Consider the following 60,948-nt stretch of genomic DNA (forward strand, 5'->3'; position numbering starts at 1 on the left):
AATCCCTTACCAGGCCGCGTGGCGCTCAAAATCTCGTGGCCCAGCGTGTAAACCTCCACGAACTTATCCGCCGTTTGCTCCAAAATGGGCAACTCGTTCTCGTCAAGATCACGAGTACCCAGTCGAGCGGGACCACCAGTCTCCCGCGGCTGCAGAAGCGATTGCAAGTTTTTCCCTCTGAAAATAAAAAGAGAAACGGTTAGAAGAAAAACCCTAAATTGGCAAATAAGACGGAGCATACCATAAGGGATAGAGTTCAAACCGTATTCGAGGACAATGGGTATCTGCGGCGTCTCTGCCCCGGCATCCTTCCATACCCGGCTCATCCCGAGCATCACCATCCCAGACTCCGCAAAGCGGTAAACCGGAGTCTGGATCCGGGAGATCTTGGTAAACCATTCCGCCTCCTGGTAGTTGGAGGCGTGAAGGTTGGGGAGTGCTCTCCCGTTCTTGAATGTCATCGCAATAGGGACGACACGGGCAGAGATATAGAAGAACTCCCATTTCCAAGATCGAAGACTGCGCTCGGTAGCACAGATCTTCAAACCCTTGATCCGAGTGACCAAGGTGTACCAGCCTTGGATGCACCTCCAAGAGTAGAAGGTCATCAGGCGGTCGACGCGGGGCTCAACACCCAGAATGTGGCACACCCATTCAAAATGGCGGACCTTAGCGATCGCCATTGGGTGTACCTCCGCCAAGTGTACACCGTGTTTCTCCAAAACACGGTATACAAACTTCGTCAATGGGAATCTGAGATTCCCATATATGAAGAATGCGGCATATACCCCTATCTTGCCCTTGGGGGCATCATACACCGTCTGGTGAGGCTCTGGAAACGTAGGCTCGAAGGGCTCGAGCATGAACTTCTTGACGAAGTACTGATACAGGTCGACGGAAAGAGCACACTGGCACTCGCCAGCAGTACTCTTATCGTCCTTGTCAGACGTAGACGTCGGGTTCTCGGAATACACATCAGACTCCTCGGCAGTAGCCTCAGGATCATGAATGGAAGACATGTTTTGGATGTAAAGAAGAACGATTTCAGGAGAATGCTCGACAAAAAAAAGTTAGAGTATTCGCCGGAAATCGCTTAGAAGAAGGAAGAGGTGAATGTGTGAGTTAAGATGCATCCTCTCCCCCCTTTATATACTCATCGCAATGAATGCGATGAATTTAATGCGGGGGAGAGAGAAAAGCGCAGGCGCAATGAGACGACGACACGTGGAAAGTAAGCTGGCAACAGCTGTCGACAGGACGCGTGCCGTAAAATTCGCGCCCACGCGCCCGAAAACTCGCGCCCACGCGCCTGAAAAAGCGTCTGGAATGACCATATACTGTCACGTCGCTATAACTTCCTGCACATCCTGAACTGTCAGAAGAAACCGTCGGAAGACGCTAACGTCCCTTCAACAATTTGGACTGTTCTTATCCTTTCACCAACTCTTCGAATTTCAAAAGGATTCAAGAAGATTCAAAAAGATTCAAAAATAAGAAGGAATATACCCCCTCACCTTGGGAAGCAAAAAACCATAAGACAAGTGCGGGTACAGTGTCAAGGCGAAACCCTTCACATACTTAGCACTTGCAGGGAATTGAAGCCAAGAAGGATCCTATGGGCCATGCTTGCGGAAAGGGGAATAACACCTCCGCATGGTGGGAACGTGGAGAACTAGCTTGTGTGAAACTTCAAGGCGGAATTGGTGGTTTAACATAACTGATCACTGTGTCAAACTACCAAAACCTCGTAAAAAAGCCTACACAAGTGAAACTCAACGCTCCCGACTTGCGAAGAGGTTAAACACCTACCCGCATCATAACCAAAGATCAAGCAGAAAAGTCAGGAATTTCTGCAAGTGACATTAGGAAAACCGCGGGAAGAATCCCCACGGAAAACCTTAAAAAACAAAAACCTCTTTAAAAACCCCTTGCTTAAAGTCCAAAAGTTCACCTCACTTATTAAAAATTCATGAGAAGAACAATGGACTGGGGGGACTTGAAGAGGTAGGTCCCTGCAAAGCCTTGTTGGACCCGCAAGACACACCTTGAGGTACGTCTGCGCAAAGACTAACTGGTCCCGCAAGACCCACCATGCTCAGAGATGAAGACCTTATACGCAGTAAGCCAGCTGTTCCCGCAGGAAAGCCTCCCTTGGTACAGTACCCTGCCTGTTCCCGCAGCTATGGGTACAAGCCAAGAAGGAAGGCTACCCGCACTAACGGTAAGGCTACACGCATAAGGCACTAACTCATACTTCAGCAATGTCACCTGAAGAAGGAATGAGCAAGGCGGGAATATTCCCGCCCAAAAGAGCCAGTCCGTACGCTTCTGGAAGATCTTTTGTACTATACCTGCCAAGGTATGGACAAAATAGACAAGATCTGACCAAAGCAGCCCATGAACCAATCACAGGGTGACAGCTCACCGACAATAGTACGAGGAGGAGCACGCTCTAGTACAAAATGTCACTATCAGCCGCTGCCTACCCACCAGCTCCCATCGTGGCACGTACATAGCCCGTAGTTGGTGGAAAAGGAATAGTATACAGCCGGCCATGTCACTATCAGCCGCTGCCTACCCACCAACTCCCATCGTGGCACGTACATAGCCCGTAGTTGGTGGAAAAGGAATATTATACAGCCGGGCGTACCTGCTTGGAAACCTACATTCGGCTATAAATACTCCAACACCTTGGAACGGTATCATCATCTTATCTTCTCTAGCTATTTCTCTTAATATACACTTATATTCAGAGCAATCTAGTCTGATTCTCACGCCGGAGGGTGGTCACAAGGAGGAACCCCCCATTCTCAGTGACGAGCTCACGGTGTCTGTTTTGCAGGTCAAGAAGAATACCATCTTTGCCGGACCTAACCCTCGTGGGAAACATCTACTTAACCCTAAGATTATCCATAATCTGCCGGGGTCACTTAGTGTTTCTTCATGGACCCCTTGTTTCAAAATTATTATTAGAACATTAAGGATGCAAGCGAGCCGAGCTTCTTTTGATCTCTGTTAATAAAGCTTGAGCTCGGCTTGTAAGTAGTTTTTCATGCTTGAGTTTGGTCCAGGCTCGGCTCGTTTATTATTTCTTACTTAATTTTATATATTTTTAACTATTTTTATATCTTTATAATTATAAATTTATACTTCATATATAACATAATATATATTACTTAATTATTTTTTCATAACATTACGTGTGTGTGTGTATTAATAGAGTGCGATACTGTACGCTAATACCTTAACGTACGATTAGTACGCGAGACGCTGAAAGGCAAAAACCTAAAACGCTCAGAAAACGCTCACAAAAAACTAAAACGTTCAGCCAAAAATCTAAAACGCTCAAAAACGGTTTTCGTGTGATCGATTAACCATCCAAAACTGTTTTTTCGGTGTACCAATGATTAATTGGATATGTATTGATGATTCCGAGATGTTTGTATGTGATTTCATGGATCGATTTCGTGAAAAAATGGATTCGCGTACCTATTGTACGTTAAGGTATTAGCGTATCGCATCTTTTCTCTATATTAATAATTATTAAACATATATTAATATATAGTATAAAAATTATATTAATGATAGATTCGTTTAGGCTCGCAAGTCGGCTCGAGCTCAAGCTCGTTTATTAATCGAGCTTACATTTAGGCTTGGGCACGGGTTCCTTTAAGCTCGACTCAAACAAACGTTTTCACAAGCCAATCTCGAGCAGCTCGCGAGCAGCTCAGTTCGTTTGCACCCCATTACAACATAATGGTACCATAATATCAAATTAAACAACATAAAGGTAGATTCATGTTATAAATAGAAACTAAAGGACAGAAGATGTAATGTAACACTTAAAATAGGCATGTTGAAGTTCAACATGACAACTGGCAAAACCTGATTGGAGATAGCCGTTCTACCATTGAAAGAGTGGGGCCCACGCTTATCATAACCTAGTGAGGTGGCATTTAATTTTCTAGATATTATCAACACGACACTTGCTCTTGATTGCAACCTTTTTAGTATATCCTTTTCCTTTTATATAATCTTACATTAAATCTTTTTTTATTTTGCTTTTAATAGTTTGTAGTATTCGGCTGATAAGATACTCGACTCTACATGGACATCAATAATTATTTAAGCAAAATATCATTTTAAAGAACATTCTAGTTTGAATTGTATGAAAATTAATCATGTGTGAATTTTAACATATAACTTTTTATTAATAAAATGTTTATTAAATTTAGTAGGCAAATGTTATATATCTGAAGAGGTAGGTCCCAGCAGAGCCCAGTTGGACCCGCAAGACTCACCTTAAACAGGGACGTCTGCGCAGAGACCAACTGGATCCGCAGGACCAACCATGCTCAGAGACGTGACGTCCTTACGCGCAGTATGCAAGCTGGTCCCGCAGGAAATGCCTCCCATGGTGAAGGACTCCGCCTGTTCCCGCAGCCTCGGATACAAGCCATGAGGGAAGGCCACCCGCGCAGCATGGCTACACGCACTAGGTACTTAGCTCTCGATCATTCAGTGTCACCTGAAGGAATGAGCAAAGCCGGGAGCAATCCCGCACAGAGGCGGGAGGGGGAATACTCCCGCCCAAATAAGCCAGTCTGTATACTGAAGGACCTTTTACTGTACCTGACGAGGTATGGGCGAAAGATCTGATCAAGGATACGACAGCTCACTGATACAGTATGGCGAGCAGCATGCTCCTGTACTATATCACTATTAAGCCGCTGCCTACTCACCAACTACTGTCATACCACGTGCGTAGCCGGCAGTTGGTGGAAAGGGAATAGTATACAGCAGGCCTGGTCGCTATCAGCCGCTGCCTACCCACCAACTACCAGCAGGGCACGTGCGTAGGCTACTGTTGATGAACAGGAACACTGTTGCAGCCGGCCATACCTCCTTGGAAACCTACCTTCGGCTATAAATACCCCAAATGGTATGATCATCTAAACACAACATATCTCACATTATCATCATATTATACCTGATATCTGCTCTAGCAATCTCTTAATATATTTTTATATTTAAAGAGCAATCTAGTCTGATTCTCACGCCGGAGGGTGGTCACAAGGAGGAACCCCCCCCCCCCCTTCTCAGTGACGAGCTCACGGTGTCTGTTTTGCAGGTTATCAGAAGAACCATCTTCCAAGGGTCTAACCCCTCGTGGGAAACAGCTATCCAACCCCCAGGTTACCAGTAATCTGCCCGGGGTCCGGTTAGTGTTTCTTCATTGGCGCCATCCGTGCATAAAGCTAGAACTTTATTTTTCTCCAGTTTTTTCAAACTTCTACAAAGATGGTTAGAGAAATTCCGGTCACCATAACCCCTGCTACTAGGGGGAATACCGGCAACACAGTTTTTACAAACACTACCCCGGCTACCGAAGCCGGGGCAAGCGAAGTAAATTTTACGAACACTACCCCACTTACCAAAGCTGGGGCAAGTGCAGTAAATGAGCGCCTACTGGGATCCACTGATACCCAGGTTGAGAAACGAAGACTCCCCCGCCAGACTCTCGATGAAGTTAAGGCATGGGCGGAGGCACGACAAAAGGAATTCCAGGCTGAGTTGGATGAACGCTTGCGTTCCGTACAACAGGCCGACGAATTCGAATACTGGGAGGATGACTCGGAGGAATCCGACTCCGACGCGAACCCTCGCCATAGGGCAAAAGGGAAGCGTAAGGAAACGGAATCCCAACCGAAAAGGCATTTTGGACAAGCCTTCAAACCAAAAAGCACAGGTGGAAGTCCACGAGACTTCTCTAAAACGTTCAGACCAAACGTTGCAAATGCAGGAACGTCCAAATTTGCAAAGGACATTGCTGAAGCAATCGCCCCAAAGAGTGCCAAACAAATGCCCAACATAGGCACATATGACGGTATATCTGATCCAGACGATCATTTGAACAGGTTCATAGCAGGGGCAACCGTCAGCAATTGGACGGAACCCACGTGGTGTTACATGTTCCAAATGACGCTGGTTGGGGCTGCAAGAGCATGGTTCGATCGTCTACCGGTCAACCACATCTACGACTGGGCAGACTTCCAACAAAAGTTTAGCCAACACTTCAGCCAGCAACGGAAGTATACCGAGGAGCAATGGACAATCCTCAAATGCATACGAGAGGAAGACGAATCTCTGCCAAACTTCATCACTCGCTTCAACTCAAAGAAGCTAAGTTTGGGCAATATCAGTGAAGATCTTGTTCGCGCTGCCTTCATCCAGGGCGCACATGACCCAGAGCTCATCCGCACCCTAACGGGTAAAGATGGCATGCCATCCACATGGGATGGCATCATGACAGCAGCAAAACGCTATGCGGAAACAGAGAAACAACTGGGTAGAGATCTCCCACAGAGCACAAACCTCTACACCCAGAGGACGAGAGAAGACAACGTCCTCACCGCCCGATTAAATAAAAAACGAAAGCTAGGCATCTGGCAGTCAAGGGTAAACTTTGACACCTCATCCGGCTTGCAAAATCGGTTGGGCGGAAGGGATAATGTACAGTCGCACCGGAACTCCAGATGGACGCCACTCACCAAAAGCGTCACTGAGATATTCGCCACTGAAGGGCTCCCATGGCCAAAACCGCCAATAATCCGACATCGTAACGATGCAGATCGGAGCAAATACTGCGACTTTCACAAGACAAAGGGCCACAACACTGAAGAATGCATAGATGTAAAAGATATGGTCGAAGCATTTGTCAGAGATGGGACGCTCGCGCACCTCGTGGCGTAATAAAGGCTGAGCAGGCGGGTGCGTATAGAACCCCAGCTGGGGAAAACACGAATCAATTCCAGCTTCAAAATCGAGACTACATGCTGCGTAAAGAACGAGATCCCGAACCAGGTGCGTATCGGCTCGATGGCACTCCCATCCCAACAAGGAAGGGAGCTCATTTACACAGTTTGCATGTAAATCAATTCCAATTTGTAAAGAAAAGGCCAAGAGCCACTTCTAATGGAAATGATTCTCTTTTAAGAATATCGAAGCTGATGATTTTACATTTAATACTTTTCTGGACACTAATATGCCGGTTTTCACCTATCGACAACCGCGCGTCGAACGGTTCAAAACAAAATTCTTAAAAAGGTAAGAAAAACCTACACGCAGGTCAGGTATGGGTAAAGTTTTGCCATCCTACTAAGTGCAAGTGACGGTTCTACCCGCACAATCACGAAAGAGGAAGCAAAACTTCACACCTATTATCAACCACGTTCAAAGGTTAACTTATCCTCAAAAGGTAAGAAAAACCTACACGCAGGTCAGGTATGGGTAAAGTTTTGCCATCCTACTAAGTGCAAGTGACGGTTCTACCCGCACAATCACGAAAGAGGAAGCAAAACTTCACACCTATTATCAACCACGTTCAAAGGTTAACTTATCCTCAAAAGGTAAGAAAAACCTACACGCAGGTCAGGTATGGGTAAAGTTTTGCCATCCTACTAAGTGCAAGTGACGGTTTTACCCGCACAATCACGAAAGAGGAAGCAAAACTTCACACCTATTATCAACCACGTTCAAAGGTTAACTTATCCTCAAAAAGTAAGAAAAACCTACACGCAGGTTAGATAAAAGTTAAAGTTTAGCCATCCTACCAAGTGCAAGTGACGGTTCTACCCGCACAATCACGAAGGAGGAAGCGAAACTTTAACCCACTATCAACCACGTTCAAAGTATGCAAGTCATAAGTTTATAAAGCAAGGAACCCAAAGAAGGAAATAACAATCTTATACGCAAAAAGATTAATATTTCAAGAATATATTACAAGAATGGCCGGGTAACTACCCGCCTAAAAGAAAAAATAAAAAACTATACAAGTCTTAGCAATGGGAAGGGATCTTCAGGATCAAGCCTCAGGGCCGCTTCCACTTGGACCCGCTCCGTCAGAAGAACGGGGTGGTTCGAGGAACGCTTTGAGGACAGCTAACCCATCATCAGCAGCAGCTACTTCGTCCACCTTCTCCACCACTGGATGCGGGAAGGCGGCGTATTGGTTCAATGCTTGGTCATAAATGGCTTCAGTATCCACATTGAACAAAGGGAAGTTGGAAGGCGGGACGCCTTTCTCAACAAACCCTAGACCAAGCATGAAGCCGGCCTTTTCCCCATCATCATGAGAAGCGTTGAGGGCTGCGGTCATAGCATCATCGTAAGAGGTCTCTGAAAAGACCCGACGCACAACCTACAAAGAAAACACAAGTATTAGAACCTTTTCTTACAAAAGAAATGCGTGAAGATAAATCTAAACATACCTGAGGCAACGCTTCTCGAAGAAGCCATCGGAGGGCAGCTTGAGCTTCGGTATGGGCGCGTTCGGCTTCGCTCTTGTTAAGGTTGGCAAGTAAAACTTCCTTAGCGGCAGCCTCTTCGACGCCCTTAAGCTTCCGCTGGGTCTGGTCAAGCACCCCCCTTTGGTCCAGGATTTCCTGGAGTTTCTTGGCATCTTCCATTGCCAAGGCATCATGAGCGCGTTGGAGAGCCTCTAATTTGGCCTTGAGCTCCTCATTCTCCACACGCAAAGGCTCAGCAATGGCTTCAGCCTTGGCAGCCCTCTCGGTTGCGTTTCGCGCAGTCTCCCTGGCCAGCCGAAGCTGTTCATTCACAGCTTGGGCAGCCTTGGAGCGGGCCTCGAGTCGCGCCTGAACTTCAACCTCGAGGGCCTTGAAGGCCTTCTCCTTGTCGGCGACAGCTGCCGCCAGCTGTTGGTTCTCCTCCCGAAGAGCACGCGCCTCAGATATGTCCTTGGCGTGAGCTGCTTTCAACTTGTCGTTTTCACGACAAAGCAGCTCGACGCGCGGCTGCATCCGGGCCTGGAGAACCCGAAGCTCATTAGTTAGCCTACCCTCCTGGTAGCTAACCATGGCTTCCCCCAACGCGCCCGGAGGAGCAGCGTGGCGAGCCCAGTCCACGCACTCCACGGGTGTGCGAAGGGTTGTTCCTCGGCGTATGTTCCATCGAGGAACATACACTTCATTGGAATCCGACACTGCAAAAGAAACAAAAGCAGTAAGGAAAAGATGATGAAAAACATAAGGGAAAAAGAAAGGAACCCTACGCACCTGTAGGGTCAATGACAGGCCGATAGCCGCCAAACCCATCACCTGAACCTAAAGGAAATCCATCCAACAGGTCAGGCAGACGGGAAGGTGGCAAAGATCGGCGTGAAGCCCTGCGCGTACCTGATGGTCCGGCCATCGGTGCCGGTGGCGCGGGCATGGTGGCAGCCGCCGTGGTCGCCGTCGTTGTCTCCGCCGCGGTCGCCGCCTCCTTAAAAGCAGCAGTAACCGCCGGTTCCGTGAAGGATGCTGTAAAAATCGCACTCACGGCCGGCGGTGACGTCATCACTACCGGAACAGCTGGCTCAAAGGAATGAGCAACTGGACCAGCGGATGCAGACGCAGGCGCCTGGGTCGACGCCTCAGGAAGGCTGACCGAGCCTACCGTCATTGGCGGGGAGGTATTCCCCTGCGGTTCACCCCGGAATGCGTCAACACCCACGCCTGCACAAAGAGTGTTAAATTTATAGTGATAAATCTGCAGACATTATGATTATACTTACGGGTTTTCTTGACCCTGAACGTACGGACGGGCGGGGAGGAACCCGATGGAGCCGGCCTCTTGGTACCGGTCACCGTCGTCTTCATTGGTTCTCCGGAGGTAACGGTCGTAGCCTCCGGAGCAGTGCTCTTCTCACCACCGGGCTTCCCCGCCACCTCTTCACTATCTGACTCCGAGTCAGAGAGAACCACTGGATCAGCTGTGGAGGCCTTCTCCTTCCCCTTCACGCCGGCAGCAGCCTTCTTCTTCCGCACAAGGGGAGGACCATCTGCGGATTCCTCAGAAGAAGACAGGATGTAAGGATTTCCAGCAACGGGTACAGCATTGAGGGGTTCAGGATAGAATATCTCCTTACCTGGCCGCCGGTGGCTCAGTATCTCTTGGCCCGGCGGATAGACCTCCACAAACCTATCCGCCGTTTGCTCCAGGATGGGCAACTCATTGTCGTCCAGAGCACGAGTGCCCACCCGCACGGGACTGTCAGCCTCCCGCGGGAACAGGAGCGACTCCAAATTATTCCCCTCTGAAAGAAAAGAAACAGTTAGAAAATAAACTAATATCAGCAAGAAAGACAAGACATACCATAAGGAATAGAGTTCAAACCGTATTCGAGAAGGATAGGAAACCGGGACGCATCCTTCCATACCCGGCTCATCCCCAGCAGCACCATCCCGGACTCCGCAAACCGGTAAACCGGAGATTGGACCCGGGATATCTTCGCGAACCATTCCGCCTCCTGGTAGCTGGAAGCGTGAAGGCTCGGAAGCGCTTGACCCTTCTTGAACTTCATAGCAATGGGGATGGCGCGGGCAGAGATGTAGAAGAACTCCCGCTTCCACGATCGGAGACTGCGCTCGGTCACGCAGATCTTTAAACCCTTTATACGGGTTGTCAGGGTGTACCACCCTTGGACGCACCTCCAAGTATAGAAGGTCATCAGGCGGTCCACGTAGGGCTCAATACCCAGAATCCGGCACACCCACTCGAAGTGCCGGACCTTGGCAATCGCCATCGGATGCACCTCGGTCAGGTGCACACCGTGCCTCTCCAGGACACGATACATAAACTTTGTCAATGGAAACCTAAGGTTCCCATAAACAAAGAATGCAGCATATACCCCGATCTTGCCACTGGGGGCATCGTACACAGTCTGGTGGGATTCAGGAAACTCAGGCTCGAGAGACTCGAGCATGAACTTCCTGACTATGTACTGGTACTGATCGAGAGGTAGAGCACACTGGCACTCGCCAGCAGTACTCCTATCGTCGGCTACAGCTTCAGCATCATGAGAAGACATTTTTGCAGAAAGAAGAGTGATTTCGGGAAAATGCTTGCCTGAAAAAGGGGAGTATTTGCCGGAAATCACTAAGAAGAAGAAGAAGAGAGGTGAAAGTGTGGATTACAAAGGGGCCTCTCCCCCTTTATATACTAATCGCAATTAATGCGGTGAATTTAATGCGGAGGAGAGAGAAATCGAAGGTGCAATGAAACTATGACACGTGGCAAAAAGCAGGCTGGCAACAGCTGTTGACAGGACGCGTGCCAGTAATTTCCCGGCCACGCGCCCGAAAAATCGTGCCCACGCGCCACGAAAAGCGTCTGGAATGACCATGTTCTGTCACGTCACCATAACTTCCTGCACGTCCTGACACAGTCAGAAGAAACCGTCGCACGACGTTTCAGAGGTTTGGACTGTTCTTATCTTTCCACCAACTCTTCGAATTTCAAAATTTAAAATTCAAAAATATTAAAAAGTAAGCGGGAAAATACCCCTTACCCCTTGGCGAACAAGTAACCGTCAGACGGATGCGGGTACAGTGTAAAGGCAAAACCCTTCACATACCTAGCACCAGCAGGGAATTGAAGCCAAGTAAACCTTGGCGAACAAGTAACCGTTAGACGGATGCGGGTACAGTGTAAAGGCAAAACCCTTCACATACCTAGCACCCGCAGGGAATTGAAGCCAAGTAAACCTTGGCGAACAAGTAACCGTTAGACGGATGCGGGTACAGTGTAAAGGCAAAACCCTTCACATACTTAGCACCCGCAGGGAATTGAAGCCAAATATTCCTCGGCAACCAAGTAACTATAAGACAGGCGCGGGTACAGTGTAAAGGCAAAACCCTTCACGTACTTAGCACCTGCAGGGAATTGACGCTAGGAATACCTTGGAAGTAAAGTAACCGTAAGACGAGCGCTGGTACAGTGTTAAGGCAAAACCCTTCACATACCTAGCGCTCCGCTGGGAATTGAAACCAGGAAGGATCTTCTGGGCAATGCTTGCGGAAACGGAAATAACATCCCCGCATAGCGGGAACGTTGAGAACTACGTTGTTTGAAGCTCCAGGATGGAATTGGTGGTTTTAACATAATTGATCACTATGTTCAAAACTACCAAAACCTCACGGAGAATCCACACAACTGGGACTCAATGCTCCTGACTTGCGAGGAGGTTACAGACCTACCCGCATCATACCCAAAGACCAAGCAGGAAACTCGGGCATTTCTGCAAGTGACAAGGACTTCCCATGGAAAACCTTACAAAACCCTTTTCAAAACCCTTTGCTTAAGTCCAAAAGTTCACCTCACTTTATTAAACACGCATGAGAAGAACATTGGACTGGGGGGACTTGAAGAGGTAGGTCCCAGCAGAGCCCAGTTGGACCCGCAAGACTCACCTTAAACAGGGACGTCTGCGCAGAGACCAACTGGATCCGCAGGACCAACCATGCTCAGAGACGTGACGTCCTTACGCGCAGTATGCAAGCTGGTCCCGCAGGAAATGCCTCCCATGGTGAAGGACTCCGCCTGTTCCCGCAGCCTCGGATACAAGCCATGAGGGAAGGCCACCCGCGCAGCATGGCTACACGCACTAGGTACTTAGCTCTCGATCATTCAGTGTCACCTGAAGGAATGAGCAAAGCCGGGAGCAATCCCGCACAGAGGCGGGAGGGGGAATACTCCCGCCCAAATAAGCCAGTTTGTATACTGAAGGACCTTTTACTGTACCTGACGAGGTATGGGCGAAAGATCTGATCAAGGATACGACAGCTCACTGATACAGTATGGCGAGCAGCATGCTCCTGTACTATATCACTATTAAGCCGCTGCCTACTCACCAACTACTGTCATACCACGTGCGTAGCCGGCAGTTGGTGGAAAGGGAATAGTATACAGCAGGCCTGGTCGCTATCAGCCGCTGCCTACCCACCAACTACCAGCAGGGCACGTGCGTAGGCTACTGTTGATGAACAGGAACACTGTTGCAGCCGGCCATACCTCCTTGGAAACCTACCTTCGGCTATAAATACCCCAAATGGTATGATCATCTAAACACAACATATCTCACATTATCATCATATTATACCTGATATCTGCTCTAGCAATCTCTTAATATATTTTTATATTTAAAGAGCAATCTAGTCTGATTCTCACGCCGGAGGGTGGTCACAAGGAGGAACCCCCCCCCCCCCTTCTCAGTGACGAGCTCACGGTGTCTGTTTTGCAGGTTATCAGAAGAACCATCTTCCAAGGGTCTAACCCCTCGTGGGAAACAGCTATCCAACCCCCAGGTTACCAGTAATCTGCCCGGGGTCCGGTTAGTGTTTCTTCAATATCAAAACTAATTTGTATAAAATCAGACAAACAAAATGTTAAATAGTTCTAGTCTTGATACTACTAGAATCACAAACATATTACCCCTATTGGTAGAGACGTCACGTATTAAATATTTCATAGTATTTTGTTGTTGCTAAAGTTTAAGTAAGCAAAAAAAATTAGTTAAATTACACATGATAAAATGTGCGGGTAGGACATGTTGGTTTTTGACAAAATATGCATGTGAATAAAATAAAATAAAAAATTAATTACACGTACTTCTGGTTTGTACTTTAAACGTTGAAAGAAATGAAGGGGAATGAGTTTTAGAAGTGTATGATGATGACTCGTTCCTTTTTACACTTGACTAGTGACTTTGTTTTTACTTTTAAAACACGTTTGGCTAAGAACTCTCACGGTTTACATGCGTGACCCGTCCTTGCTAATTTTTAAAAAACTATATCAAATGTTACAATAAAAACTCTTACAATTTATTGGTTCAACCAATCAATATAGTCTTAAATCAATCCACCTTTAAGAAAAAGAAGGCAGACATCATTGACTTTCCGTCATTTTCAGAATAGTATCACCTTAATGTAAGAAACTAGATACTTAAAACACACTCACAAATTCACATGTATCATGCTTATAAACAAATACCAAAACCAAAATAAAACGTTATAATAAATAATTCCATTATTTAATATCAAATATGCCAGCTAGTATCAACGTGTCTAAGTTTGTGGTTAGGTACTAGTTATCATACATTTTTAATAGTTAATAGTTAGATAATTGGTTAGGTACTTCGTATTAGATAACCCAATGGTAAAAGGTCACTGTCAGCTAGTCTAATTTAGTCATACGGAGCCTTTAAACATCTTCAAATTATCTCCAGTTCTGGGAAAAACTCATCCATCTGAAGACCCACTGTTTGTAACACTTGGATGCAATGGGAAGCTTGTATTGTGGCCCTAGGTGGTTCCGGTCACTCCCATTTCTTACTGTATATTTATGTGTTTTCATTCGAAAAGTTTTATATGCAGAATAAATTTACTCGTTTGTGTTCGAAAGTTTTGAGCCCGGTCACACTAGTTTACGAAAAGTTTTATGCGTAGTGAGTCCAGCCACTCCAGCGTTTTCGTCCAAACTTGGCCATATCTCGGTCGCCCTCAGGGTTGAACCGGAGATCACAAATATCCCGGTTTTCCTTCAGAAAGCCACCAAATCCCTGCCCAAAATGTTGTATATGAAGATCGAAATGAGTCTCCATTAAAAACGCAAACTTTCTACCGCTACATCACATTGTGAAAAACACATGCTTATTATACATACTTTTTATCTCTTCACAAAAGAGGTCAACATAGTGGCGGACCTACACCAATGGTGTAGGTGTCGACCGGCCGTATGAAAAAATCTTTTAAATGTATATATATGTTAAAATACCAATTGACCCATATAAAATGTTGACACTAACCCTTTCAACCCATGTGTAATTTTTTCCTAGGTCCGTCACTGAATTAAGAAAACCTTTTCTAAAAAAACTAATATATTCCCAAACTCATATCCGTCCCATTAAAAGTGTCATAATTTGAAAAACACAACGTTTTAGGTAGATTGAATTATTATCTTTTTTGCTTACCAAATGACAATAATGTCATTAAAAATTGGGTCCATCGATATTATTTATTAATGCTAACTGTGTGTAATTAAGAATAAACTTTGAAATAACTAATAAATTTTGAAAGTGAACATTTGTAACGAGTTAAATAAAAAACAAAATATAGACATTGTTAACGGGAGACGGAGAAAAATAAATTTTTTTTTTTTAAATTATTAGTGTATTTATTTAATATAATATTAATATCACATGCCAGCAAGTACTATCGTGTGTAAATTCGTGGTTAGGTACTACATATCACACTCTCCTCTCCTTCATCCTCCCTATTTCCAAACTCACAATATCTTCTTCTTCTTCTTCAACATTCATCTCATAACTAACAAACTCCATACCAAAATTATGATGAAGAGTGTAACAAACTACCTGAAAATGTCAACTGATCCAACCGCAGCCACTTTAATCAACTCCGATTTAAAAGAAATCGGAGACGCTACCAGAAAGCTAGCAAACCATGTTATCAAGCTTGGAGTCAGCGGTGGGTTTGTTACCACCGTTCTCCAATGGTTCGCGTGCTTTGCGGCCATGTAAGTTGTAATCAATACGCCTCTCCACATCTTCTTCTTGTTGTTAAATGTTAATGAATGAATGAATGAATGAATCCGGGTGTGAAGCTATAATCCGTTTCTTTGATGTGTTCAAATACTATTTGTTAATATTAGATCTTTAAAATTAATCAGATCAGTTTTTTTTTATGATCAGCTCGACTAGGCTCGAGCTTAGCTCTTTCCCAGTTTTTTTTTTTTTTTGTTTTTAAAGATCGAGTTTGGCTTGTTTATCATTCATTAAATAATTTAGAGTAAGCTGCGGTTTTTGTTCACGTGTTTGTTCAAATTTACGGTTTTAGTCCAATAGTTTTAAATATGTGATTTTCGTCAACAGATCCTGCTGCATCAGAAGCAGCAGCTTCCTTAATAAACTCTGATTTAAAAGAAATCGGATTGAGCTCGGCTCATGAGTTGTTTTGACTTATTATGTATTTTGAGAAAAATTTTAAACGAGTCTAAGCTAGGCTTGATGTCGGTTGTGTAGTGTGAAATTAATATATAGAAATCCAAAAGAGGTAAAACGTAAAAATACACAAGGCTTGATAAGGCTCGAGCTCAGCTCGTTTTGAGCTTTTTTTTTCTAAAGATCGAGCTCGGCTCGTTTATTATCTATTAATTAATTTATATATGTTTTTACTTTTTACTTATTTTTATGTATTTTGCCGAAAACTTTAAACTAGCTCTTAAGCTAGGCTTGAGCTTTGCTCGTTTTGCGTTTTTTTTCCAAGGATCGAGCTCGACTTGTTTGTTATCTATTAATTTTATATACGTTTTACTTATTTTTAGATATTTTGAGAAAAACCTTAAACTAGCTCAAGCTAGGCTCGAGCTCGGCTCATTTTGAGCTTCTTTTTTTTTCTCTAAACATCGAACTTGGCTCGTTTATTATCTATTAACTTTTTATACGTTTTTACTTATTTTTAAATATTATGAGAAAAAACTTCAATTAGCTTAAGCTAGGCTCGAGCTCGGCTGCGCAATGTGAAATTTATATATAGAAGTCCAAAAGAGGTCAAGCGTAAATATACACAAGGCTCGTTACTGCTCGAAGAAGCTTGGCTTGTTTATAGCCTTTTATCGATCCGAGCTTGAGTAGCTCGAGAGCAGCTCGGGTTGTTTGCACTCCTAATCCTAGCTATGCAACATTATCAAATTAAATTTCTTCACATTGTAAATTTATTATTTGTTTTGATGATGTATTATGTTGCAGTTATTTGCTGATACTGGATCGAACAAACTGGAGGACGAATATGCTAACGTCTTTACTGGTGCCTTATATCTTCTTAACGATTCCTGACTGGCTGTTTGGAATTTTGCAGTAAGTATCAACTCGTGAATATGTCCAATTGTTCATACTTTATGTTTCATAAATTCATATTTTGATTCGTGTTTTCATCAGTGGAGATGTCTGCAAATGGATCACCCTAGTTGGAGTCATATTACGTCTCTTCTTTCCTAATCATTTTCCAGGTCAAATCACACCACCCTAATATCATGTTGTGATTGATAACTGATAAGTGGTAACTGATAACTGTAACCGGCCCGAGCTTGACTTGTTTCAAGCTATTTTTCTAAAGCTTGAGCTTTGCTCATGAGTCGTTTTTCAAGCTGAGGCTCAGCTCGCTTACAGGGCCGGCTATAAGGGAGGGCCGGGTGGTCGATGGACCCCGGCCCGGCATCCCGATAGGCTCGGATTAAAAAAAATTATATATATTTTTATGAAAATTAATATGTATATATAATGTTTAAACATAGTTAAACAACCACTAGCTTGGTTTAGTGGCAAAAGGGTATGACTTTCAACCCAAAGGATATGGGTTCTAACCTTGAGACATTTTAACCATAATTTTTATAAAAAAAATGTTTTTTACACAACCAAATCATAAGGCCCGAAAAATTAAGGCTCATTTAAATATTAAATTGTTTAAACCCAACAAGAACACCTTTTTATTTAGGCCCAAAAAAAATTTCGCCTTCGGCCCCAAATTTTTTTACCGTTCTCGGAGCCGGGTCTGCTCGCTTATTATATGTTAATTAATTTATATACGTTTCTATATATTTTGAGAAAAACCTTGAACGAGCCTAAGCTCGGCTCAAGCTCGTTTAGTGCCTTAAATAAGCCAAAGATCGGTTGTGCGCCTATGTAGTGTGAAGTTAATACACATACCTCGAAAAAGAAGTAAAACTTAAAATTACCTAAGGTTAGTTAAGGCTTGATGAGTCTAAACAAGCTTCCAATGCAAGGCTAGATCTCAATCTCTAAACGAGCTTTCTTCGAGACTCGGGTTCGACAACTAATCGAGCTTTCTTTGAGACTCGAGCTCGAAAAAAGCTCGGGCTCGATAACTAAACGAGCTTGCTTGGAGGAGCCCGAGATAAATTATTCTCGGCTCGTTAAGGCTCGAAGAACCTAAACGAGGTTTCCATACAAGTCTAGAGCTCGGGTTCTAAAACTAACAAAAACTAAACGAGTTTTCTTTGAGGCCGGAGCTCAAAAAAGCTCAACCTCGTTTCAAGTTTTTTATCGATCTGATCTCAAGTGGCCCGCGAGGAGCTTGGCTCGTTTGCACCTCTATTGATAACTAGTAACTAGAGGTGGCAAATGGGTTGGGTTGGGTAGAACGAGTCATGGGTTGAAATGAGTCATGGGTCAAAACGAGTTTGAGGCAGAACAGGTCAATTAAAAAAAGGTTTGTTTTGGTTTGGGTCGGACCGGGTTTTGAGTTTTTTTTTCTTTTTTTTTTGTGAACGAGAATAATAGTGGAAACATTTTATTTTATTTTATTTTTTTTTAATGTTTGTTGAGGAGTTTTCTATTAAGATCAAAAACCCTCAAAAAAATATTCAAAAATAATAATTAAAAAGTTATAACTCAAAATATAAATCATAAACAAAAAAAGTAAAAAAACACGAAAATGTTTCCTACATTGTCCTCGTTCCATAAAAAAATAAAAATAAAAATAAAAACCACCGAGAATCGAACCGAAACCGAAAAATCGACGAAAACGAAACAAAGAGCCAAAACCGATTTTTTTGGTGTGTTTTTTTTATGGAACGAGGACAATGTAGGAAACATTTTAGTGTTTTTACTTTTTTGTTTATGATTTATATTTGAGTTATAATTTTTTAATTATTATTTTTGAATATTTTTTTTGAGGGTTTTTGATCTTAACAGAAAACCCCTCAAAAATTTCCAAAAAAATAAATAAAATCATAACTTAAAATATAAATAAAAAACAAAAAATCTAAAAAACTAAAATGTTTCCTACGTTATCCTCGTTCCATAAAAAAATAAAAATAAAAATAAAACCCCACCGAGAATCGAACCGAAACCGAAAAAATCGGCGAAAATGAAACAAAAAGCCAAAACCCGACCACATCAATCGAAATCGAAAAAATCAATCAAAACGGAACTAAAAGAATTCATAATTGATAACTAAACAGATTACTTGGTGTTACCGGGAGCGTTGCTTCTACTAATCGTGGTATCTCCAAGCTTCGTTACCGGCTACGTAAGAGCAGGATGGATCGGCGTGATTATTTGCTTAGGCATCGGATGTTATCTGCTTCAAGAACACATTAGAGCTTCCGGAGGATTCAGGAACGCGTTCACGAAGAGCCACGGGGTTTCTAACTCCATTGGTATCCTTCTTCTGTTCGTGTTCCCAGTTTGGGCTTTGATCACCTTACTGTAAATATCTGCAGCGAACGCGTGTTTGTTGTGAGATTATTTGTGCTTTCTGTATCGGTTATGATTCGTGAAATCTTTCGATTGATGTGTGTATTGAAATTCGGTTAGTGTGTATGTAATTTCGGACTTGTTATTGTTTTGATTTGAATAAGTTAAGTGAAGAAGGGTTGTATATTGTGACTTATGAGTCTGTTTTAAGCTTTAAAGTTTGTTGTTATGAACAAGGATGATTTTATAATGGTTTGTTTGAAATATAGGTGCACAAACTGGATTTTGGTTAAACCGGATCGGTTTTAGCCAACAGAAGTCAAAACCGGTTCGGTTTGAAACATCGGTGCACGCACCGGATTTTGGTCAAACCGGATTGGTTTTAATACATGCTCGGTTTTAGTCAACAGAAGTCAAAACCGGTTCGGTTTGAAACATAAGTGTACAAACCGGATCGGTCTTAGTCGACAGAAGTCAAAACCGGTTAGGTTTGAAACCAGTTTCTAATATAAATAATCCGAACAGATAGAAACTTGTCCGGATCCAAACTTATTTCAACCGAAACATAATCACACTATTCATCCGAACTGGTAGAAACTTACCCATTTTGGACACTATTTTGATATATGAGTTTACGTTATTATTGAAATTCTGTTCAATTTCGTTGACCTGACACGATCATCCCGGTTAAAGAAAAAAAAACTAGACATAATCGACAGTAAGCTAATCGCACCGGTAAATATTCTTTTGAATTTGATACTATGCACAAGCACACCAACTATATTAGTTGACTAGTGCATATTGTTAATTGTTGTACCAGTATGACTAGAGATTAGATTTCTGTTCAGCCATTTGGTAACACCAAAATGAAGTTAACAACTACATGAGATTAGATTTTGGTTCGACGTTTTGCTAAACAATATACGAGGCTATGTTCAGGGTTTCTCTAAACTTTGAAATTAAACGAGTTATAGGCACATTTGTTAATTCAGTTGGAAGGGTTAATTCACTAATTGTTTAATTTATGTAGTAATCTTCATACCTGATGAATCTTAGTAAGCTAAAAGAAATAAAAATCTTAGTATTTTGTTGGAAATTTGGTTCTAAATAACCATAACTATTGACTATTGGCAAATAACCGTAACAAGTATCGCAAATGGTCAATTCTTGGAGATGTATTCTTGTTATAGTTAACTAAACAAATTGGCCTATTAGCTCAGTTGGTTAGAGCGTCGTGCTAATAACGCGAAGGTCGCAGGTTCGAGACCTGCATGGGCCATTGCATTTATCAGTTTTTTTCTAAGCCTTCACTTTATAAAAAAGAACAATATTGTCATTTCTAGCCCTTTTCAAACGTAATATTTAACGTAATCGTGTTTTTTCTAAGAAGAAAACTGTTTTCGAACACGTTTAAGTAGCACCTGTATGTTTCAAATGACCTTCGCGTGATTTTATTATATGTTTTATATGATTATGAAAACTTAAACCAAGATACGTCGAAGTTATGAAATAAACTAATGCTAAACTAAGTTACAATACATTACAACCACAGAGAGGCTCTCCATAGAGGAATGCCCGTCTCTTAGGGGTGTGTTTTTTAATTGTACCGGAATAAATAAATAACCCCACCCACCCGATTAAACTCCTGACACGAACCTGAGATCAATTAGTTAGGTCGGTATTTGGGTTAAAATATCCTAAATCGGGTAGACCCGATCAACCTGAATTACTCAAGCTAATGAGTATTTTAAGCCCATGCATTTATTTATTATTTGTTCATTTGAGTTGTATGAACTACCCATAATGTATGCTTCAGAATTTCAGATAATGAAAACTTGTTTTAGAATATATACATTTATGCGGGCGCCTCGTTCCCATAAATATTAATAACACTACCAGCACCTTCAACCTTTTTCTGACGCCTCGTTTAGAGTTCTCAGTGGCTTAGGTTGAAGGTGCTGGTAGTAGTGTTTTGTTGTACATGGTGCTTTAGTATCTAGCACCAATTGCAAAAGGACCAAAATGTCCTTCATTTATTATAAAACTCTAACGGTGTTAACGCAGGTGCATTTGAAATGAAAGCGTTTTGATTGAAATAACATATTTGAACAAGCCACGTAAACGAAAATGCACTTTTACTCCAAGTAATTCTTATCATTTGATGGTGAAGCATAAACATTTGTTATATTCTAAACGGACCTGAAGAAATGAATCAATGATCACACCACCAAAAATGTGTGTTCTAATTACCCGAATCGTTCTAAAGAACGAAGGATTCCCACATACCTAAAATCCCTCCAGACAACCTAACTGCTTCAACACAGTCGTGTTTGTCAATCCAAAATTCATTCTTTATGGAATTTGCTATCATAAACATACTATTTTCAAACACTTTATAAATTGGATTCTGTTTTGTTACGTGTAAACAAGCTTAATTTACTGTATATATTTTTTTTTCATACAGGTAACATTTGCTAGGTATACATCTTTAGGGTGTAAATTGCTTCACTAAACAGGTGTTACTACCTGCATTCTTGATCAACACGTGCGACAAGTAAAACGTTATACTTGATGTGTAGATTGTAATACAAGGAATCAAAGCCATTCATTTTATTCATTTTGATCTAAATAAACTTTGCTACACACGCGAATAATGTGGTAATATGTGTAAAGTGTGTTAAAATGGTACATTTACTTAAAGGAATAAACGGTCAACCAACATATTTTACCTTAAGGTGATCGCACTACCACATCGCATTATTATTCATTGCATGCATACACTTTAAAGGACATAACTTTTTCTACATAAGATATGTTAAACCTGTTAATAAAAAACCATGTGTGTCAATTATACACCAAAATAAAAGCATGTTTAATTGTTTATGCATTTTTTTATTTCGAAAATGATTTTTAAGTATATCATGACATGCATTGGCCATTTTTATGTTTTAACCCTCTTTTACTTTATTAAAAACTAATGAGTCAAATTCTTTAATCCTTTCTATTAAACTAAAATGGCTTATTATTTGTCAAACCAAAACTCATTCTTTATATTTGATGCTTCATAGAATCTTATTTTCCTAAAAATATTCTTCCGCTAGCTATATGTTAAAAATATATAGTGTCAATTCAAATATCAAACACATTTGTGTTATTTCTTATAATTGTGATTTCTATTGTTTGTATTTTGTAACATGTTATTGGGCTTGGAGCTAATGGTTGGGATTGCACATGAAATTTGATTTGGACTTGCTTATGGAAAGATGGGCTAAAGTCTGATGGGCTAGATGGAAGCTTATGAAGGTCAAGGCCTATGCTGTTTGTTATGAATAACATAAAAGTCGTGTTAAACGTATGGATTTTTGATTTCGACATATTCTCCTGAATTTAGATCTCGATTCTTCTTTGTTTATGATTAAGGTTTGATCGTTTCTTTTGGATTCTTGATCGATTGTATTCGTTCGTCACAATAGTGATTGACAATTCTGTTTATTAGTCTTTCCATAGAACGATTGTTGATTGTATCTTTAGTTTTGTATTGTGATCGAGTTTGATTAATGATAGTGGAAGCATGATTTCTGACACTATATGTCCTTTGCGTTCAATTTGCTTCACTAAATGCATGTCTACTACCGGCATTCTTGACCAATACACCCGAACTAGTTTGACTTTGTTAACTACCTGGCTACCCTTAACGAGAGGAATCAAGGTCATTCGTTTTGATTCAAACAAATTTCGTTACACAATCGAACAATGTGACATTACGTGTTAAGTGTGTTAAATTGGTGTATTTACCATAAAGGGTCAATCTCATAATTTTCCCTTTTGTTAAAGGGCCCCCTTTTTTTCATCCCAAAATTTCTTATATAATATTTCTTCCAGTGATATAGTAGTCATTATTTGATATGATAATTGATTGAATAAACTGATTACAATAAAATATCATGTAAGCAGACAACAAATTATATCGTAAGCAAATAATGTATGAGCATTGGCGGATTTTAGTGTGGACCAAGACGGGCGCGGCCCACCCAGCCTTTTCATATAGTAGTTTAACTTTTCCGTAATAATAATAATATTTTTTAATCAATTTCTAGTTATACTTTTTTTTATTTGCAAGATTTCACTATTCGGTAGGTAAAATCTTTGGTCCCCTCCGTTTTTGTATCATTTTGCAATAGCGGTGTCTCTCTCGGTGTGCGGGCATTTGCGGGTGTTTCATATTCCGAAATCAATACTGTAATTAAGCAGTCGTTATGTGTTGAGTCCAGCCCATCTATATTATTATTCAAAATCCTTCAGCTCACCTATATCATGTGTTCACGATTCGTCGTTATACATAAGTATGATATAATTGAGTTTAGATGTAGATATATGTATTTTGTTTGGTCAACCAAATCAAAGATGTTATCTTTCAGAATTCAAAAAAGATAAATGCATATAAACACTATATGAAAAGTTAAGAAACATGTGACGTGGAAATATTAAAAGTCGGTTGGCTGAGTCTGGTACTAACCCATGATTGTTAGTTAGTCATACATTCATACCAAGTATTAATCATCAAAATTATGACAATTTAAAGTAACATTTATCCTTATATTTATACTAGTTTTTAGCCCGCGCATTACGCGGGTTTATTTAGACATCTTGTTTTTAATCATTTTGCAATTTTATTAGTCTAATAATTTGTTATATTTTAAATCAAGTTTTGTTTTGATTTAATATGTATATATTAGTTTTTTACGTTAATTATATTTTGAACAACAATAAAAACAACGAACATCTAATAGAAAAACCATACATGTGCTCACAAAGGTTATGCCAATTAATCCATCTTTATTTGGTTGGATTATTTTATAAACTTCATTATTATGTTCATGGCAAGTCAAGCATACATTTAGGAATCCCTATTTAAGGGTAAAGATGCTTGAAGTTTTTAAACGGTTGGATGCCTTGTAGAAGGTACTTTATATTCTATCATCTTTGATACTTTCATTTTGTATTTATAGTTTTTACATTTTTGTGTTTGCAGTGCCATGTTGTCGGTCATAAGTACACTTTTTCAGGGGCACCAACTGCCCGTCCAGTATCCCGTGAGAAATCTTTTTGAAACTTTATGTCGATATCAAGTTCACAGCTCTCACACCCAAGTGATCTTTCTACAATAATAATAATTTTAATTTGGTGGGCGTTATTACCGAGCGAGTAACTCACACGTTTGACTGTTGTGCGGTTCTATGTCAAAACTAATACCTAATGTTATTTGATTTATTTCAATAATCAATAACTAATGTACTAATGAATATTATAAAGAAGCATTCACAAATAAAAGAATTTTTCAGCCACTCGGTAACTTCCTCAGAAGATGCATGAATGGCTGTTAATTTTATGTCAAGTTGAACCAACCGTCAATATAATATTAATGATAAAAATATAATTGAAGTTCAAATGAGAACAATAAAACACATATTAAGGATAAATTTTGTCTTTCTTTGTTGAATTTGCATCCAAAAACGACTCACGGAGTCGAAGCACAACACTAAGGTTAATAAACATACCCAAACTTGCAGAAGATATCGGATCGCCTCATCTAAAAAACCAGCACAGTATGAAATTAAACAGGCCATAAAAATAGGAGCTTACGAAAGGAAATTTTAAAGGTTTCAAAATTGTTATCTGCATGTTTGAAAACAAAGAGGCTAGGGGCAATCTAGTCGAGCCCATTAAAAAAATGGAACAACTCATTTGTTAAAGTTCAAGTTCAGCCCGGTTTCGGTTTTGGTTAAGGCGGGAAACCGAACGGTGTAACGAACTAACCGAACCAAACAAATAACCGATCAGTTTTTAAAACTCTTAAACAAAAAATGTCGGGCTATATGTTTAAAACCATATTTGTTTTTAAAACTCTTTACTAAAAATTGTGGGTATGAAGGTTTGTACGTTTAAAAAACAAATGGCTTCGGGGCAGTCTGTTTAAGTACATTAAAAAAACAAAGAATAGTTCATGAAAGGGCAGTTTTGTACATTTAAAAATTGTTATCTACATTTTTAAAAATAAATGGGCCGGGGGCAATCTGCTCAGGTTCATTAAAGAAAAAGAACAGCTTATTTTATAAAGTTTAAGTTCAGCTCTGTTTTGTTTAAGGCTACAAACCGAATGATGCACACCCCTAGTCCATAACATGCATATCAAATCTGAGCCCGAGCGTGACCTTTTTCGTGAAGACTGAGGTGCATTAACGTTTATAAATGGAGATGATATTATGTACTACACGGGTAAATAACAAAAAATATCAACCTCCTACTCATTCTATTATCAGTCATCAACATATTTTAAACGTACTCGTTCAATGGCTTCACATTCCATCTCTAGTTTATTGCTTTGTCGAATCTATAGGAAGCCATAAATTATAACCTTGGATGCACCTTGGTATTATACTACCTGCACACCATCAAAACATGTATATCAAATATATAAAAAGGTAGCTCTCAGCTTTTTATAAAAATACTTTTAACATTAGAATAACAAACTTTTTATTTGCTATACAGTGCCTTCGTTCTTACGTCTAACAATATGCCCAACTTTTGTACATTATCACACTCATGGAAGCAGCCTAGAATATATAAGCATTTAGTTAATAACTATAGAAAATTGCAGCATGCAGTGGGATCAAAATTTGAAGTGTCTTGAAAGTTAAAACTAACCTTACTATGTCTAGCCCTTTTAATACTTAAAGTATAAGCTCCCTGAATAGTTGCTATTTTTCTGAAAAAATATGATAGTAATCATTATTGAATAATATTTGGGAACTTAAAATGTGACTAACAATTGCAATTTTTAACGACTAACTGGCCCACTGCTCGTCTCCATTCCCCGAGTACCGAAGACCACCCTCAATAGGAAACCCGCCATAGGTGAGAAAAGGATGATAGAATCAAACCTCAGTCTACTAAATTCGAAACCCCCTAATGAAATCGTCCGAACCTTCGATCCTTTATGCTCGAAGCTGCAAGGGGGTCTTCGACCCCTACTGATCACGATCTCAAATTCTCACAATTTCTTTATCTGTTAGTAGCAGTGGATGCTGAGATCAAGTAGGCGAATGAGACCAAAGGCAAAAAGGATACCTCAAAACTTGAATCTGCAACAGCTTAAAGTCCAAGTAATACCCTACAAAGAAATCAATATGAAATTTAACAAAACATCATTATATAACAATTACCTATTAATACCAGAAAGCTAAAGCAAAACCTATTCCCCTATATCTTTCTGAAGGTGGCTAAGTAAAAATAGCTGAAATGTGCCTAATTGAATAATCACAATTACATCTTAGTGATTTTCAACACAATCATGTTGATTTATAACTGTGTGATGCCAAATTTGAACTTTAATTGTGTATAGTATATTAAAGCTTAAAAAACACAACATTTGATTTATAAAATAATAGAGTCACTTAATTTTAGCATAAATGAACCTTACATCATATTTGCAAGCAATTTGGATGCGTACAGATTATCCATACTCAAATTAACAAAGATTCGATATGCATAACAAATGCAAAATATAGAATGAAAATTGAAGTATTCATCATCTTCAGATCAATAATATTCGGAGCAGTAAGAACAATTAAGTGAATTGAATTAGATGGAACAGCAACAAACATATGACCAACTAAAGCCGAGGATGATGACCTTGAGTAGGGTTCGTCATCGATATTGGATTGCAGCGTAAACTAATTGAAACAGAGGTGAGTTGCAATTATGGTAATGATTGTTACCCAGGTTCATGTTCTTTTTAACTTTGTTCTTGGTGCTAGGCGTCTGTCAAAGAAGATTTGTCGTCACCCATCGGTGGTTCCTTAGGGTTAGAGACTGAACTGTAGGCAGACATAGGTTTTTAGATCCATGTATGGTATCTGGGTTTGATACTGGGTGTGATATCCTGGTATTCTCACACAGGCATTTCATCGAGCAGTTGGTATGCATACATTATATACAATGTAAAAAGATCAAATTAAATTTAGTTCAATCCCAAACTCAAAAGTTAAACAATACTACAAAGCCTTTCATTCAAGCATCACTATTCAGATACGTAGTGTTGTATATATAACATTAAGCAAATAAAAGAACATGACTTTTGTTGTGTATTTAGGTTCAACAATCAAAATCCCGAAAACAACAAACTCATGTAGGAAATATGTATATAACGATTTAACCTATAGAAGACCTCTTCAAATTGAATAAAGATAATAGATTGGATAATTTTAGGGTTCATAATATTGATGAAAATAGAAATCGAAAATACCTACTAAATCAAGAGACGATTATGGCTGCAATGAACTGATAGAATGGAAAAGACAGAGGAGAGGATCACTTATACGAATCCATTAGAGTCTCCAATGAGAGGAGTGAAGAAGAGGATCGGATTAGGGCTTAAGGTTAGAGTTTGAGAAAGGATTCAGCTTATGTCATATAACCCGTTTTGAGATATTCGGGTCATCAAACCCGTAGGATAATACCCACGAAAATCAAGGAATTAACGAGAAGCCTCCATTCACAAATGAAGCAATCTGGTGGCTCTAGAAGAATGGAGAAGCGACGTGAGAGCGACACGTATGATTTTAAGGTAGACAATTATATAGATAGATTTCTAAAATAATAGTACTAATTTCCTTTTTTTTCTAATGACATTAATATCACTTAATAACAACGTATTATATCAATACATATATTTTTTTATATATTCGGAAGTATAATGGATTATCTGCGAAACTACCTAATTTTTCCTTTTATTATTCAGTTTTATGTAATTTGCCAAACCAGAAGTTTCGCATAGAGTCTCTACACTCTCTACAAAACTTCCAGTTCGTGCCTATAAACGGGGTTGTTTTCTTTATTTCATTTAGACGTTTTTCGAAAGATATATTGTGTAACATCCCCAAAATTTTTGATCCAAATATTACAAGTCAATAGAAGAAAAGGGATTAAAAATGAAAAATTTTGACCCTTCGCGATACGCGACGGGCATAGCCAAGGAGGCCATCGCGATGTTCCTTGATGACACATCAACACGTGTCACCCAGAGGTGACACGTGTCACCCGGAGGTGACACGTGGCAGACATCGCCACACGTGGCAGACCACGTGTCAACACGTGGCATAACGTGTCTTAGAAAATGACACGTGTACGCCACGTGGCAGAGGGTGTGTAAGAAAGTGATACGTGTCCGCCACGTGGCGATACGTGGCACTCTCTAAGAAACACGTGTCATCGCGATACGCGATGACCAATAGAAAGGTGCCATCACGTATCGCGATGGGACCAGAATTCAGCTATAAATACGAGGGTGATGGCACATTCATTTTCACACCACTCCACTCTCTCTCTATAAATACGTTCTCTCTCTAGAATTATTCACTCTCTACCTCGGTTTCCGTGTCGCGACCCAACAAATCATAACCTCGTTATCCGCACCATATACCGACGACACCTCGAAGTTCGTACCGACAATCCCGACGACCGGCGCACCTCGTTTTGCTTGCCGACCTCGTAACGCGTGACGGCCTCGTAAACTGTGCCGACCCGACATTCTGCCTCGAAGTACGTGCACGACCCGGCGACCCCCGAACATTGCCTCGATTTGCGTGCCGAGGAGTTGTTTATCAAAATTCTCATTATACGTGCAAGCGTCGAAGTGCTGCCCGAGAATCTAGAAAATAATAAGCCGAACAAGGTAAGAGTTCTGCCCAAATAAAATATTATTATTTCAAAGGCTTAGACCCTAGCCAGGGGTATAGCCTAGACCTTGATCAAATTATAATAATTAAATAAAAATATCTTTATAATTAAGAAATACAAAAACAAAGGCTACAACCAAATATAATTTCTTCTATGGATAAGAAATGCAAGTATTCACATACATGAGAATATAGTGAGAAAAGATAAGCTTTACCCACAAGAGGTATAGTAAAAAACTAGTGTTTCTTTATGATTAAGAAACATGAGATTTTATAAAGGTTATAGATAAATGACGTTTCTTCTTGAAGAAGAAACATATTGTAAACATTTCTTCTTGAAGAAGAAACAAAGTACATGATTGGCAAATAAAGAGAAAGGAATTCATGTCCAAAGTATTTTATGAGCAAATGATCAATCAAGGTTTAAGCTATCAAAACCAGACTAAAGGTCTGTAGCCGGATTAAAAGACGATCCGGGTATTTATATAAACATGTTTTATTATAGGTCAATCATTCATTAATTCACAAAGGTTTTCAAATGAGATCACCACATCATTCACAACAGACAGTCACAGGTGAATACGTTAACTTTTTTAATCAGTCAAAACATATTTATACTCAATGAGACGAACGGGTGTTTGTCTTAACGAGTCAATCAATGTCTACATGAGATCATGTGATCTCTAAAACGTTATAATACAAAGTAGAGAATAAAATCAACTCAGACCGAATACGCATGTGTCTGGATCCATACATAACTGTTAAAGCCCAATCAATCAATCAAAGGCAAGGAAGCCGCAGGCTGCAACAGTCATGACTAGTTCTCTATTCAGGGCCGTTTGGCTCGGAGAATACCGTTATGTGTGTAGGCAGTGGTACATATACCGGAAGTATAAATACTTCCGCTGAGATTGTCAAGAAAACTATGTTTGTATTGTAATCGTCATTCAAAATATTTTATTGAGTTATACGTGTTCACCAGCATATCGCTGACGTATTTTTCCCCCACATTTCAGGAAAACAGATTAGCAGAGGTTGCAAGAAATATAGTCATTCATGGATATAAACGCTCGCAAGGTAGAGATGGCTCAGTTTTAAATTATCAAAATATTATGAACAAGATTTAAACATGATTTATAAATCGAACACTCGGGTATTTATTATCCGAGAAGATTTCAAATAAATTAATTAATATTTTATTATAACCAAAGTCTTCCGCTAAAACAAACCGCAACTCTGATGTATTTACAAAACAGGTACCAACTATTGGTCATACGCTTAGGCCCTAAGCCGGGGTGTGACATATTGTTACTCTGTCGGTTTAGCCTGGTTCATCATTATACTCTTTTTTTCTCATTGCACTTTAGTTGATTGTGGTTTTTGTTGAATTAGGCTATCCGTTGTGGCCCGCCAGCCCAACCATGAGCGGCCTGGAGCGAGCCACATCGGCCAAAAACACCACAACGCCTTCACTTCACCACTTGCCACGAGCGGGTGCCGCGACTCCGGGCGAGCGTGCTCATTTGGGTTTTGCTTTGACTAAAGGAGGACAACTAATGGCTTGGCTCGCGTATGTAAAAATTCAGCAGGCGCAAACAACAACGAGGTGAATTCACAATATAATTGGATGAATTCAGATACTGGATTCAATAACAACACATAATTTTATAAATATTATCCGTGCCCTATTAATGACACCATTTGTTGTCTCGTAGGCTATTAAACCAAATGCCTTTCAATATTTAGCACTTCGTTTTCCAATCTTTATTAACTTTGGATTTATTAGTTGTAAGCTGTTAAGTCAAATGTCTTTAATATTATTGCATTTTTGTTTTACAATCTTTATTAACTTTGGATTTATTAGTTCCCACCACTAACACCCACAAATGTGGAGGTTATATTATAATGAACGTTGTTTTTTCTCTATGTATATTAATGAATGGGAATTATTTATATAAACGAATGTATCAGTGTCGCTAGTAACTTATCCATAAATGTAAATGAAATGAAATATATAAACACGTAAATGAATATACATGATATGTGTTAGACTGTCAGTGTTTGCTCGTTTAATAAAAAAATATTTTTATTTGATCGTCGAATTGTACATGAACGTTTAAAAAAGTTTATTTTCGTTTAGCGACCTAAAAGTAAACAAGTAGGCTAGTTTTGAGAAATAATTAAATAAATAATGTTTTTATAAATATAGATAAAAATTATAAAATAAGCAAGTAGGCTAATTTTGAAAAATAATTAATTAAATAATGTTTTGTTGTAAACCTTGCAAAAAAAGAAATGTTTTGTTGTAAACAGAATTCCCAAAAAAGGAAAGTGGGTCTCTATTTGTGCACCAAAAAGTCAAGAGAAAGTACAAAACTGACCCGTGAATTAAAGAGTATGGAATAACACTGCATTTTAATTTTAAAATATACTCCCTCCGTCCCATTATAAGTGTCTTAGTTTGATTTTTCAAGTCTTTCTTATTTAACTTTGACCGACATTTTTTTTGTGTTATATAATACTTGATATAAAATATACGAATGGATTGAGTTTTAAATGTATTTTGCATTGATATAATTTTCATCAAGTATTATATGACACGAACAAAAATATTTACGGTCAAAGTTGCAAAAGAAAGACTTGAAAAGACAAACTAGGACACTTATAATGGGACGGAGGGAGTAGTTGAACAATGACAAGCAGGGGCGCAGACAACTTCAGGGGAACGGGTTCGGTCAAACTCATACAAAATTTTGTTTTAGTGTTGTATATTAGTGTATTTTGACAACGAACATGTAGAAAATTCAACATCAAACCCGTAGAGTACCCAAATATAAGTGATAAACAATTGGTCAACTGTTTCTCAAAATTTTTCCAAACCCGTATGAAAATTTTCCTGACTACGCCACTGATGACAAGTAGGTTACGAATAGGATTCGAGTTTTAAATTGTTTAAAAAACCCATGCTAAAAACTTAATATTTTAACTTGTCGAACTTACAAGCAAATTCTCCATTAGAATTTAGGAATTTGGATGTTTAATTGGCAATATAATCATTTGGTTTGTCCCCTTGTTCTGAGAAAGCGATGACGAAGGTGACGTCAACAATAGTAGTTGTGGAGGAACAAATTCATTAAGATAGATGTGTCTAAGGATTATCCATTAATCGGTGAAACATCATAACAGACATTAACAATAACAAATTCAAGTATCAAATTATGGCATCATCTTGTTCTAAGGTTTCCATTACATCATGTAAGTTTCATTTCTGTAGATGTCTAACTTGTTGATCACTATCATGGTTTATATTCTACCAATGTTCTTATTAATATGATCAACAATAATGCTCATTTAACATAAATGCAACACATATATGTAAATGTAAGGTGTTACAATTAGATAAACAACAAATATCAATCTATAATTTTGTAGATATAGAAAACCAAACATGTAAAACATGCCTGAAATATTCTTAAATTAATTAGAAAACTAGTATATAGGATGATCATACAAGACAAAAATATAAAGACAATTTCAATAAAAACGACCCCAAATGTGTACTTCCCTTTGTTCTTTGGTCATGGTATGTATTTGTCTTCTTTTTCTCTCCATTAACAAGTACTTTTCCACCATGAATATATTATATCATTCTTCTTTATATATCACATCCTAAAAATTGTGATATCTTATTTTTTATTGATAAACTCAAAAGGCAAAGTCATGACTTACCAACCATGATAAGCAATGTTGGAATATTTTTATGCAAGCTTCAAATCTTTGACAAATATTTAAAACTATTTGAGCTAAATAACAAAAATAGTTATAGAATTTTGATAAACATATTAGTTAATAATGTTTCATAACCTGACCAGTTAAATTTGTTTTTTTAACTTTATGTATATCATTTATGATTGGACATTACTAAAAAAACCAAATAACTCATAATATACTTCTATTAATCATATATACTAGTAAGTTTGTAATTTGCAGGATTTAAACTTTCGACCTTTTTTACACATGAGAGGAACTTTATATAAGTGTAAATACTATACTAAGTTGAAAGTTTAATACAACTATTTTATTATGTTTGTTATAAAATAAAAGAAAACATAGTGTGATAATAATAAGTCTAAGAAAATATATACAATATATTAAAGAAGCAACTTTCTATACCAAAGCCAATTCCCAACTAACGAGAAGCTAGCAAGGGACGGCAACAAAACAAAACATAAACCATTACAAAGGTAAACATTTCCACCTAGACCAATCTAAATCCACATTTTTCAACCTATTTTTTATCCATAAATAACTTAACGTCCTGATGTCACTGAAAATATTATTTATCCTAATGGGTTCGTTTTCAAAAATCATCTTGTTTCGAGCTTTTCAAACACACATATTAAAGAAGCAACTACTGTATTCATATATATATATATATATATATATTTAGTTGTATAATAATCAATTAAGTTGTTGACCAATAGTTAAAGCTTTGAACCTTATCTAAGTGGTCATGGTTCAAATAACACAATTCACATTAATATAATAATAATTCTGGCTATACATTGGTCCTACCCATTTAACCCACCAATCCATAGTCGAACATGTAAATATATCCACTTAAATGGGTTGTTCCCTGGTCAATTGGCCAACCTGATTGATGAATTCATGGATATAAGTATATAACTCATTAATTTTTATATATAAATTACCTTATGTAAACATTTAGAACATTTGATGTGTTTATAGTTGTAAATATGAGTAATAAGATGGAAAAGAACCATGTTTAAAATAATTGTTTTATATTTGTGTGAGTCCGTGAATACACGAGTCGTGTTAGTTAGTTTAATCGGGTGATTTTGATTTCAATCCTCACACATAAGCTTGTAATAGGCTGCCCATACGTAACGAACTTGCAAATCGATTGATGAATGTGAACAACTTAAGTTGCGTACTTGTGTAGGTTGCGATGAAAAGTTGGAGACAACTGATCACCTTTGACAGGTCACTCGTTTACAAAATAGAGTTGAGACCAAGTTAGTAAGCGGTGCTAATCTGATCAGCATGGTCACAATTCGGAAATAGAGATGTTGGAGTAGAACATAAACCGGCTTGACTCAAAAAGATTCACACCTTGTATTTGGCTTATATTTGTAAAACGAGCAACGATAAAGATCTATAATAACAAAGTCTTATTATACAAGAATGATTAAGGATACCAAAATCAAAGCATTCTTGTGGATAATTAAATAAAGGACTAGCTCAGATTTGTAGTGTAATATCAATTTCAACTCTCGCGGTAAGCTTGTCCATTCAGTCGTTTGAACTATTGAGTTCCTAACACCTTGCTAGTTTATCACCTTTTATCAATAATACTGTCTTATTACTGTTAAAAAAAAACAATTTAGCAGATTATTTACATAGATTTAATGGTAATTAAACTATCATACTAAGCCACTGATCATTAAGGGGGGAGGCGACACCCCATGGCTAGCTTCGACCCCATGCGGAAACACTGTCGCCACTTATGAATGTCTTCAAACCCATATGGTAAACATTTGTCACTTAATCAACCTATGTTTATTTTATGTTTAATTTCATTTAGATTAGAAAAAAAAAACAAAAGAATTCTCAGGTACTTGTAAGTATGTGCGACTTGTAATTTTCTGATTTGTGAGTAGTTGAGAGTAAAAATAAGTTAGCAGTACATAATTAGTTGGGCATAGATATCACCTATGACCAGGGGCTTTAGGGGAACGGGTTCGGTCGAACCCGTACAAAATTTTGTTATAGTGTTATATATTAGTGTATTTTGGCATCGAACCCGTAGAAATTTCAACATCGAACCCATAGAAAACCCAAATCTAAGTGAAACAATCAGTTGTCCGCCCTCAAAATTTTCCGAACCCGTAGAAAAAAATTTCTATCTACAGCACTGCCTATGACAACTAGTTGGGCATAGATATCACCCATGACCGCCCCATCTTCTCTTATACATGATTCAAAACCTTACATTTTCTTAAATATCAAGATCCACTATGATATATTATAATCATCATCGTACTAAGTAAATCCACTATGATATATATCTTTATCAAATAGCAAATTAATATGCATAATAATAATTCATTAATTCCTCGTTCTACTTTATAATTAATAGTTGAACCCAATTCATGGGACCAGTGGAGACTAAATAATTTGAAGTCTGGCCCTAGATGTGTCCCTTTGACCAATCACGATATTCGGTAGCTAACTAGATTTACCAAATCACACTTTTAAAACCAAGACTGCACAACACACATGTGAAGCTTCATACAAACGTACGCTAACTTCTAGCTCTATATTTATATGTCCCAACAGTAGACACTTTGACTAGCTACGACTTTATATATATATTTACAATAATTTACTACTCTAATAAAAGAATACTACTATGTGTCACTTGTCACTCTCTCAATCATCCTCACTTTTTTAAACTTATTTTGTTATTTGGATCCCATGTGGGTCATTACCCAACCCAAAATAGCTTTCTTCTTATGCATGTATAAGAGCATTCCAACCCATTCCATATATTTTTCCCTATAATTTAGCTAAAAAACACCATTCCGTAAATTTATCTATCATTTTTTAAAGTTCTTCCACATTCGATTCCCTATTCACATCCAAAAATTAATTCTTTATTATTTTTTTCTCTTTTGTCTTGTTATATAGTAAATGGTGAGTGAGCGATATGTGATATATTATATGGTATGTATAAAAAGTGAGTCCATATATTTAGGGATTTACTTTAGTTGCCATGTAACTCATCCATATAATAGGGAATGGATTGAAGTGGTGATTTTGATGATTTTCTTAAAATTTACCCTATATTATATGGTTTTGACAACTTTAAAGAATGGGTTGAGAATGTTCTAAAGCAAGTGTGTTAATGTTTATTTATTTATTTATTTCTTTTTTTTTTCCTTTTTATATTTTAACGTAATAAATAAAACAATTTAGCTATGGAAAAAAGAACATGCCAAATGAGATAGAAGTTGTCGAAAGATTGCTTTATTATTTTTTTTAGTATTTTCAGGAATATAAAATATAAGACAATTAAAATACTTTCTTTATTTAAAATTTCATTATATACATTGATTACATTCTCATAAATTTCATTATCCATATACTAACCATTTAAATATATTCGTTTGGTTTATTTTGGAAAGCTATAATCATGAAGTTATTTTCTTAGCTATCATATATATAACTAGCTTTTATTCTCTGTAATACGGGATTGTTTTATATTATTCTTTTATAATATTAATATATTTTTTTTGGATTTTAATATTATTTATTGTAAGGAAGTTATTAATATACTTAGGATTTGATGATGAAAGAGTTCACAAATAAATAAGATGTTATAACCCGGTTAAAAGCTATATGGGTTTGGTGAGACCCATGACCCGTTTTTTACTATTAAATTGTTTCTAAATTATAAATAATATCTTAAAAAACGGATATTAATTTTTAGTATATCTCTATTTTAGAGGATTTTCATATCAAATATTTGATGAGATTATTTTTAATATAATGAGATGTTATAACCTGTTTAAAAGGCTATCTGGGTTTGGTGATACCCATACCCGTGAATTCGGTTTAAATGCATGGGAAACATTCATTTACAAATAAAGCAATCTGGTGGCTTGAGAGAATTTAAGGAGGTTTCGCTTATATATATTTAAGATTAAAATTTAATACATAATCTTGTTTTATTATTTATGGTTGGCTTGTACTTGAAAGTACCCATGTTTTCACACGGACATCTATACGTCGGTTTGTCAAGATTTATAGCAGGCATTGACTAAAAATTTTGATTATTGATAAACTAGGTATATTGACCAACACAACCGCAAACGTAGTGTACAAGGAAAAGTTTTCTTATTAGTAAATATTTACGTAATGTTTCTTTAGTAATTCCTATAATTTTAATATAAATTGTAATTTTATTAACAATATATGATAATTGTGTTGTCGTATTTTGATTAACGTTCAAATTTAAAATTTTTATCAATTTCCCGTTTAATACACGGGGCTCAAACTAGTAGCTATATATACACAATATGTATTATATTATTTAACGACATCTACTATACTTTTATTAGTTACTTCAAACAACACCAAATTTAAACTCTGTAGCCTTTGGTAAAAGAAATATACCGTTACCACCGGAGTTTCTCTACTGGACACACAATATATATTATTTCTAGTAATAGTAATATTTATATACATATAAGGGAGACTATGGTACAAATTGATATTAAGTTGCAAAGCGAAGAAAGAAAAAATGGGTTGGCATTTTGGTAATTATGTTGAATAGCGTAATTATAATATACCATAACAATCAACTAGAGTAGTTTTACTACGCTATAATATTTACAATTAGCTTAATAAAAGTACGCTAGTTGTAATATTGTAGTGTATATTTGTTACTCTATTTGGTTTTTTTGATATAGTGTAATTACATTGTTCATACATAATTACCAAATTCCACTTCACTTTTTTCTTCCTTCGCTTCATAAACTTTGCGTCTTAAACTCGATTTGTATATGCCTCCTATACATACACCCTCGTTTAACCTGTCGAGTCTAATCAAATTCAAGGTATGAAATAAATAACTAAACTCCTTTAATAAATAAATAAATAATATATTTCAAATAGAACTTTGCCAAAATGCCCCCATCTTTTTAACTTTCGTAATTTTCGAATAGTATTATACTTAAACATAAGAGGCAAATAGTCATTTCAAAACAGAGTATTTGAATGTCGTTAGTCAATTAGACCAACTGGTTAAAAACTGAAACTCCAGTGACTCAATTGACTAAAAGTTTAACAACTAAACTAAACTAGTTAAAAACTTAAAATGAATAAACCACGTCATTAGTCAATTAGACTCAACTGGATAAAAATCGAAACTCTATTAATTCAACTAGTTTAACAACCAAACTAAAATGGTAAAAATAAATAAACAAAAAGAAGATATTAACTCTTTTCTAATTATTCTACTTATACAAAACTGATTTTGACCAAAAAATCACATATATACATATTCAAAAATATACAAAAAGAAACAAATATATATAATATAACAAATTAATTAATTAAGGTCATCTACCTTTAATGTTGATAGACAAGAAGGTTGGTTTTATGAAGGCGGTAATAAATGCTTACCCAGTCCCCCACTATCCCATTAATGTTCCCACTGCACTAGGCGCGTCTTTCATTTAATTCCACCTCTCAGTAACATTCTCGTCTCTCACAGTCACCAACATTTTAATCTTCACCGTTCGTTGTGTGTATATGTACCACGTGGACATCATCTTCACCGTCTGTTGTACCGTTCTGGTGACAGTAGTGCTTCTGGATCACCACTTCTTAACCGACTAGATGAGAACATGCCTGACTGTCTCATGAATATTGGACTTGCAAATGACTTTTTCCGGCGAGATGATGTACTTTCTGTTTAGATTAAAATCAGTGTTTTAAAATCCGTTTTAGCATATCAGGTCGGTATTTTGAACCCGGTATTTTCTGATGGTTTGTCAGAACATCAAACCGTTGACTTTTAAGTCAACTTTTTTTGATATTTTGCGGAACGTATTTACAAAAAAGATAGTTTTAACCTAGCGATTAAACATTGAAGCAAGTAAAGCGTTTGGATTATTTTTTGAAAATCGAGCGGTTTTGTATTGTTTATTGTGTTATAGATTAACGTTTAGATTACGGAATCATAGATTTTTTTAGGTTAAAGTTTTATGAAATTACAAGGTAAAATATTCAACCTAGTTGAACCTTCATGAAAAACTGGTTAACCGGTTATACAATTTTTTATCCCAACCCGATAAAAGTAAAACACCGGTTTTTAAAACATTTGATTGAATACAAATTAAATTAACATGTTATGTGCAAATCAAGTATTGTAATTATAAATCAAGGAGTTTTGTTGTATGTATAATTGCAATACTTTATTTAGTTAACACGTTTTTTTAATTAGTACGTTAGCTTTCACTATTAAGTACTTGCTACTAATAAAATACTGTATTATATATGTAACATAATGAAATTATGCCATGATATAATTACGAAATTATATTATATAATTATACTATATGATTCGGATTTGCACGATTAGTATGTTTTTTTAGTTTGTACGTTAACTTTTCATAACAAGTATTTGTTGCTAATAAATAAATTATTAACGTGTCCATACCGGTGCTATCAATGAACCCGCCTCGCCGTCGAAAGAACGGCGACTTCATCCCTCGGTAGTACCGAAACGAGAACACTCTGGATTTCGATAACGAACTAAACGGCGACGGCCGCTTGCTCCAGAAGCTCCCGCCCGTTCGCCGACACCGCCATGGCGAACTCGTCGCCGGCTCCATAACTAACCGCTCCGACCCTAAATTACGCTCGAATCCAAACGAGTACGATCGCTTCAACAGGAAGTCTCTCCTGTTTAAACGCTCGTCCGAAAGATTTAGCTGATGATCTAGATTCCTCATAGGAGACACCGGTACCGGTACCGGTAAGGAGAGCGGTACCAGTACCGGTACCGATGTTATCTCGTTAACCGGATCCTGAACCGGAACCGGACGGTGCACGTCCGGTTCCGGTTCAGGATCCGGAACAGGTCCGATGATGTCCGCGTCGAAATTCGGGCGAATTCTGGCGGACATCATCGGACTGAACGGCGATTCGGACCGAAATACACTCGCTCTACACAACGGGCAATTCGCGTGGCACCGAAGCCACACGTCGATACAATCGACGTGAAACGCGTGGTAACAAACCGGAAGTGTACGTACGTAGTCATCATCTTCGAATTCGAGTAGACACACCGCGCATTCATGGACACTGCTTTTCCGCGTGTGGATTGATAACGGAATGGTTTTGATAACAGACTCGTCTAATCCGTACGGAGAGAATTGGTTATTATAACCGTAAGGTGTATTGTTATTATTATTATTATATGTGTCGTCAACGGACTCGATATCACCACCGTTGGATGACGGGACGTATGAGTGGAGCAGGCGTCGACGGCGGTGCCACTGGCGGTAACGGCGGCGGAGGAGGAGGAAGCGGCGGGAGAGTGTACGGGAGTATGCGATTAGGATGAAGGCAGTGGCGATTATTATTACCATGGCGATTAATGGTGGAGTGAAACGTACTGGTGGTTTTGACGGTGAGGTGGTTAGCTTTTGATGAAGAGTATTATTATTATCCGGTGACGGTGACGGAGAAGGTGATGACGTGGCCATGGTGGATATGAATGTGTGTGAAGGTTTTGGTGGGAGGAAATGAAGGTTTGTGTGTGTAATGGTTGACTGAGTGTGTGTGTGTGAAGGTGGGTTTTACTGGTGATTGACACGTCAGCGGGTGTGAATTTAATGACCCACGATAGAAGTTTTTGTTTGGGTGCGATGGTGATGCATATGGATATGGCTAGAGCCTAGAGCCTAGAGGTGCATAAATCAGGAATTCTCACTAATCAAAATCAAAGTATAGCCAACAAAAGTTAAAACCGAGTCTAGGAAGTAATCGATTTCATGTATAGTCGGATATTAGACCGGGTTTTCACCGATTCAATTGATTTTTTTCGGTTTCGGGTAGCGCAGGGTCGAGTTTTGATCGGGTATCGGCGGAACCGGTTCCACCGGGTTCGTGGAACCAGGTATGGCCATTGTTGTATAAATCGTCATGCAGTTGGGTAAAGACTATCGACTAATTTGTTTAAAATTAATATGTAAAATTTTATGTATAGAATTTTATAGTATTTTATATGTAAAATATACATATATATTCTGAATTTTATGTATAGAATTTTAAATTTATATCGACTTTGGATAAATAGAGACTAATCGGCAACAAGTCCCTAGGATAGAGACTAGCGATTAATCGGGATTTTTACAAGATTGTATATGCCTGTGAGATATTAACGATGAACCAGTCTTTTAGTGAATTGTTTGTAAGATATTTAGTAAAAAGTTTGTTTATGTTTTGTTTATTTACTAAATGAAAGAACATGAACACATGTTACGTTCGTAAATGTTCGATTGTGTTGTTTTAATGAAACTTTGGATTAATCGTTTAATTAATCTTTTATATTTGTTCGCCCGTGTTCGTTTATATGTGTTTATTTATGTTTGTTTGTGTTCGTTTACTTTCGTTCATATATGTTTCTCTGTTTATATTTATGTTTAATTGTTTTTTGTTTATGTCCGTTTATGTTTGTGAACTGTTCGTCTAGATTTTTAACAAATGAACATAATAGAACATGAGTATATTCATTTGTCAAACGAATGAACATGAATACATCATTGTCCATTTAAGTTAACGATGAACCAACTGTTTAGCGAATTGTTTGTGAAATATTTGATAGAAAGTTCGTCTATTTAATAAATAAATGAAAGCACGTTTCGTTCGTGAATGTTTGTTTATGTTTATTTTAAATGAAACTTTGGATAGACCATGTATTTAATGTTTTATATTTGTTCATTTGTATTTATCAAAAGTGTTTATTTATATATGTTTATGTTTGTTTGTGTTCGTTTAGTTTTATTCATATATGTCTCTATTTATGTTTAATATTATTATTTATGTTCATTTATATTTATAAAATGTTCATTTAAATTTTTAACAAGCGCACATAAAATAAAACGTGCGTACTCGTTTTTTAAATGATAAAAAATGTATACATTATTGTTCGATTAAGTGTTCGTGTTCGTTTAAAGTTAAAGCAACAAACACGACTATACTTTTGTTTATGTTCATTTGGTTCATTTATACGTGTCAATGTGTATAAAGTTTTTGATGGAAGGAAATGAAGGTTGTAAGGAGAGGAGTGTTTACTGGTAAATGACACGTCAGCATTTGTGAAATTAATGCCCCACGATAGAGGTTTTGTTTGGGTGCAATGCTGATGCATGCTAGTCTATTGTGGTCACGTGCCTAACATTCATCGCAATCTGACTTCTTTATGATATCGTTGGGTTGACTTTAAGGGTATAGAATAGTACGGTTCGGTTAGATGGTGGTAAACTAACTAAGGCCGAGGGGTGCGGAGCGCTAGGAGGGGCGCGAGAAGGCGTTCGATAGCGCCCCGGGGCGCGAGAGCCACACCACCGGGGCGCGAGTGGGGCGCGAGAGGGGCGCGAGAGCGGAAAACGAGGCAGGCGCAAGGGAGGTAGCGCTCGTTATGGGCTGTGGGAAAAGGAAAGAGCCGTTGGGAGGCTTAAATAATTAATAAAAAAATATTTTTTTTTTTAATAAAATCATCTATATATATCACAATACATATCAAACACCAACCATTCTCACATATCAAACTCCAACCATTCTCACATACTACAACCAAAACCAATATCACATACCACACACAAAACCCAAAATCAAGAGCCGTGAGATACACGGGGAGCTTCGACATGAGTTGGTTGAACATTTGTGGGCGAGGAGACCAGATGATCTTGTATTAGATTAGTGTTATTATTAAATATTATTGTTTGTTTAATTTTTAGTATGTTTTTTTTATTATGAATTTTCAAAAAAATGTGTGTTTTTTTAAATAATTTATTGTTTTTTTAATAATACGTTTTTTTAATACATTTATAAAAAAATAAAAAAATAAACCGCTCGCGCCCCCTCTCGCGCCCCTCCACACCATGCCCCGGGGCGCTATCACCACTACCAACACCCATCTTATCAAGCTTCTCTCTCTGCCACACGTCACAATATTATTGGATGGCGCCCCCACTCGCGCCCCCTCTCGCGCCCCCCACACCCCTCAGCCTAACCATTGGATTTTTTAATAATCTTTTGTTTTTTCTTTTTGATTTTATGAACTCAAAATTATTGATATCATACTAGTAATGATACAAGGACACACATAGTGACCGATAAAACAAGGAAAATGAGGTGATATTTAAAGTGAACACCGTCTCTTTGGGTTATAAAAAGGGCGATATGATAGGGGTGATATATTCTTGTCCGGCGAATTGTTGTGAAGAATAGTATTAATTTAATATGTTGTGTTATATGTATATATATATTATATTACTATTTGTAGCTCTACACCATTACACCCTAAAAACAAAAACTATCATTTGCTGACTGGACGCCACATGAAGCAAAACGCTCCATTTTGTACCCCCTCCACTACACATAGCCTAAGCAAGGGATGTGATAATGACTCGTGAGATCCTATACGACTCGTATAGAGATATGGGTCGAATAGATATCGCAAGCACAAAAATGGTATGGAAATGTTAGACCTAAGGTTTGACTTGTCTATACTCCTCGTATAGGTATGCATGAGCAATATAGACCCTAAAAGATCGTATAATACGAAATGTATGTAGTTTTTCACTAAAGAATTATATGTCTTGTATAGGCCCTATACGTCTCGCATAGTTTTTTGTGGATGAACTCGTGTAGGGCCTATACGGCTTGTATAGTTATTCATGGATGAACTATATGTCTCGTATACGCATATAAAAATCATATAGGTCTATATGATGCAAATAAATTTAGACGGCTCGTATATTTAGACTATAAAATATGTCTTGATGTCTGCTTTTTAGTTTCTAGAAATCGTATATAAAAATAAGTTCTTTATGTGCTTATTTATGACCTTTCCTATACCTAAAATAGATACTCGCTATAAACGTACGTATAAGAAAGGTAAAAGGATACATCATCTTCGTATATATTAAGACATTTTTTAATAATAATGTGCTTTTATTGGTTTTCTTACAATTCTTTCCCGCTATCAAACCAAATTAATTTTTTTAATGGGGTAATGGGCACCCATGGGTATTAGTGTATTACCCATGTATAGATCAATCACGTACGTTACCTCATTTTCACCCTTAATTACCCAAAAACCACAAAATAACTGGCAACACATACCCACAAGTACCATATAACATTTTTAATTCATTTTAATTCTTCAATGGTCAACAACGAAACAATTTTATGTGACAAACCTTTGCCATGAATTGAAGATGTGCCATGTGCCTTGGAAGTCATACGCCTAACCCATATGGGTGCCCGTCGTCTCTATATAATTTCTTTTGATCTCATGATAACTTTATCATTGTTTTTTCATATATATGTTTACACATTCAAATATTCTTTGATATTATTTATTCATATAAATATTGTTAGTATTTTTAAAGACGTCGTAGCTAAGTGCACAAATTGTAGTATGATGGGGTGGGGGTAACAAAGTACGATCAGTTTTCCACTTTTCACAATTGATGGTCCCAAAATCATGTGGTGTTTTTAAAGTATTATATGTATAAAGATGTTTAGTGTGTACTTATACGTGCTAAAAGACCCAAATCAATTGATGGTCCACAAGAGGTTTTGTATATGGCCCTAAAAATCACAAGGCCCATTTGATGTACGATTGTTGTTGTTTATGCATAAGAATATTATCAACATATGTATATTTGCACTTATCGTTCTACTTGCGGTGCGCGCATGTAATGTATATATGTGTGAACTCTCAGGTGGACAAGAGTGAATTGCATTAATTTTGACGTTATTTTACTAATCTTGTGAAAATAACGTTAAAAGTGACGGAAGGTTAATCAGGCATCATGTGGTGACGTTGATAGCCGAAAGACAAGGGTACATGCACCAATTGACGGTGTCCCGATGGTTGAGTGTTATGTGTCTTATGTCCAATGCTTGATGCAAAACTACTATCGAGCCGGGGGTCTTATCGGAACAGCCTCTACATTCCTAAGGGGTAGAGGTAAGGTTGTCTACATTTTACCTTCCTTAGGTCTTACCATAACTTTGCTATTTGTGGGATATATCGAGTACAATGATGATGATGTATATTTGCACGTACACAATAACATGTATATAAACAATTTTTAGCCTTTTTTAAGTTGTTTCCAACAAATTTATGAACTTATTTTCAACTAGGACATCTATACTACAGATTATAATACATATTTTCAAGTATCACATCTTTAAATCATAGACGTTTTAAAATGGTAACACATTTAGTCCTAGCCATGAATGGGGTAAATTTTTTCTGTTAAAAGTTCATTTTGTAGACAAAAAAAATAAGAACCATGCATGATCAATACATAAAAAAAATATGATTAAGCTATATATAAAAGCAAACGTAAAGCTACAGTATAAGTTTTTTATATAGGTTTCTAGCCCATGTGAATGTATATGTTAACAATTTTAGTCCCTATTGTTTGCTTTTCATTAGTTATATGCTAAGTGTTTTGTATGTGTGATAGTCAGGAAAAAACATGCATTTATAGAATTTTGATACCAAGCATTAATCGTATAAATGCATATGTTCTTTTTTAAAACTTTGTGAATATTAATGAGAGTTAATTTTTTTGTAAACCACTTTGTTTATTCTCAAAGTTTAACATTTGTTTTTTACTTCCCACATATATTTTTGTTATTATTCATATATTTAAGTTATTAAATATTTTTTATGACAACAGGATATGATACTTTTTACGACATGTTTATTTTTATAATGTCGCGCGTTAAAATAAAGTTGTATTAGCAATAGAGTATCTTTTTTGTATCATAAGAATACAAAGTTTTAGTGTCACATTGATACTGTAATGAGCCGAACCAATACCGACCAATTTTTTTTATTTAGATACTTTTTTTGTTTCGAATTAATAATCGTTACGATGTTTTTCTATATCCGTGTTTTAACGTTTGGGTCCGTTTCCAAGCTTCCGCGGGCAACTCGCCTTAGATATTTTTTCGTGTCAAACTAATCATTGTTACGACATGTTTATACATCTGTGTTTTGATATTCGGGTCTATGACCAAGCCCCCGCGCAACACGTATGGGGGGACTTCTAGTTAAATAAAACATGACAAGTTTATCTTACTTTTAAGGTGTACCGGACCGGGAACCAATTTCCTACCCGTACCCAACCCGTATGTATGATATGGTATTATGTTTCTCCCAGACCTGTACCTAAAACCATACCCGACCCGGATACGCCGAAGCCGGTTCTATATTTACCTGGTCAAAACCTGATACGACCCTACTCGAAACCTGAAAATCCGGTTAAATACCCGTCTATACCCGAAGCTGGTTTTAACTTTTGCTAACTATACTCGTAACCGGTTCTTACAAAATAACCGGAATGTGTGCCTGAACCACCCGGCCCAAATCAAGCCCATTAACTACACATTTTACACACAACTACCGCCACTTAACATCTCAATCTTCTTCAAGTTCCAATTAGCCGCCATTATCATTCAACCTTGAGCTCACGGTAAACAATTAAACACACACCCTAGGGTTTCAAAATGGAAACTAAACACAGCCTCAAACTCGCATTCACAATCACTTGTCTCGCTATAGTTTCAATTCTACTAGCCAACAGTTATCGTAAACAACGAAGGCGTAAACAGAAGATAAACTCGTCGTGTTACTTGAAATCTGAACCAAAACCGCAGCATAAGTTCAAGCGTGTGCTGGCGAATAACTCGTATGCTCCGTTCAAGCACTTGAAGATTGACGGTAGAGTTTTCATCATTTAAAATGAGATTTAGGAATGCAATTAATTAATTATAGGGTTTGGATCAAATAAAAATTAAATTAACTTGCTAACTGCGTGAATTAAGTAACGCAGTTATATATATAACTTAGTGTAATTAATTACAGCGTAGTGTAATTACACTACCGGTATATATAATTACATAAATACAAATTAAATTAACGCGCCTGTCTGTGCGAAACAAGTAACATTGTTATATATACAGCATAGTGTAATTAATTATAGCGTAGTGTAACTACACTACGATGTAATTACATAATTACACTACCGGTATATATATAATTACGTTACTTGATTCGCACAGTTAGCACGTTCATTTAATTTTTATGTTACCTAACTGGACCTAGTTGATGTTATTTAACTTATATTTGAATTTGGTGTTTGTATAATTGTATTGTATATGTGTGATGGTTATTATTAATGTATTAATTTCGTTAAAACAGTCTTTCGATTAACTAAATGAATGAACACGAATATAGGCTAATTAGTGTTTTAAAAACCGTGATTAGGCGCCGATTAATTGAATCAGAGGGCTACTACTAGTGTGATTAGGCACCAATTAATCGTATTGGAGGGCTACTGATTTGATTTCACCTAATCGATCACTAAAATTGGTACCTATTAAAATTTGAGGTATTTGAGAAATTTTACTTTATTTGAAAAACTATATATAAAACTTTGAAAAGTTAGATATTAGATTCCAATTAGATTAATCCCTATTTCAAGTGTGTGTTAACGAACAATTCGTATGCTTAATTCAAGCAGCACCTGAAGATAGATGGTAAAGTTTTCATCGAGTTAGTTATGATTTAGGAATGATAATGTAAGTATAAACCCTAAGTGGAGTTGGTAGATATAATGTAACTTAGTTTGAATCAGGTAGTTTTATTATCGTATAATTGTATTGTGTATTTGTATGATGATTAGTTAATTACTAATGGTTAAATTTCGTTACAAGTTACAACAGTCACCAATTGGTTGTACATGTTTGTTCGTTTAACTTCAATCGAACACGAACACGAACACATAATTGAACAATTTTTTTTGTTCATGTTCATTCATTAAAAAAATGGTTATGTTCGTGTTCTTTCATGACGTCATGTTTGTTCGTTTAAAACCTAAACGGACAGTTCACGAACGTAAACAAACACAAACAAAGATAATTAACCAAATATAAACGAGCACAAACGAACATAAGTTAGCAACTTAGCATTAATGAACACAAACGAACAAGTCCTATGTAATTATTTATATAAATATACTACTTATGTATTTACTAAAATTTAAATGAACATAAACAGATGTTCATGAACATAAATGAACAAACAAAACGTGTGTTCATGTTCGTTCATTTAATTAAATGAACACAAAATTTTGTTCATGTTCGTTCGTTTATTAAATAAACGAACTTCCAGCCGAACTGGTTATGAACATTTGGTTCTCTTACAGGCTTAATTGGCAGGGCTGTAAACAAGTGAATGTCAGACAAACTGTTCGTGAACTGATCGGCGGGAAGCTCATCTATGTTTGCTCGTTTAATAAATGAACAGACATGAACAAGGAATTTCGTTGGATTAACTGAATGAATGAGCATTAACATAGGCTATGTTTGTTTAATTGTGTTCGTGAACGCTCGATAATGTTTGTTTAATGTTCATTTAAAGTTCTTAATATATTTTAATGACTTTTCCAATCTTATCATATAGATCTAAGCAAAATTATTAATATAAAACAAAAATATATTATGATTAGTATATATGTAAATTAGCATACAAATATTGATAGAAGGCCGATTCGAGATGACTAATCTCCCAATTGATAAGAGACCCTTTGAGCGGGTTAGACTTCAAGAAATAGAAACAAGAAGTGATCAACAAAACTAAACTTTAATTCATTTTTTTTCTTCTTTTCCAATTGTAAATGTATGGTATTAAAGAAACAAGGAACAAACTACCACTTACATGAAAATAGGAAATATTGTAAACATGGACAATTGCATGCACTAAACTAAAGCAACGTGGGCATGAGGCTCAAACATGGGTATGGGATCAGTAGTGGTACATATCAAATATGATTGTTGGGAAAATCACAAACACAAATTTGGTAGCTGGACTGCTGGAGCGAACCGTTGACACCGACTATCATCCGAACCAAATAAAATAAAACATTATATTTGTTAATTTGTGTTTGTGAACCATTCCCGAACAAGTTCATTTTGTTAATGAACGAACACGGACAATATTTTTTGTTCCGTTAGGAGTTCGTGAACCGTTTGTTTGTCCGATAAAAGATTAATGAATGAACCTGAATAAGACTTTGTTCGGTTTTTTTTTTTTTACAGAACTGCTAATTGGTACTTGTCATGTCAATTTGTTTATGAAATTATGGCCATGCGTTGATGATGCATCGATTGAGTATTGATTTTTCATTACCTGCAGATAATTCATCGGATATGCATCCGTATGAATCAGAGATCAAGGCTCTGTTGGAGAAATCACCACTAGAATTTGAGTTCTCTAATGGAATTATGGATATGAGCATGAGTGATAGCTATGTTTGGATTGATGATGAATCAAAGTTAAAAGCACTTGTTGAGGTTCTGAGTAAGGAAAAAGTGTTTGCTGTGGATACTGAACAGCATAGCTTTCGGTCATTTTTAGGGTTCACAGCTCTTATTCAGGTGGAACATATAATTCTTTTTTGATAAGTATTGGCATTGAGTTAAGGAGATGCTGTTTTAATACTCAGTATTTGTTTTCTCGATTATAGATTTCGACTAGAGATGAAGATTATTTGGTGGACACGATTGCTGTTCATGATATTATGGGACTTCTCGGCCCTGTATTTGCCAATCCGAATATATGCAAGGTACTTTGTAGGTTTGTGCTTGTATCTTTACTTTGCTGATTGTTGATCATACATTAGCAGTTTTTATATTCTTAATTTTAACATTTAAATGGAAGTACACAAAATGATGAATATGGAAGTCAAGTAATTTGGATATTGAATATGTGTGTGTGTGACAATAGATTGTGCAAAAGGTGCTAGCTTTTCCCGTTTTTGAGATTTATGTATAATATAATGAAATTAAATGCATATGAAACTCTTTACCCCTTTTTTTATTTTCTCAAATATTAATTTTGTACTCTTTATAAGTTAAATAGATTTTAATTTTCTTTGTAATTCATCTTCTTAATAATTAATATATCTTGTATGATTTGTCACACCGTTTAACAAAAAGTTTAGAATCCTTGGCAGTTTTTATTTTAGAACTAACCAAATTGAATTTAAATAGTTAGATATTTTCTCTTTTCATTATTCTTTCTTTCTTATGTACTTTAACTTCATGTTTTGTGTTATAATATGCGGTGGTTGGCTTGTCTAGGTGTTCCATGGTGCTGATAATGATGTTATATGGCTACAAAGGGATTTTCATATTTATGTTGTAAACTTATTTGACACTGCTAAGGTGAGCCAAGCTTTCATATTAATAAAGAATGACTGCTGTTTCTGTTTGCTAATCTTCCATGGTGTTTAATTGAATTATCTGCAGGCTTGTGACGTGTTATCAAAACCACAGAGATCATTAGCCTACTTACTTGAAACATATTGTGGTGTTACCACTAACAAGCTATACCAGGTACAATTGTTATTGCTCAGTCTTTCGTTGAGACATCTTTTTTTCCTGCAAACAGTTTATAATTATTATATCTACCACTAGTGTGACAACCATAAGTTCTTTATGAACCATGTATGCCTAATATGCCTTTTTTGTTGCAAATATAATTGTAGCGTGAAGATTGGCGACAACGTCCACTACCAATAGATATGGTTGAATATGCTCGGATGGATGCACATTATTTGCTTTATATTGCAGATTGTCTTGTTTCCGAGCTCAAAAACCAGAACAACGGTGAGATCTGTCTCTCAACGTACTATATAGAATCAATTCAATTCTTAACAAATGTTTTTAATTTCTATCAACCATAATTTGCATCAAACTTACATTTATGGTTCGCCATCTGCCTCGTCTTTCAGTTTTCTAGTAAATATAATGATGCATACATTTATAAAAAATAATTTTATTAAAAATAATTTTGTTATTCAACTAGTCTTTAGTTGCAGATTGAGAAAAACCACATAGTACAACCTTTTAAAAATGTATCTTGTATTTTACAATCGTTTTTCTAATGTAGTTTTACAGATAATAGTGCATCAGAAAATTCAGTCGGTCTTGATGACAAATTGCATTTTGTTTCCGAGGTTAACCGACGTTCGAATGCTTTGTGCCTGCAACTCTTCACCAAAGATCTAGAAGCTTCCCCAGGGCAGTCTGCTGCTTCTTCTATTATTTCCCGCCATTTAAATGATCATGGAAGTTCTACAAACAACAGCCAGGTAATAATGTGTATTAGTAATGAGTTTTATACTTATATTTATAGGGGATACAATCCTACAAAAAGGAAATTATATAACCATAAACTAGGAAACTGAAGCAAATCATATCAGCATGAATCAGCCAAATTAAATGCTAGTTAATACTCCTAGTTTTGTTTTTATCTATATTATACAAAATCTGAGAATTTTTTGTGTGATGTTCTCTTTCCATGCGGTTTCAGGATCTTGTTAGACGTCTATGCTCTTGGAGGGATTTGATGGTAAATAACTTACCCTTTAGATAGAGGTGGATTATTAGGTCGTTGGTGGCGGGTTGGGCCATATTTCTAAACGGGTTCGTTAAATGAGTAACCTTTTGTTACATGATAAAATGGGCTAGGCCGGGTTGACTTAAAAGTCAAAACACTTGTTTTAGTATTAGGATAATGTATATGTAGGTCATCTAACTATGTAAGATTTCTTAAGGACACCTAACTACCACAAGGCCAACCAAGTATCAAATATCAATTTGATTTCATTTATTCCAATTCTATTGCCAAAATTGTCACATGTAGAATTTTAGAAATGACAAATACCCATGAGGCCATGATTGTACTCGAAAGAATCAACTCTAGATGGATTGGAAAAACATATGTAAGTAGATTCAAGGTATCATTTTCATGTTACAATTATTTAGTCACTAAAGCTTTAAAAATAGAGTCATTTCATCATTTTACATTTTTCCAGCTAGTTTTCTATTTTCGGATCTGTCATAAAATAAACTAAATTGATACTTGGTGTGGCCTGCACGTATGTTATCCCATTTTCTTCAATTTGTAATTGGTGTGTCAAATATGACTTTCTAAATTAAATTGTGTCATATTAATTTAAATTTTTGAATAGCAAGAGTTAGGAGGTCTAATTCGGATTTACTAAATCATATATATTTCAATAGTAATATAAATTTGCAAATAAAAAGGTTTAGAAAATCTAAATATAATTTACTGATTTTATGCATTTTATTTCAGGCCCGTATGCATGACGAGAGCCTTAAATATGTGCTATCTGATAACGCTATCGTCTCTCTTGCTGAAAAAGTTCCATCAACTTCCACAGACATTTGCACTACAATATCACAAGCCGATATAGACATAGACATTCCAAATTCCAATCCAACCCCTCCGTTTCCATCTTCTGTTGTCTTGAGTCATTTGGATGACTTCCCTTACCTCCTCCAAAATGAGATAACTAATCTTGATTTATTTCAACTAATTCTCAAAAAGCACCTCGGTCCAAACTGTTCATGTCCCTTTTCACTTTATAACTATAGTCTGCTTTCTAAAACTAACATCAATTCATCAAAGAGATTGGTTTCAAAGGCAAGTGGACACAGGTTTTCAAAAAAAGTTGCTCGCAAGATTTCTCGAGAGCTTTTTGTTCAGAAGTTTTCTTGCAAAGCTCCTGTGTATCATAACTGCAGGATATATGCTAATGATGGAAGATTGTTGTGCTACTGTGATCGAAGGAAGCTTGAATGGTTAGTAATAGATCATTTCAGATATTTTGTATTTTATTTCGTTTCTAACTAATTGCCCACTTTGAGAAATAGATAGTTATAGTTTACACATGTTCCAGTTTTAACTTTATTTGCTAGGCTTTCGGAAAATTATTTTAGGGCGAGGGGAGTGTATGCACTTCATACATTTTATTAATAGAAGATATTACTAAAAATGATATATTTTTTGCTATTCTACGTGACATGTTAATTATTTTAAAACTTATTATTGTGCAAAAATGTGTTTTAAGTTAAATTCTGTTTAAACCAAGTCACTAGTTTTTTTGTTAAGGAATGAGCGAGTTGCCTATAAAGCTTCCTCTCTTTGATCTGATTTTAGTTTTGAGTAATACATGTTATCTACACTTTCAAAAAGGTTCAAACCTTCGAAAACTTTTCATTGGGAGTAATCTTTAAAGTCAACGGTACTTTAACTACCAATTTTGACCGTGTAACCAACTGAGATTTTGAAGCTTTTTTAAAAGTTGATTACTTATTTTCATGAACAGCATATTTTTGTCACCCTCGTGATTTGAACCCTCACCCTTTTAGAAAGGCTAAGCCTTATCTAATTCCTTGATACCACTAGGCCAATAGTGAATTTGGAAGTTAGTTACATCTTTTTATGGTTTTTGCTAGGGGTGTAAACAAGCCAAGCCACTCGAGATCGGCCCGCTAAGAGCTCGAGTTGAGCTTAAATGAGCTCGAGCCTAAAACAAGCTTGTTTAACTAACGAGACCGTGCTTCACTTATTAAGCCCGAGCTAGCTCAAGAGGCTCAACAATCGTATTATTTATTGATTTTTAATTTTGTATTAGTTATATATTTTCTAAATAATCATTGTTATATAAATTTATGGTAAAAATAACTCAAAACGTATATTATGCTGCATATAAAAGTTATAATCCCTTAAAATATAAACAAAATTAGCTGTAAGTGTATAAAAATTAATGATAGTAAATAAATGACCCGAGCTCGAGCTTGAAAAACTACTTACGGGCTAAGCTCGAGATTTAGCTTTATAATTAGAGCTCGAAACAAGCCGAGCTTGAGCTCTTGTATGTTATATAAAAGTTAAATAAGCTTGGCTCGGCTTGCTCACACTCCTAGTTTTATCTTTGTGAATCATACATAACCAATAATATTACAGGTATCTGCAGCGGGACCTAGCAAAACTCGTTGACAAAGACCCACCCGCCATAATGCTTCTTTTTGAACCCAAAGGCCGCCCAGAAGACGAAGGAAATGATTTTTACATTCAAAGTAAAAAAAACATATGTGTAGGGTGTGGTGAAGGAAATCACTATTTACGGTACCGTATAATCCCGTCATGCTACAGAATCCACTTTCCGGAACATTTAAAAAGCCATCGGTCTCATGATATTGTTTTGGTGTGTGTCGATTGCCATGAAAAAGCACATTCTTCGGCTGAAAAGTACAAAAAGAAAGTAGCTTTAGAATTCGGGATACCATTATTTGTACATAAAGTGGTCGATTCTAATGAGGAAGATGTTTCTGGATCTTCGTCATCTGTCGTGAAACTTGGTGATAGTGGTGTGTCTCCTTTAGAGTTGAGAACGGCTGCAATGGCTCTTTTAAGGCATGGTCCACGGATGCCACCTCAGCGCCGTGAGGAGTTGACACAGGTATGAAGTCTATTGTTATAACGAAAATTAATTGCTTATGTAGTTTTTGTAGCTGGGGTGTTTACAACCTGCCGAAGCCCACTGACTGTCCAAACCAAAGAAAGTCGGTTCGGTTTAAAATATGTACAGTTCGGTTTTAGCAGTTTTAATGGTTTGGTTTACGGTTTGGAGTTTGGACCTTGAAGCCGACTGTTTAATATGTATTTATATTATTTTATTGAACACTCCTTACAAATTTTCTAACATTTCATACAAAACCATGCAGATGCTTTAAAAAAATTATTATTATATTTGTCTAAAACCGCTGAACCGGCAAAACTGAACCGTTAAATTGCGAAAACCCACCGGTTTGGGTCTCAACTTTTCAAAGCCTTATTTAACGGCTCAACACATTCTTTTGTCAAAACCTACAAAACCTGTTTTGCTGTTTGCATTAGTTATGAAAACATTAAAAGTAATTATTTCTAATAACCTGCGTTTTTAGATTAAACGATTTTGGTGGTTATATTTATTACAAGTACAATTATTCTCGAAACGAGCCTTATTTTTATTTATTTTACAGGTTGTCAAGAAATATTATGGAGGAAGAGATATATCAGATGAAGATTTAGAAAAGGCTTTACTAGTAGGAATGAGTCCTCACGAAAAAAGACGGTTACGCAAGAAAAAAGGCATATGCTTTAACAATACTTCTCCAAACAACATTGTTTCAGACAATGATATTAAGGAAAACAATGGACTTCACGAGTCCGAGAATGGTTCCAATCCGGATATTACAGACCATTCTGAACAAAACGGGCTGGGTCATGCGAGTTCTGATGGGGCGGTCTGTAGTTCAAAGTTATCGCTATTAGGGCATGGCCCACATGGGAAACAAGTAGTTGATTATTTGCTGAAGAATCATGGGGAAGTTGGGATTCAGGAGTTTTGTCAAAGATGGAGACAAGTGTTTGTTGAGAGTATTAATCCTCGGTTTTTACCGGGTGGTTGGGATGTGACTCACAGGTATGTTGCATTCTGTCTCTTTAATTTTGACTACTGACTTTATTTAGTTCGTATTACTGAGTGGTGGTGTAGCTGTAGTGGAGTACACGGTTCGGTTTGGGTTGGTTTTGGGCTAAAACCGAACCGGTTTTTGAATTTTTTAAATTCTTTGCTTTGGTTTTTTTGGTTTTGCTATTTGAGCTTGAAAATTTTGGACGGGAAAAAAATGGGGCCTAAAATAATGCATCAGGGCCCAAGTCATTTTGTTAATTAAGTACTAATTATTTGTTATACATTTGGGCTTAAATATTTGAGTCACATTTTTTTATTTTTTTTATAATTTACTTAAATAGAAAGTAAGTAATGAAAATTTATAAAATTTTGTTCGGTTTAGATTTTTTAATACACGCAGAACCAAAACATGGTAGTGGTGAACTCGTTTCGGTTCGGTTAATTGGTTAAAGCCATACCTATAACCAATATTTCGGTTTTTTCTTTGTTTTGATAACCGATTGGTTTTGGGTATAAACGATTTGGTTAATTTGGTTTATAGAAAAGATCGTTCGGTGAGTTTTGGACGTGTGTGTGTGGATTCACGATGAATGAATCCAAGTGTATTATTGGCCAAATGAAATATTGGCAAAAATGAAAAGGAGAACACGTGTTGTATATAAAAATTTGGAATCAAATTTTTCCAACATATAACATAATATTTATAAAAGATAGAAAAGTATACAAGAGCGTTTTCAATGACAGTTCAGTTCAGTAGTTTACAGAAAAAATCATAATTGAACAATTGTTTCTTAACTGGTTCAGTAATTTTGCTAAGCAGAGATCCTAGGTACTGGTGGGATTTGTGAGGTTTTTTACAGACTCTTGTTGGATTTTAGCAACCAACCTTTAACTGATTTTGAATGTAAATATAGGGGCGTTCACGAAAACTGAAACCCAAATAAACCGATCTGAGGTTTTATTCGGATACACGGATCCGAATATCCGAATAACTAACTCGGATTCGGATTGGATTCAGTTATAGGATATTAGAAAATTCAGATTGTTCAGATATCCGTTTAATCCGAATAAATAACACGTCTTTAGTGGCATTTTCCAGTTTTGTATGTTTATTTAGACCATTGCTTGAAGTTTGAATTTTAAATTCATGTTCAAGACTAATTTATATTATCGGTTTTGTATGTTTATTGTGATTCTAAAATCTAAACCTGTAAAAAATGTCAGGGGACTAAAAACTAATTTTTTTTTGTTATTAGGTTATTTTCGGATTATTCGGGTAATTTCGGATTTTATCCGAATCCAATCCGAATTGAATTCGGATAGATCCGGATCCGATAGGAATATACTTAATTCGGATTGGATCGGATTCTGGATAGGGTCCTAAAATTTTCAAATCCGAAAATTCCGAAATTAATAAACCAAATGTTCTGTTAACACCCCTATGTAACAATTGCTCTGAAAAGGATATGATTTGACATTTTTTTTTGTAGCGGTAGAAGGGAGTTTGGGGACTTCAGTGTATACAATCCAGCAAATAAGGCTTCGGTTGGTGCTAAGGATTAATGGAAACAGCATCCAATTGTGTACAAGAATCAAATGTTGTAGTGTTGGTGTTTGTTTGTTTTTTGTTTATTTAAAATCTTGAATCCCTTTGATTACATTCATTTGGTTTTTCAGGATGATAAACACTCTTTTTAACTGTCTTTATATTTTTGGATTATGGATTTGAACATTAAACTTCATAATGACTATGTTGCTTGTTTGTTTATTAATAGTAGAATAAGTTTCTTGCTTGTTTAGCAACACGCCGGTTTACCACTAAACCAATGCTTATTTTCTATTTTAATATTGTATTATATTTTGATTTGGAGGCTTTAATTAAGTGTGATTAAAATTGCCATAATATAAGGCTTTAGTTATCCACCTAGTTATCCATCCAGAAACTCAACTTCTGCCCATCTTTAGTTGTCCTTTTGAGCAAATCGACCAATTTGCTTTCTTCCCACCTAAGTTTATTTATCGTATTAGCAATCTTAACATCTTTAATTCTTGCAATCCCTAACCCTCCCTTATCTTTCGTCAATGCCACCCTCTCCCAAACCACCCAATGTTTTTTTTGAGACTCGTTTGACCCTTCCCATAAAAATCTCTTCATAATACTTTCAAGGTTCTCCGCCGTTTTACACGGAACCTTGAGTAAAAGACAAATAATACACCAGTAAACTTTCTAGCACCACTTTAATTAGAACAACCATTCCACCTATAGAGAGAGAGAATAAGCTCTTCAAATCACAAAGCTTTTTTCAAAATTTTCATAGTACCATTCCAATTATTAATTTTGTTCATGCTACACCAACCGTAATACCTAAAACGTGAGAACGGAATTTTCCCCGATTTACAATTAATTATTAAATTCTCTAGTTAAATTAATAATAATAAATAATAATAATGTTAGGCTTTTTGCAGGGTTGTCAGTTCGAATCCTGAGTCCACCCGAGTTTTCGTCCTAAAGTGTGTTACGCTAGAGAGTTCTGCTCTTATTTTCGGGGAAACGTCCAAACCAAACTCTAAAGCTAGCGTGAGCCTGGGTAAGACAACATGATCTGGACATGATGAGAGACAACGGGCAGTGGCGAAGGATAGTTGGGGCCAGGCCCCTCCGTTTTTTTGCGCATTAGTGTAAATTTACGTATTTCGCCCGACATTTTTTATACGTAGTGTAAATTTACCTGTTTTCAAACCGAAAACTTGATCTTGGCCCCCTCTGTTTACGGTTTTTTTAGTGCGAATTTTCATCCGGCCCCCTCGACATCTTCGTCTAAGCTTCGACCCTAACAACAGAATTCTCCAAATCTAAATATAAAAAAGTCTTTACAAACAAAATAATAATAATAATAATAATAATAATAATAATAATAATAATAATAATAATAGTAAAAAAAATAATAATAATAGTAAAATAATTACGGCTTCTCCCTTCTTCACGCCACCCCTACATTAATAATATTCCTTCCTTTCCATTTTCCCGCTTAATCAACACTCCTTTAAAACCTCCACGCCTTTCTCTTTACACACACACTCTCTAACCACCTAACAACCTCCTTCCAACCGCCATGAACCACCGTCGCTTCCACCACCGCTCCACCGCCGTCGACGGCTACTTCCGGTACCTAAAACCCGGCGCACTCGCTCAACTCCGTGACCGTAAAATCAACGCTAAAACTCAGATCTCGTTTTCTCGAGCTTTACCGTTGTCACCGTGTAGATCTATCAACGGAGGTGGTTTCAGTCAACAACAGGAAGGTTCCGGTACTAATAACGCCGTTAGTGACGGAGAATTGGCGAGATGGTACGGTCCGTGGTGTCCACAACGGAAGAAACTAATGGCCGTTAGATATGTATCATATTCTGAACCTGATATTGATGCTTCTTCACCTGTTATTGATTGAAGTAGTTTTGTGTTTATATTGTTTTGAGTTTATTTGTATATGCTTATGATTTTTAGGTTAGTTTTTAATTGATGTGAAAATTATTTTAATCATTTCAAAGCATGAATAATAGTATTATATTATGTTCAGTTGTTTCTAGTGTTAATTTGTATTATAATTCAGCTTAATTTTAGGAGAAGTCTTTAATCGTCTTAACTAATATTATAATTCAGTTGTTTCTAGTGTTAATTTGTATATTTTCTAATGGCCGTTAGATGATATATATGTTAGGTTGTTATGTTCAAACACCGCCCGCTGGTGTGTTAACAACTCTATACGGCTCCTCTAGGTGACATACTGATGTATGTAGTAACATGATGACAACTTTTTCAGTCTATACGGCCCTTAGACCACATGCTATGGGCACGGTGGAGGGCGCGAAACACCACCGGGAGGGGGGCGCGGTGGGTAGGGGCTTCACAACGCCGGGCGCCTTTCTCTCTCACACACATGCATATATATGTATGTGTGTGTGTGTGTATAATAGGGGCGCAATGGGCTTTAAATCACATCGGGACATTATTGGTTGGGACTTCAATGCCCCCGGTGCTTACGTGGCACTGACGTGACACTGTGGAGGGGCTTCGATGCCCCCCACCATAGAGGATGGTCTAAGGGCCGTATAGCACCTATACGAGTCATATAGGCTTCAAACACCCGACACTTTTCGACAAAACATGACAAAATTCTTCACCTATACGGCTCTAGTATAAATAACATATGTGGTGTGTGAGTTACCTATTCTGAACCTTGGAAGGTCCTGCACAGGTTATTGATGGTTTGCTAATGATTTCTTAGTTGCTCATTGATTGAATTAGATATGTTAATCATTTGAAGGCATGATCTCAAATATGATCAATGAAAGTCATTAATAATCATATATAGTATTCTAATTGCATTGTTATTTTTTTTAATTTACATATTTCCACGAGATTTTACCTAGTCTAAAGCCCGACACACTTGCTGAACTTCGCACGCACAAGCGGTGGAGGTTTAATTCGATGCAAAGTGAAGAACCTTACCAGGACTTTCAATAGCTGTCCAAATGACTACATGATCATGGTTTACTCTACCTCAGTTCCGTTTTTTTGCGCGGCAATGTAAATTTACCTGTTTTTGTCCGATCTGTTTTATATGTAGTGTAAATTTACCCGTTTTCAACCAAAAATTTGATCCCGGCCCCCTCCGTTTACGGGTTTTTAATGTGTATTTTCGTCCACCCCCCTCAACATCTTCGTCCAAGCTTCGCCATTCGCCACTGCTCAGTTCACCATTTCGAAACATGGAATCAATTAGTTTCAACACGTCATTAATTTGAACTTCGCATATGTTATTTTGGCACACATATTTTTGGTTCTTAAAAAGCAGTTCGAGAAGGTTCAATTGTTTGAAATGAATTTCTAAACTCGTAAATCAGCTCCGGAACTCACTACCGGCAGTTTTATGTAAAAGCAAATAAAGATGAGTTTATTTGTAGTTTTTTTTGTCAGTTTTAGGTTATTTTCTAGTTTTCTGAAGGTTTATGTGAAATTGTGAATATTATGTTAATCATTTCAAAGCATGATCAATAAAAAGTTATTAAGTATTTTATCTTGTATACTAATTATGTTGTTTCTAATCTTTTATGTTTTACATTTTCTCCGAGATTGTCATGCTATTTGTACTTTGGTAGATGTCTTTCTTTATTCTTCATTTATTACACATGTTCTTAATATTTGATGGATATATGAATTGAAATTACTCAATTAGACTTCATTATTTTGCATTGAATACTTATCAAATGATTGATAATTTTGTTTGATGTAATAATTGGTTGGATTTTCATATCCGTGGACATTAATAGGCACGCCAATTGTTGATTATATAAATCTTATTGTTGATTTTGTCTTGGATAATGTTTAATCTGAGATTGCAAAAATGTTGTCACACATTTGCTTTGGTATTTGAATTTTTGTCAATGGTGTATGATTTAAGCAGATATGGAACATTTTGCACTAGGCACAAGCTTGTTCTATAAATTCTTAATGATCAGTTTTTAATCTTTGTTTGCGATGCAGATAGCCCTTTGTTTCCATTTAGTAATGGCTTTGTATTTCTGTTCAATTTATTTTCTCACTTGCACTTGTCATAATTCTTTCAATCTCTGCAATCTCTAACTCTGTATCATATGTTTTTCTCACTATATCATAAGACATGTAATTGATTGTCTTAACCAATGGTTGAATGTTAGATATCTATTTTTGCAGTGTGAATGTGTGATATTAGGAGGTAAGATATTTTTAAGAAGCTTTCACTGCTGGAACGTTAACTACTACAATTTCGTTTAATTTCAACACCAGATCAGTGTCATATTGATAGAGGTTCAGCGTGTTAGTGTCCTCTTGAAGATGCTATTAACTATATGCTTCAGCTGTTTAAAAGAATATTGATTCTGATTAAGGAAGCATGGCAGATCTGTTAATCTGTTAACG

The 60,948-nt window shown here is 36.9% G+C and overlaps 3 protein-coding genes and 1 non-coding gene across 5 annotated transcripts; 3 read left to right on the forward strand and 1 right to left on the reverse strand.

The window, feature by feature from the left end:
- The first annotated feature begins 12,926 nt into the window (after nt 1-12,926).
- LOC143551073 (cold-regulated 413 plasma membrane protein 2-like) lies at nt 12,927-19,261 on the forward strand. The gene is made up of 5 exons (XM_077041591.1): nt 12,927-12,943; nt 15,184-15,375; nt 16,607-16,714; nt 16,796-16,866; nt 18,841-19,261. Exons 2-5 carry the CDS (start codon nt 15,191-15,193, stop codon nt 19,089-19,091), a joined length of 615 nt encoding a protein of 204 aa, XP_076897706.1. The 5' UTR covers nt 12,927-12,943; nt 15,184-15,190; the 3' UTR covers nt 19,092-19,261.
- Nucleotides 19,262-20,280: 1,019 nt separating this feature from the next.
- TRNAI-AAU (transfer RNA isoleucine (anticodon AAU)) lies at nt 20,281-20,354 on the forward strand. The gene has a single exon. It is a non-coding gene; the product is annotated as a tRNA-Ile (tRNA).
- Nucleotides 20,355-34,104: 13,750 nt separating this feature from the next.
- LOC143551054 (RING-H2 finger protein ATL65-like) lies at nt 34,105-40,296 on the reverse strand. Of its 2 annotated transcripts, XR_013138433.1 has the most exons (3): nt 39,062-40,296; nt 37,967-38,310; nt 34,105-34,172 (listed from the first exon to the last, which is right to left on the reverse strand). XR_013138433.1 is itself a non-coding variant. In XM_077041578.1 (2 exons), the coding sequence occupies exons 1-2, from the start codon at nt 40,110-40,112 to the stop codon at nt 38,174-38,176; spliced, it is 1,188 nt and encodes a 395-aa protein (XP_076897693.1). In that variant the 5' UTR covers nt 40,113-40,296; the 3' UTR covers nt 37,896-38,173. The 2 variants fall into 2 exon arrangements, 1 of the variants encoding a protein (XP_076897693.1); XM_077041578.1 differs by lacking the exon at nt 34,105-34,172 and having other exon boundaries at nt 37,896-38,310.
- A 5,833-nt stretch (nt 40,297-46,129) lies between these two features.
- Nucleotides 46,130-56,797, forward strand: LOC143551075 (protein RRP6-like 3). Its single transcript, XM_077041592.1, has 12 exons — nt 46,130-46,378; nt 48,854-49,095; nt 49,185-49,283; nt 49,801-49,884; nt 49,969-50,055; nt 50,208-50,328; nt 50,620-50,812; nt 51,028-51,073; nt 51,821-52,329; nt 53,498-53,993; nt 54,556-54,998; nt 56,480-56,797. Exons 1-12 carry the CDS (start codon nt 46,165-46,167, stop codon nt 56,550-56,552), a joined length of 2,607 nt encoding a protein of 868 aa, XP_076897707.1. The 5' UTR covers nt 46,130-46,164; the 3' UTR covers nt 56,553-56,797.
- The last annotated feature ends 4,151 nt before the right edge of the window (nt 56,798-60,948 follow it).

The sequence above is a fragment of the Bidens hawaiensis genome, unplaced genomic scaffold, assembly GCF_021521415.1.
Source record: "Bidens hawaiensis isolate Kalapana, Puna unplaced genomic scaffold, B.hawaiensis_p1.1 tig00016259_1, whole genome shotgun sequence".
In the NCBI taxonomy this organism is placed as follows: Eukaryota; Viridiplantae; Streptophyta; class Magnoliopsida; order Asterales; family Asteraceae; genus Bidens; species Bidens hawaiensis.

What these genes read in the sequence shown, in the direction of transcription:
- LOC143551075 (XM_077041592.1), top strand. Translation starts at nt 46,165, where the DNA reads ATGGAAACTAAACACAGCCTCAAACTCGCATTCACAATCACTTGTCTC. An exon ending in GGTTCACAGCTCTTATTCAG is followed by an intron (nt 49,096 to 49,184) that starts GTGGAACATATA and finishes TCTCGATTATAG; the next exon opens with ATTTCGACTAGAGATGAAGA. An exon ending in CCACTAACAAGCTATACCAG is followed by an intron (nt 50,056 to 50,207) that starts GTACAATTGTTA and finishes ATATAATTGTAG; the next exon opens with CGTGAAGATTGGCGACAACG.
- LOC143551054 (XM_077041578.1), bottom strand. Translation starts at nt 40,112, where the DNA reads ATGGCCACGTCATCACCTTCTCCGTCACCGTCACCGGATAATAATAAT. An exon ending in CGGGTTCATTGATAGCACCG is followed by an intron (nt 38,311 to 39,061) that starts GTATGGACACGT and finishes TAATCTAAACAG; the next exon opens with AAAGTACATCATCTCGCCGG.
- LOC143551073 (XM_077041591.1), top strand. Translation starts at nt 15,191, where the DNA reads ATGATGAAGAGTGTAACAAACTACCTGAAAATGTCAACTGATCCAACC. An exon ending in TGGCTGTTTGGAATTTTGCA is followed by an intron (nt 16,715 to 16,795) that starts GTAAGTATCAAC and finishes TGTTTTCATCAG; the next exon opens with TGGAGATGTCTGCAAATGGA. An exon ending in CTTTCCTAATCATTTTCCAG is followed by an intron (nt 16,867 to 18,840) that starts GTCAAATCACAC and finishes ATAACTAAACAG; the next exon opens with ATTACTTGGTGTTACCGGGA.